General features: G+C 31.8%; 7 protein-coding genes and 1 long non-coding RNA gene across 11 annotated transcripts; 5 read left to right on the top strand and 3 right to left on the bottom strand.

Moving 5' to 3' along the window:
• Positions 1–28900: 28900 nt before the first annotated feature.
• Positions 28901–30666, top strand: LOC107937049 (probable 2-oxoglutarate-dependent dioxygenase ANS). The gene is made up of 3 exons (XM_016869859.2): positions 28901–29631; positions 29753–30083; positions 30176–30666. Exons 1-3 carry the CDS (start codon positions 29135–29137, stop codon positions 30422–30424), a joined length of 1077 nt encoding a protein of 358 aa, XP_016725348.1. The 5' UTR covers positions 28901–29134; the 3' UTR covers positions 30425–30666.
• Positions 30667–35511: 4845 nt separating this feature from the next.
• LOC107937055 (myb family transcription factor PHL7) lies at positions 35512–37330 on the bottom strand. The gene is made up of 6 exons (XM_016869866.2): positions 37063–37330; positions 36893–36969; positions 36760–36799; positions 36583–36640; positions 36405–36477; positions 35512–36266 (listed from the first exon to the last, which is right to left on the bottom strand). The coding sequence occupies exons 1-6, from the start codon at positions 37169–37171 to the stop codon at positions 35820–35822; spliced, it is 804 nt and encodes a 267-aa protein (XP_016725355.1). The 5' UTR covers positions 37172–37330; the 3' UTR covers positions 35512–35819.
• Positions 37331–38528: 1198 nt separating this feature from the next.
• LOC107937044 (rhodanese-like domain-containing protein 10) lies at positions 38529–39500 on the top strand. Its single transcript, XM_016869854.2, has 2 exons — positions 38529–39096; positions 39172–39500. Exons 1-2 carry the CDS (start codon positions 38639–38641, stop codon positions 39368–39370), a joined length of 657 nt encoding a protein of 218 aa, XP_016725343.1. The 5' UTR covers positions 38529–38638; the 3' UTR covers positions 39371–39500.
• A 912-nt stretch (positions 39501–40412) lies between these two features.
• On the bottom strand, positions 40413–42668 carry LOC107937078 (probable pyridoxal 5'-phosphate synthase subunit PDX1). 2 transcript variants are annotated; one of them, XM_016869887.2, is made up of 2 exons: positions 41561–42668; positions 40413–40692 (listed from the first exon to the last, which is right to left on the bottom strand). In XM_016869887.2, exon 1 carries the CDS (start codon positions 42518–42520, stop codon positions 41591–41593), a length of 930 nt encoding a protein of 309 aa, XP_016725376.2. In that variant the 5' UTR covers positions 42521–42668; the 3' UTR covers positions 40413–40692; positions 41561–41590. The 2 variants fall into 2 exon arrangements, with proteins under 2 accessions (XP_016725376.2, XP_016725375.2); XM_016869886.2 differs by having other exon boundaries at positions 40413–40640.
• Positions 42669–47232: 4564 nt separating this feature from the next.
• Positions 47233–51597, top strand: LOC107937066 (LIMR family protein At5g01460). Its single transcript, XM_016869873.2, has 14 exons — positions 47233–48001; positions 48086–48171; positions 48522–48640; positions 48779–48889; positions 49016–49114; positions 49243–49365; positions 49755–49817; positions 49923–49987; positions 50172–50281; positions 50368–50482; positions 50567–50632; positions 50801–50911; positions 51003–51069; positions 51185–51597. The coding sequence occupies exons 1-14, from the start codon at positions 47652–47654 to the stop codon at positions 51230–51232; spliced, it is 1533 nt and encodes a 510-aa protein (XP_016725362.1). The 5' UTR covers positions 47233–47651; the 3' UTR covers positions 51233–51597.
• Positions 51598–51743: 146 nt separating this feature from the next.
• LOC107937067 (protein N-terminal and lysine N-methyltransferase efm7) lies at positions 51744–55664 on the top strand. Its single transcript, XM_016869874.2, has 7 exons — positions 51744–52609; positions 52704–52765; positions 53512–53645; positions 54103–54248; positions 54388–54459; positions 55019–55126; positions 55234–55664. Exons 1-7 carry the CDS (start codon positions 52549–52551, stop codon positions 55422–55424), a joined length of 774 nt encoding a protein of 257 aa, XP_016725363.1. The 5' UTR covers positions 51744–52548; the 3' UTR covers positions 55425–55664.
• Positions 55665–58750: 3086 nt separating this feature from the next.
• On the bottom strand, positions 58751–62680 carry LOC107937043 (uncharacterized). 3 transcript variants are annotated; one of them, XR_005901241.1, is made up of 4 exons: positions 61047–62604; positions 60672–60920; positions 60279–60480; positions 58751–59108 (listed from the first exon to the last, which is right to left on the bottom strand). It is a non-coding gene; the product is annotated as an uncharacterized lncRNA (long non-coding RNA). The 3 variants fall into 3 exon arrangements; XR_001694561.2 differs by lacking the exons at positions 58751–59108; positions 60279–60480 and having other exon boundaries at positions 60559–60920; positions 61047–62144; positions 62390–62604; XR_005901240.1 differs by lacking the exons at positions 58751–59108; positions 60279–60480 and having other exon boundaries at positions 60559–60920; positions 61047–62680.
• Positions 62681–66685: 4005 nt separating this feature from the next.
• Positions 66686–70430, top strand: LOC107937076 (vacuolar cation/proton exchanger 3). Its single transcript, XM_016869885.2, has 12 exons — positions 66686–67394; positions 67689–67756; positions 67864–67892; positions 68240–68436; positions 68584–68796; positions 68888–69019; positions 69120–69236; positions 69338–69391; positions 69498–69614; positions 69716–69806; positions 69890–69954; positions 70041–70430. Exons 1-11 carry the CDS (start codon positions 67131–67133, stop codon positions 69949–69951), a joined length of 1344 nt encoding a protein of 447 aa, XP_016725374.1. The 5' UTR covers positions 66686–67130; the 3' UTR covers positions 69952–69954; positions 70041–70430.
• The last annotated feature ends 813 nt before the right edge of the window (positions 70431–71243 follow it).

Raw genomic sequence — 71243 nt, 5'->3', positions numbered from 1 at the left:
CTAACGGGCGATGAGTGGTTAAAAAATTAATGGCCAAATGAAATCTTCTAATTTATTGTGTGCTATCTATTTAGTACTGGAAATTTTTGACAATTGCGAGAGGAGATAGCAGAATGATATGTGCAGCTTAGTAAGTTCTCATTCTATGCTGCGACGTGATTGTTTAGCTGCTTCCATGTCGTTGTTAGGCGCAGAAAAGCGGTTGGGTGTCACAAGTCTTTATCATTCAATTGAAACCCACATCGAAAAAGCCAAAATTCTTTCCTTGATTAAAATGTTTAGGCACGCGGGTGGTTTGCATCATTTTCTGCATGAAACCAGCCCCAATAATACATATCTACATCCTTATTTTGTCTTTATATATCGGTAAGTCAAATATTGAGGTTTTTATTTTCAAAATTTACACACATATATATATAATATTCACTGTTCATAAGTCGGGTAAGATCGGGTTTACACCATACTTAAGTATACATTAACATATTTTATATTTATCTAAGTCTGGTTTTACTCAAAATATAAGTCTAAAATTTTACTAAATATATCTATATTTACAATATATTAACATAAGCCTATTTTAGGTTTACTTATATTATTTTAATTTAATCTTTTTTATTTATTGAAATTTTTTATATAATCGTATTAACTTTATTTTAATATTTACATTAGAGTAGTATTATATATTTAATATGAATTTATTTTTATGTATTATAACTTACATAATATAATATAAAATATTATAAACATAAAAACGAGTTTAGCTAGACTCGGGCTTGAACCTAACTTATATTTTAAATAAGTCTAATATTTTACCCAAACTAATTTTTAAGTCTAATTTCTTTTAAAACCCTTTTAAATTTCGAATAAAGCTTTGAATGGGAAAAGCATATTAACAACTGTAATTGAAAGAGTTATTCTTATTCTTGATTCCAATCAATTTGACAGGCTAGTAACTTTAGAGGTATAACATATGCCAATGTTTAATAGGTCAATCATAGAAATTAGGAAAAGGTCTCGTAGAGTTTATTGGGCTTCTGTTAAAATTCATGGGATTTTTACTAAAATAATATGAAAAAAAAAAACCAAAATGGGATGTCTTTAACATTATATACAAAAATGGGTCATTGCAAGTGATGGAGGGTGGTGCATAGGCGGCACCACCCTCAAATCCAAATATAACTAACAGTTTTGCACGTAAAAAAAAGAATAGGATGAAAAAAATAATAAAATAAGGGTGAAGGGTACCCCACAGGCGGCACCAGTGGAGGGTACCCCACAGGCAGCACCGGTGGTGCCTTTCTCACAGCCTTGACCCCCTCTAGTATATATTCACCCTCCCCCTCCATTCGACTACCAGATTGGAAAAAAAAATTTACAGAAGAAGAAGATAGAAAGAAAGAAAGGAGAAGAAGAAAAAAAAGAAAAGGTAATTTATTTGTTGTTATTTTTTAAATAAAATAGATTATGATAAGAAAAAATTTATTTTGTTAGTATTATATAGTTTGTTTAGTGTTACTTTTATGTTTTGTTTTAAAATTTATTTTGTTTATTGTGAAATGTTAATAAGTTTTGTGTTTAGCATTAATTATGTGTTTATTATGAATTTTATGTTTTAAATTTTTTAAATATATTTGAAAGTTTTTATGTTAGTAAAACTACTATAAAATAATTGTTAATTAGTGATAACAACTAAAAATATTTTTGTTATACATATTGTTAGAAATGGCAACATATTTGGTATTGCCTGATGAGATAATAAGTTTAGCACGAACTTTGGAAGGCATCAGTACCACGAATCTATTGGAATCTAGTTATAAACTTCGCAAAGTTTATAATATCTTGTGGAGCAAGGAAAATAGCGAGACAAAGTATAGGTTCACAAAAGTTAATTGGGAAGCAAAATGTGTTTGACAAACCATGGATGGATAAATTAGTTGTTAGGAAATTACCAAGAGAACTTATATATTCAATACCAATTATAAAGATTGAAGAGGCAAAAGATCCCGAGGAATTTCCAAATTGGATTGTAGAGAATTTCCCAGATGAAGATACGGGATCGGGGATGGAAGAAAATGTAGAACTCAATATAAGTTGTTAAATGTAAAAATAAATGTTGTTCATGTACAAAATTAGAACTGAAAAAGTATGGGCTTATGAATGAAAAAAATTGCATATTGATTAATTAATTTTGTATTTAAGTAATTTATTTATTGTTCGAAATTATTTTGAGAAATTTTGTTTATTTTTTTAACAGATTGAGTATTGAAGATGGATAATTAGTTTTTCGTATGCGTTTATTTCGATGGAATCATCTTAATAACAACCGTTGGATGCATATTTGAATGTCGGCAACAAATAGCAATGAGATTTAATAGAAATGTCTGATTGGATGATATGAAGGGAAGAATTAACGCAAAAATTGTTAGACGTTGTGGGAGAAGGATCTCAAAACTTTTCTACAAGTTTCCAGTTTCGACAGATCCTATCAAATTCACCGAAATGGAACTTGTAGACGAAGAAGACGTGAAGACAATAATAGCTCTTTACTGTGAGAATGGGAGTGACAAAAATTTACCGATTCACTTATTTACTGAGTTAGCCGGTATGGAGCAGAATGAAGATCTCACTGCATATGGTGAAGGACATGCAACTGAAGAACCGTGCGTGGTGGCTCCAATATCGTACGTTGATAGTGAATCGACTATACGTGGGATCGATATCGATCTTAATGTTACACCCGATATTGACGTGGTTGGTGATGATGGATACGATAATAGTGATCATTGTGAGGAAGAGGTCGATAGTGATAGTGATCCCGATATAGACGATGTCCCCGATGATATTGACGATGAAGATGTGAATGAGGATGGAAACATTAACGCGTCTTCAGTAAGGAACCAGATGCGACGTATTGTGATACATAATAACCCTGGGCCACACATGTCGCTCATAGACCCCGACGCGACGCATGAAGCTGAGTTCCCGGAGTACCCTGAAATACTTCCTGCTCACCGATTGGCCGTAAATTCTGATCATGAGGAGTTATTGGTAGGCCAGAGATTCGAAAGCAAAGAAGAGTGTGTATTTGCTATTAAGCGGTATAGCATGAATATATCAGTGGATTACAAAGTTGCAGTGTCTAAACCGACATTATATATTGGAGAGTGTTGGAAGTCGGCGGAAGGCTGTAATTGGCGTGTACGAACTGCATTTATTCAAAAATCGCAGATGTGGGAGATACGCAAATTTGTTGGGCCTCACACGTGCACATTAATACGTATGACTGAAAACTATGGAAAACTTTATTTCAAAACTATCTGTACGTTTATCATGCCAATGGTGAAGGACATGCCGACCATTAAAGTTTCAGTACTGATTGCCGAATGCAGGCACGGTTTCAGTATCGAGTATCATATCGAAAGGCGTGGATAGCTAAACAAATGGCAATGGAGCAATTGTATGGGGATTTCGATGCATCGTATAACAAGTTACAAGGATGGATAGCCGCTATGCGGGAGTACGTACCTGGGACTATCATTGAGTTACAGACACGACCTTATTATGGTCCGGATGACCAATTACAGCCAGAAAAAAGAATTTTTCATCGGATATTCTGGACGTTTGATCCATGTGTGCGCGCATTTCCCAACTGCAAGCCGTTTGTGCAAGTAGATGGGACGTGGCTATATGGAAAATATACACAGATCTTACTTCTTGCGGTTGCTCAAGACGGTAACAGAAACGTGCTCCCGATAGCATTTTCCATCGTAGATAAGGAGAACATGGAATCGTGGGAATTCTTCCTTACCAACTTGCGGAGGTATGTTATTAGCAACGATAATATTTGCATCATCTCCGAAAGAGGGAAAGGATTAATTGCCGCCATTAGCCGTTCCGGTGTACCATGGAGATCTGTTTACTGTATCCGGCACATCACGGCTAACTTTCATCGAGACTATAAGAATGCAGACTGGAAGAGACAAGTTGTGAAAATGGGTAAATGATTACCTTATCTTTTCAACATATGTTTTAATGATTTAGGCCAATACTGTAACTTATCTTTCCTTAATACATATACAGCGCACGAGCTGGAGCCACATATTTTTCGCCAAAGAATGGCTCGACTTGAGAGTGACATGAAGGGTCAAACAAATACATCTTTCCAACAGTGGTTGGGTATTATGGAGCCATGGCAATGGGCTCAAAGTTTTGATGAGGGCTTTCGTTATGGTCAAATGACCACAAACTTAGTGGAGGGGGTCAACGCTGTGTTGTTGAAAACACGGCATCTTCCGATTTCATCTTTCTTTTCGGCTACATTTTACAGATTGGCAACCTTGATGCCAAAAATGGGTCAGCAACAAGTCAACCAAATAGAGGCGGGATACGTATTTGTCGAAGATGTCAGGGATGCAATGGTTGCAAACCGTCGGATGGCGAGGTCGATGAATGTAGAAATATATTCACGACGCCATGAAACATTTCGTGTTACAGAGACCATCGGTCGTCGACCCGGTATACCACCTAGGTCCTATGGAGTTGATCTCCATAACAGACGGTGTGATTGCAGGAGGTTCCAAACACTTCATTATCCATGTGCGCATGTCGTGGTAGCGTGTGCTAAGGTGAACCTTAATGTTGAACAATTTGTCGATGATGTGTACACACTCGAGCGCACGTTACGTGTCTGGGAAAATGAGTTCCCCATCCTGCCTGACTTGTCTATGTGGGAGGTGCCTTCGACGACTTTCGAACTTGTCCCAAACAGAGGGCTACGTAGGAATCCGAGAGGTCGTCTGCAATCATCTAGAATTCGTAATGAGATGGACATTAGGGAGAAATCCGATGGTAAGCGTTATGGATTTTGCAGGTTAGCTGGTCATAATCGAAGTAAATGCCCGCAGCAAAACTATCATATTGGACAATCGTCACGATCGGGTAGAAATTGAGCCTATGTTGTAATATATTTAATTTATATAAAAAATTATATTGCAAAGTTTGTTCCAATTAGATTAATGTTGTAATGTAATTAATTTATATTACAATGCTAAGTTTGTTAAGTTTTAGTGTTTTAATATTCAAAATGTCTGAATTAATCTAATTTACGTTATGGTCAAATTTTGTTACAATTTTCAAAGTTCCAATTAATCTAATTAAATATATAGAAAGAAATACAAACTTTTTTAATATCAAAACCCAATAAACCTCTAAAGTTGATGGTTAGATGGTGTGGTCTTAGGGGTATACCTATTCGGAGGTCGACGTTCACATTGTGGGTGATCACGACAACCAACATCCTCTTCAGTCGCAGGTGAGGGTGTCTGATACATGGAAGAAAAATCATATGGCTCGAATGGCATCGATGAACTTGAGCCGGGAGGAGTGCCATGCTGCAGCGGATACATCCCAAGAGGAGTGGAGCACTGCGGTGGATATGGGCCGAGGCTAGTACTGTACTGAGGGGGATACAGGCCGAGAGAAGTGCTGTGCTGCGATGGAGACGACCCAAAGATATCAAACCCGTAATGGTATCTACCCCCTGACGAGCCCGGGAAATAGTCGTTGTCTGGAAAATCCGGATGATAAGAAGTATCAACCGAATGTGAATGCGATTGCTCAGACTCGGCCTCAGGCTGTACCTCGGGCTCCACCTCTCGCTCGGGCTCGAGATTTGGCTGTGGATCGGGCTCTATATCAGCCACTGGCTCGTATGCCCCAGGTCGCTGCACGTACGGGGGGACTACAGTCGACTGGGCACCAAGTAAATATGGCTTTCCCATACTAAAGTACCATTGCATGTACTTTGGCGATGGTTGCAAATCGAAAGACATATCCATCCGAGGTCTTCGACCCATCCGATTATCCCACACCGCAATATATCTCCGGTGCACAACCCCCCAATGCATTCCATGTTTCCCTCTCTTGTTGATGCCGTGAACCTTCCCCACCTCCTTTGGCGGATTCGGGATATACTGGATGCAACCAAACTGCCGTAGTACTCGATCCCCATGGTACCACTCGACTACATTGAAATTGATAATTGGTGCGTTAGTGCACCACAATTGAGAATGAACGTAGGCAGAAGATGGTATAACGGCCACAATTTCTGGTCTACGATATGGTATCCAAATAAACTGCACGATTCATATCATGGTTAAAATTTCACACGGTTTGGGTAAGATATATAAAGTAATTACATGTCGCGAATATTGGAATAGCTTACCCGTTCTCCGGCATGTTGCTCAATCAACAAACAATATATCGGGACAGTATACGACCTCCCGATACCCGGATAAATACTCCATCTATGAAAACAAATTCCAAATAAATATTGTATTGTTAGAATAGTATCATTATAAAGAAACTATCAATTAATAACAAGTTAAATTTTATCACCTGTTAACTAGTGGATATACGTATGGCTGGTGACTAACCGATGCCAAGAATAGCATCCGATAAAGAGCCCATGACTGCAACAATATAAGGCATCCGCCTATGTCTGCGGCATGAGGCTTTGTCGTCCGACAAAGCTCACGATACAACATAGCCAGAACTGCGGAGCCCCAGCTATATGAGCGAACATTATGCAAATCAGTTAATAGAGGTAAATACATGATATGAACCCTGTTGTTGTTCGCATCGGGCATCAATACACCCCCTATAATATGCATAATGTACACTCGAGCTGGGCACATCAACTCTTCTTCAGTGGCATTATCTCGTAAATGCTGAAAATTTGCTTTCAACCATGTAAATTTCAAACCCGATAAATTGGACTCATCATCGCCGGGCGAGGCTCCTAGGAGGCTATAACAAAGTGCAGCCGGCTCAGCTATCGCACTTACGCCCGTTACCGGACTCCCATCGATTGGGAGCCCAAGTTGCAGTGCAACATCCTCCAGAGTGACAGTGCACTCCCCACACGGCAAATGAAAAGTGTGGGTCTCCAGGCGCCAACGCTCAACCAATGTGGATATTAAATCGTACCGCAAATCAAACGTTCGGATCAATGCTGCTGACCCAAATCAAGCTAGATCTAAGTACGGTATCAGTCGTGCATCCGGGGAATATCCTAAACCATTCACCCGGCCCCTTAATACGCGGTACGATTCCTGACAATGTTAAATTGCAGAAAAAAGTTATAATAACATAATTTATTTCCGTAAATTACATAAATATTTTTTAATGGAACCTATGAGTAACAAATAACAATATATTACCGTTTTATTAACTGTGTCAGCTATGTGAGGATCTTTCTTAATCAATGAAGCCGTTGCCATACCTGCAATTTCAAATAAATTTCTGTTATTAATTTCAATGTTTGATGGATTTTAAATATTTGTCAAAATAACTAAATTTTATATATTACTTTTAATTACAAAAAAATACCAAACCGTTTTTCTGACAACATATTTTTTGTCATACTACATTAAAAAAATAAATATACCCAATTCAAATACAAATATTTTTATTATTATTTTAAAATGATAATAAGTAAAATATTTTGGTTTAAATTATGATATATATAATATACACGGCATGCAGTTCAATATATTTTGGTATTTATTTTATTTTCAGATTTTAAATTTTTAAAATATACTATTTTCATATTTTATTCTTTTATATTATTTTAGTACATAATGTTTCAAATGTATTATTTCAGTTTTTTATATTAATTTAGAAAAAAAACTCTGATTTTGACCTTTTTTATTTTTATTTTCGGATTTTATTTTTTAAAATTTATTATTTTCATATTTTATTATTTATATTATTTTAGTACATAATGTTTCATGCATTATTTTAGTTTTTTTATATTAATTTAGAAAAAAACCCTGATTTTGGCCCTTTTTATTTTTATTTTTGGATTTTATTTTTTAAGATATATTATTTTCGTATTTTATTTTTTTATATTATTTTAGTACATAATGTTTCATGTATTATTTTTGTTTTTTATATTAATTTAGTAAAAATCTGTGATTTTGGCCTTTTTTTATTTTGTTTTCGGATTTTTTTAAAAATATACTATTTTTGTATTTTATTTTTTATATTATTTTAGTACATAATGTTTCAAATGTATTATTTTGGTTTTTCTATGTTAATTTAGTAAAAATTTCTGATTTTAGCCGTTTGTTTTTTATTTTATTTTCGGATTTTATTTTCCAAAATATACTATTTTCGTATATTATTTTTTTTATTATTTTAGTACATAATGTTTCATATATATTATTTTAGTATATTTATATTAATTTAGTAAAAAACCTCTGATTTTGGCCTTTTTTATTTTATTTTTGGATTTTTTAAAATATATTTTTTTAAATATACTATTAAGCTATTTTTTATACTATTTTTGTAAAAAAACTCATCACATAAAAAATAAAAAAATCAAAATATAACATGCCAAAATAAATTAATAAAAAATATATTTAATTAACCTAAAACAGACTTACCAAATAAATTAAATAAAATAATAATAAAATATTTTTTGTACATAACATAGATAAGATTTTTTACTTCAATAAAAACTAAAAATAAATTATGAATATATATAAAAAATAAAATAAATACAAACATACCTTAATATCTCTTTTTATCCAAAATATACCTTGCAAAAAATTAAATTTAAAAATTATATCAAAATCAATCAACAATAATAACATTAACAAGTAATATAAATCATTTATTCCCTTAAATTAACAATTAATAATTATTTCCTTAAAAAAATATTACCTTTTTTTTTCCTTCTCTTTCTCTTTCTCTTCTTCTTCTCCTTCTCTTTTTCTTTCTCTTTTTCTTTTTCTTTTTTCTTCCCTCACCAATGCCGCCTCCTCCTCATCCTCCTTCTTCTTCTTCTCTTCTCTTCTTTTTCTCTTCTCCTTCCCCCTTTCTTCTTCTTCACTCACGCACACAAAGAAATTGGGGACCATTTTAAGGTCCCCAACACATAAAAAAACAAAAGCAATGGCAGTGAGGAGTCCCGTCCGTGGCAGTGCGGAGTCCCGTTGGTGCAGAGGAGAGACCAGTGCCGCCTGTGGGGTACCCTCCACTGTTGCCGCCTGTGGGGTACCCTCCACCCCTATTTTATTATTATTTTTCATCCTATTCTTTTTTTTTACCTGCAAAACTGTCAGTTTTGTTTGGATTTGAGGGTGGTGCCGCCTATGCATCACCCTCCATCAGTTGCAATGACCCATTTTCGTGTATAATGTTAAGGACATCCCATTTTAGTTTTTTTTCATATTATTTTAGTAAAAATCCCTAAAATTCATAGATATTATTTCTTTTTGAAAGTAAAGAATTCTATCACAAAAGTCATTTATGGGTTTTTTACTCAAATAATATAAAAATAAAATAAAATATCAAAATAGGTTGTTTTAAAAATTAAGTACCAAAATGGTACATTTGACTTGGTGGAGGGTGGTGCATAGGCGGCACCACCCTGAATTTCTAACCCAAAACAGTAAAAAAAAATAAAAAATAATGATTTAAAAGATTTAGGGACCTGTTATGTAATTTTTCTATTTTTAAATGGATGCTAAAAAGGAAAGGCAAGGGTGCCGCCTGGCAGTGTGGCGGCACCAAATTTTAAATTTGGATATTTACCTTTTAAGGCCTCCTTATTTACTATTTTCTTTTTATTCTCCTTCAACTCACTATATTGTGTTTAAACAAACCATTAACCTATTTTTGTAGTTAAATAAGACTTTTACTTCATCCGGAGATGTTATAGCTAAACAGCCATGTTTACAAGCTGCATGCACTTTAACCAAAAATATCACAGTAGCATGGTAGGCCAATTTTCAACAATAAGATGTGAATTAGTTTATATTTTTTTTAAATAGCTTTACTTTAATATTAAAATATAGGACTTTTATGAGTAAAAACCATAAGTAAATGGTTTATTTAACTACAAAATTAGGTTAATGGTTTGTTTAAACTAGAGGTGTGCATGGGCCGGGCGGCCCGGCCGGGCCCGAAGGCCCGCCCGAAAAATGTGAGGGTTTGGGTAAAAATATAAGCCCGAAAAACAGGCTTGGACAAAAAACGAGGCCCATTTAGAAAACGAGCCGGGCCTCGAGTAAGATTTTTTTGGCCCGGGCCCGGCCCGGCCCGATTTTAATATTAAATTATTTAAAATTTTTTATTTTAAATTTTAAATAACTTTAGTACTTTCATCACTTTACTTTTTTTTGTTGTTTTGATGTTATTTTGATATTGTAAAACTTTTGTTATTAATATAATTTAATTCTTAATTTAGTTTTAATTTGTTTCAATTTTTCAATTTTAATATAATTACTTTTTATTATTTTTTTAATTTATGTATTATTTTAATAATTATTTTAGTCCCATTATTTATTTATTTTTTGTTTTAATATTTGTTTTTATGTTTTAAATGTATTTGATTTATTATATTTTAAAGTTTTTTATTTAATAAAAAAGAAAAAAATGACTGGGCCGGGCCGGGCCGGGCTCGGGCCTACCATTTTTTCTCGGGCCAGGCTTGGACAAATTTTCAGGCCCATATTTCGGGCCGGGCCCAGGCCTTAAAAACGAGCTGAAATTTTTTTATGGGCCCGGCCCGAACCCTGCCCGGCCCGGTCCATGCACACCTCTAGTTTAAACACAATATAATGAGTTTAAAGGGAATAAAAAGAAAATAATAAATAAGGAAGGCTTAAAAGACAATTATCTAAATTTAAAATTTGGTGCCGCCACGCTGAAGGCGGCACCCTTGCCCTTCTTTTTCAGCAGCTATTTAAAAATGAAAAAAATTACATAACAAGTCCCTAAATCTTTTAAATCATTTTTTTTACTGTTTTGGGTCAGAAATTCAGGGTGGTGCCGCCTATGCACCACCCTCCACCAAGTCAAATGTATCATTTTGGTACTTAATTTTTGAAACAACCTATTTTAGTATTTTATTTCATTTTTTATATTATTAGAGTAAAAAACCCATCATTTATTGACAAATCCTTACTGACTGACTAAAACCGCCGTAATCTATTGAAGCATTGAAATCCGTCTGTAATGGTATTTTACTGACAGACCTTTTTTGGAAAATAATTTGAAAATATTTATTATTTGCAATTTTTTTTCAAATATTTATAGTCACCGCCTGACAAATCAATGACATTTAAAAGAAATTTAAAAATTTTCTTTGATGCTGCCGGTTTGTTTGGTGTATCCATTAAAAAGAATTTCCCTCCTTGAATACTTGTATTTTTAACAAGTATTTTAAAAAATAAAGACTGATGATTGGGTTATCATTGGGGGCGGTACTACCGATGTGTCAGGTGGCACCAACGGACACTATAGAGAATAGGTTATTTTCGTATATAAATTTTAACTCAAGTTATTTTCATTATTTTGAATCAGTTGAATAAAAAAGTCGTATAGAGTTTTTGGTGTTATACCGATAATTTTTGAATTTTATCGACAGATTATTGACCACTAGCAAATAGCATTCTTTTAGTGAATCACACATTCCTATTTATATATTTTTGAATAAAAATATCCATTCTATAATACTTTTTACAAATTACATATTTTCAACAAATGATTTTACATGAGATAAACTCACATCATAATAGATATCCAAGGCACTACCCCGAATACATATATAAATTCACACCATAATTTAAAAAAAAAAGTTAAAAGAAATAAATTTACAGCATAATGTATGTGCAAGCAGCAACTTTAACTGACTAGTCAACTTAAAACTCTAAAGCACTAGTAAGGGAAAAACAAAGATCCCCTTTTGCTTAACTCATCCTTCTAGACTTCAAAAAAAAAAAAAACAGAAAAGATTAGTGGTTACTTGTAGAAGTTGTTCACATGCACTCCACGAACTACTTTGCTGCACATAATAATTGAAAATAGTTTCAGATATAGTCATTTCATCATATAAGGGCACCATTGGCACCGCATTTCACACATGGCTGTATAACACATTATTTGTCTTTGCATCAAGGGATAGTAACATGCTCCATATGGTTTTAAATAAATCCAGCTTTACGTTGAAATTGAACTACCCACAATGACGATTCTGTTGTAGTCCCATTAGTTTCACATTTATCGCAACAATCATGCAAAGCCGCTATGGTGAAGAATTGACAATCTAGCTACTATTGTTCACACTTCCAACTTTTTTTTTCTTTTTTTCTTTTTTCTCTAGTAGTAACAATCAGTTCAGCCCATCTATTTTATTTGTGAGCTCAAAATGCTTTTACAGAAACCCCAAAATTTGATCAGATATTTTTCCCCTCCCTCTATATATATACTTAGCTAAATATAGTTTTCCATACCTTCAATATTATTTTTGTATTTTCAATTTCATACTTATATTTAGTTTTTGTTAGACAAATGGTGTAATTTTATTTCACACATGGTGATGACATCATCTGAAAATTATAAAAAATTATGTTTTTCATAATTTTGATTTATTTCATAACTTTTTTATTTTATATAAAAAATTTTATTTTCATAAAAAATATTGGTTTTTTTTATAATTTTTCTACTTTTTATAAAATATTATAAAAATATTTTTTTATTTTTTATTGATAAATGTCTTTATGATCTTTTTGTAATTTTTCTCATAATCGTGGGATGATGGCATTATGTGTCAAATATTGATTGAGATGAAAAATAAATTAGCACCATTTGCTCGATTTTGTGTAATGAAAATTAAACATAAGTATGAAATAAAAAATATATATACTACACTTGATAGTATTAAATTGGGTTTTTTATCAAAAAAATATAAAAAATAAAATAAAATATCAAAATAAGTTGTTTCAAAAATTAAGTACCAAAATGGTACATTTGTCTTGGTGGAGGGTGGTGCATAGGTGGCACCACCCTGAATTTTTGACCCAAAACAGTAAAAAAATAAGAAAATAATGATTTAAAAGATTTAGGGACCTATTATGCAATTTTTCTATTTTTGAATGGCTGCTGAAAAGGAAGGGCAAGGGTGTCACCTGGCAGTGTGGCGGCACCTAACTTTAATTTGGATAATTTCATTTTAAGTCCTCCTTATTTATTATTTTCTTTTTATTCCCTTTCAACTCACTATATTGTGTTTAAACAAACTATTAATTTTAATAATGCATACTTTATTCGGATGAAGTATGTATTAGCAGATTAACTAATATGATTATATATATATAGATATTTACGCATGTATCACATTACAAAAACAAAAATTTAAATACTTATACCTAATAAAACATGTATCTCATTACAATAATAGTTATTTTCAAATAACATATTGTTTTATAATTTTATTTCTTATTTAATATTTTAATTTAATTTTAATAATGCACACTTTAGCCGGATGAAGTATGTATTAAGAGATTCACTAATGTGATTCTATATATATATTTACGCATGTATCACATTACAAAAATAAAAATTTAAATACTTATACCTAATAAAACATGTATCTCATTACAATAATAGTTATTTTCCAAATAACATATTATTTTCCAAAAATAGGTTAATGGTTTGTTTAAACACAATATAGTGAGTTGAAGGGGAATAAAAAGAAAATAATAAATAAGGAGGGCTTATCCAAATCTAAATTTTGGTGCCGCCACACTGCCAGGGGGCACCCTTGCCCTTCCTTTTCAGCAGCTATTCAAAAATAGAAAAATTGCATAACATGTCCCTAAATCTTTTAAATCATTATTTTTTTTATTTTTTTACTGTTTTGGGTCAGAAAATCAGGGTGGTGCCGCCTATGCACCACCCTCCACCAAGACAAATGTACCATTTTGGTACTTAATTTTTGAAACAACCTATTTTGGTATTTTATTTTATTTTTTATATTTTTTTGGTAAAAAACCCTATTAAATCATTATATTATCTACCCACTACAGATTTTTTATGGATAATTTTAACGTGTTCTAATCAAGTAAACTAAGCACAGTAACCGTAAACAAAGAAAGAAACTAACATAATGTTTATTATTCTTGTTATGAATATCTTATTAAGTGAATGTCCATCATGATCAATATAAAGTTTTAATGTACTTTAAATTCTAATAGTTATTAGAATTAGATCTCTACTTCTTTTATACTTTTTATGCCTATAAATAGAGACTCTGATGAAGCATTGTAATGACCTCTTTTTTATCAATAAAGTACATTCTCTATTGCTTTCGTATTTTCTTTGTTCTTTATTCTCTCTATTTCTCTTTTTTTTTATAACACGTTATCAGCATGATCTTGCTCAAAGTGATAGCTCCTTTTATTGACAATCAAATTTATCCTTCATGATTTTCAATTTCTTTGATGGCAAGATGCAAAGTTTTTATAGGAAGTTTCTTTTATTTAATGTTTCATATCTAATTATTATTTTTCATTCTTCTTTCATTATATGTTATCATTGTTTTGTATTTTACTTTTTGTTCTTAAGGATGGTGAAAGATTTGATACCGTTATCTATATGAAATCAAGAATATTTTCTAACTATCTCGTACCTTCTAATGATGATGATGATGTTAAAGATCTTCAGGTATATTTTACTATGTTTTATTTATTGTTTATTATAATTGGAGACTAATCATGACAACATGCATAGATAAATTTTGATTTGAAATCTTACGCATGTTTGCAATGATGATTATGAAATAATGAATCTATCTATCTATGCCCAAATATTATATGTTTCAGTTATTATATGTTGCGTTTGCCCAAATATTTTGTTTCTGTTAATATTCTTTGAGGAATGATATGAAAATGTAGTAATGAATTCTATCATTACAAATAGAAAATATTTATCTTATTTGGTACTGAAATAAACAAATATTATTCCAATATTTGATAATACAAAATTAGTTGTGTGAAAAATAAAATAAAATAAAATAAAGAACACACAGATTTTTACGTGGAAACCCTTTCGGGAAAAAACCACAGGCAGAGGAGAAGAGAATTTACTATGTCGAATTCGAATAATTACAATAAGAATAGATTATGTCTATTTATAGGCTTGTAAAGCCATATTCTAGTAAGACTGAAACACCTTATTCTAATCAATATAAAATAGATAGAGTTTAATAAGGTTTAAAAAATCTTATTCTAAAATAAAATAAAAGAAGTGTAGTTGTATATGAATTTTACTTTTATTTTATTTTACCACTGTATTTTATTTAAATAAGGATTCGGGTCATTTAATTTTAACAATCTCCACCTTGACATGAATTCTCAATAAACAAGTTCTTCATCGCGAACTCTCAACGAACAAGTTCTTCACCTCTTCCATAAAACCCCTTAAGGGTTTAACTTTAACAATAGACACCAACTAAGTCTAAGCAATACTTAAACTTGGTTATAGGAAGTAACTTAGTCATCATATCTGCAGGATTTTAATGAGTACTAATTTTGCTCACAACAATATCACCACGAGTAATAATATCACGAACAAAATGATATTGAACATCAATATGTTTTGTTCTCTCATGAAGCATTTGATCTTTTGTAAGAAAGATTGCACTCTGACTGTCACAAAATACTGTACTGATTTGAAGGTCTTCATTGAGTTCATTAAAGAGGCCCTTCAACCAGATAGCTTCTTTACAAGCCTTAGTAATTGCCATGCACTCAGCTTCAGTGGTAGACAAAGTGACTGTAGTTTGCAAAATGGCTTTCCAACTGATTGCACAACCTTCGATTGTAAAGACATAACCTGTGAGAGATTTTCTTCTATCAAGGTCTCCAGCAAAATCAACATCAACATACCTAATGACTTCATCTCTAGTTTTTTCAAACTGTAAGCAAACATCAGTAATACCTCATAAGTATCTTAAAATCCACTGAACTGCTTTCTAGTGTTCTTTACCGGGATTCTCCATGTATCTGCTAACTGCACTGACTACATATGATAAATCTGGACGTGAACAAACTATAGCATACATGAAAGATCCCACTACACTAGAGTGTTGAACATGTGACATGTACTCAACCTCATCATCTGATTGTGGAGACAAAGCTGATGAAAGTCTAAAATGGGCTGCTAAAGGAATACTAATAGGCTTAGCACTCTGCATATTGAACCTGCAAAGAACTTTTTCAATGTACCTCTTCTGACTTAGGTACAATTTGCTTGCTTTTCTATCTTTGAGAATCTTCATAGCAAGTATCTTATTTGCTGGTTATAAATCTTTCATCTCAAATTTTTCACTTAGTTGGGCTTTGACCTTTATTATCTCTCATTTATATTTTGCTGCTATCAACATGTCATCAACATAAAGAAGTAGATACACAAAAGAACCATCACTGTTTTTCTTAAACTGTCAAAACTACTTCTTTTGAAATCATGAGCAGTCATAAAGGAATCAAACCTCTTGTACCACTGTCTTGGTGACTGTTTCAAACTGTAAAGGGACTTTTTCAGCAAGTAAACATAGTCTTCTTTTTCTGAGACTGTAAAACCTTCTGTTTGTTGCATGTAAATATCCTCCTCAAGTTCTCCACACAAAAATGTAATTTTTACATCTAACTGCTCAAACTCCAAATCATGCATTGCCACAATACCAAGCAAAGCTCGAATCGAACTATGCTTAACAACTGGGGAGAACACATCTGTGAAGTCCACTCTTGGAATTTGACTGTAACCCTTTGCGACAAGCCTTGCTTTATATATGGGTTCTTCAACTCCTGAAGTCATTTCTTTCTTTTTAAACACTCATTTACAACGAACAACATTTTTACCTTTAGGAAGTTTCACAAGATCCCATGTTCTGTTTTTGTTGAGTGATTCTATCTCCTCTTGCATAGCAAACATTCACTTTTTTGAGTCTTCACAGCTAACCGCCTCAGAAAAATTAGATGGCTCTTGATTCCCATCTATATCTTCAGCCACATTTAAAGCATAAGCAACTAGATCAGCCTTGGCATATTTCTTTGGAGGTTTAATTTCTCTTGTAGTTCTGTTTTTGGTGATAGTGTATTGTGGTGAAGAAGCAACTCTATTCTCAATTTTTGTACTGGCATGAGGAGTCGACCATGTATTAATCTGATGCTCCACCTGCTCTTGATTTTCTTTATTGGGAGAGTCTTTAAGAGATAAGTTAGGTAGCATAGCAGTTTCATCAAAAGTAACATCTCTGCTAATCACAACTTTTCTTTTTTCAGGATATCATAACTTATACCCTTTTACACCAGCTTTATAATCAAGAAAAACACATTTAATGGATCTCGGTTCCAATTTTCCATTATCAACATGAGCATACGCAGGACACCCAAAGATCTTTAAATCAGAATAATTAGCAGGATTACCAGATCATACCTCTTGTGGAGCCTTTTTCTCAATGGTAACATATAGGGATAGGTTGATCAAAAAACATGCAGTAAAGGCTGCTTCGGCTCAAAACGACTTTGGTAAGTTGACATTTGATAACATACATCAAACCTTCTCCATGATCATTCTATTCATTCATTCTGCAACGCCATTTTGTTGTAGAGTATGTCGAACTGTCAAGTGCCTCACAATCCCTTCTGACTTGCACAATTTATTAAACTCAATAGAACAGAACTCTAAGCCATTGTTTGTGCGGAGGTATTTTATTTGTTTTCTCATTTGTTTTTCAATCATAATTTTTGAAGACTTAAATGCAGAAAACACATCGCTTTTTTGCTTCAAGAAGAACGCCCAAACTTTTCTGAAAAAATCATCAATAAAGGTTAGCATATAATTAGCTCCACCTCTCGAAGGTACATGGCCCCCACAGATCAGAATGAATATACTCCAACGTTTCCTTCGTGTTATGGATTCCTTTGGTGAATCAAACTCTCTTTTACTTCCCAAAAAATACAGTGTTCACAGAAATTTAGTTTACAAATTCATTACCTATCAAGAAGTCCTCTTTTGCTCAATTCTGCCATGCTATTCTCATTCATATGCCCTAGGCACATATGCCAAAGTTTAATAATATCATCATCAGACAAGGAAGAGGAAGAGACAGCTGCATCACCAATAATAGTAGAACCCTGCAAAATATATAACTTGTTAGTCTTTCTCTGCCCTTTCATCACAATAAGGGAACATTTAGAAATCTTTAAAACCCCACTTTCAGCTGGGTATCTATACCCTTTTGAATCAAGAGTACTCAACGAAATTTAATTTCTTTTCAATTATGGAACATGTCGTACGTCACTAAGTGTTCTGATAACTCTATCAAACATCTTAACTTTAATAGTTCCAACACCTGCGATTTTACACAAAGCATTATTTCCAATTAAAACAACACATTCAGACACTGTTTCGTAAGTTGTAAACCAATCCCGATTGGGACTCATGGGGAAGGTGCAGCCTGAATCAAGTATCCACTTCTCGTTCACTTTAAAATTTTGACTGAAGCGACTAGAAATTCATCATCGCTGTAGTCTTCTACAACATCAGCTTCACCGAAATTTTCTGGCTGTTTTTTCTTTTAATTCGCACCTCCCTTTTAATCTTGTTCTGTAGCTTATGGCACTCAGATTTAATGTGTCCTTTCTTCTTACAGAAGTTACAAGTTTTACCTCTGTTTGAAGACTTTGATCTACCCTTAGATTTACCGCCAGGATTCCTTTCCTATGTCATTCCACGATTATTATGAGCATTCCGATCTTATCTCTCACGAACAATGAGACCCTCTCCCTGAGAGTCGGGTTTAACCACAATATGTTTTATCTTATCATACGAGGTCAAAGAATCATAAACCTCATCAACTGTGAAAGACTCGCGGCTATATAAAATCGTGTCTCTAAAGGTTGAATAAGACGGGGGCAACGAACAAAGTAGAATCAACCCTAAATCTTCCTTATATACTGAACCTCCATGGCCTTCAAATTTGAGAGAATTTTTTTAAACACTGTAAAGTGTTAGTGTACAAACGTGCCTTCCTCCAAACGATGAGCATAAAGACGTTGATTCATATGCAACTTGCTTGTTAGAGTTTTCAACATACATATTTCTTCTAGCATCTTCTATAATGCAGCGGCGGTCTTCTCTTTCATCACATCCTGTAAAATTTCATTGGACAAATGCAAATGTAATTGTGCTAACGCCTTTCGATCCTTACGATTCTTCTCTTCATCTTTTAATATCGAAGGCATATTATTTATACCTAGCAGGGCATCCTCCAGATCCATCAGTGCAAGAACTGTTTGCATCTTAATCTGTCACAACGCAAATCTGATGTTGCGATCCAACAGCAGAATTTCATACTTTAAAGAAGTCATTACCGTAATCGAGATGAACAACCTGAAAGCTCTGATACCAATTTGTGAAAAATAAAATAAAATTAAGAACATATAGATTTTTACGTGAAAACTCTTTCGGGAAAAAATTATTGACAGAGGAGAAGAGAATTCACTATGTCGAATACGAATAATTACAAGAGGAATAGACTACGTCTATTTATAGACTTGTAAAGCCATATTCTAGTAAGACTGAAACACCTTATTCTAATCAATATAAAATAGATGGAGTTTAATAAGATTGAAAAAACCTTATTCTAAAATAAAATAAATGAAGTGTAGTTCTATATGAATTTTACTTTTATTTTATTTTACCACTATATTTTATTTAAATAATGATTCGGGTCACTTAATTCTAACAAGTTAAACGCTCTAAAAGAGCTAATATATCACTATTTAAAAAGTACAAAATTTGTGAAGGTTAATACATTACTTTTAAAAGTTATTTGTAATGGATCTCATATTAAGATTGTGAACGAGAAATAGATTATATTTCATATGAATAAAAAAAAGGATTGAATTATTAATTTATAATATTTATGATATTCCTTTGTCATCATCTCTATTAAAGGGTTGAAAGCAAAATATTTGATTGTGAAAGATCTATTCATAAGCAATAGAATTTGATAATTCTATCTAAAGCTTATTATGGTTGGATGCATCTAAAGTTGTAAGTATTTTTTAAAAACTGTGAGTATAAATCTACAGTATTCAGAATAAGTTATAAATTAAAATTGCGTAGTAAAATATTATTGATGAAAACTTGCAAGAGAGAAAACTTATGTATGAAAAGACTTGGTTATATACCTGTTATACACATGGAAAATAAGATTCACTCTTAAAGTTTGCTATTAATAGATTTTTGGGCATTTGAAGATTTTGGCATATTCCTTGAAGCGAATATTACATATAATTATTTGGAAATTATATTTATTGACTTGGTGGTATTATAGACTTCACATTGATTTAGACATTTCTAGTAGTAAATGTCAAAATAGTACTTATATGTGGATATAAATTAAAAGGAATGATAATAAAATTATTCATTTGTTAAAATTTAGTACAATTGAAACACATGTCAGAAGTTTACTAACACAAATGTGTTTACTACATGGCGTGACCAGTTAGACCATCTTGAATCGTATATAATGCGAAAATTAATTGAGAATTCATATGGACATTCAATTAAAGAACCAGAAGATTCTTTAATTTAAAGAATTCTCATTTGTTGTTTGTTCTAAATGAAAATTGATTATTAGAAACTCACTAGCTAAAGTTGAGATTAAATGTTTTGCATTTTGAAATGAATATGGGCTCATTCATCGACCATTTGAATGGTTTTGATATTATATGATTTTGGTAGATGCATCTACAAAATAATCACATGTGTTATCAACTCGCAACCTGTTGTTTGTGAGATTACTTGTTTAAATGATTAATTTCAAATTATGCAATTAAAACAATTTATCTTGCTAATGTTGGTGAGTTTACATCCCACGTTTTCAATGATTATTGCATGTCAATTGGGATAAAAGTTAAACATCATGTAACTCATGTTCACACACAAAATGATTTAGTTGAATTGTTTATCAAATGCCTCCAATTAATAGCTAAACTATTACTTATAGGAACAAAACTTTCTATTTTAACATGAGATTGTATTAATTTACATGTTGTATGCATCAAGCCAATAAATTATAAATACTCCCCGTTACAATTTATTTTTGGTCAAGAGTCAAGTATTTCCCATATTAAAATTTTTGGATGTGCGGTATATATTCCAACTGTTCCACCCAAGGCACGAAAATGGTTTATAATAAGAGATTGGGAATGTATATTTATATGAGTCTCCTTATAAATTTTTTTATATGAGTCTCCTTATAATATTTTTGAGCTATTAATTCGAGATTTAATTATAACATGAATTGTCAGTTTTCCCAACATTAGGGGAAGAAAAATAATAACTTATAATGAGTTAGGGGGAACCAGAAGTTCAATAAGGATAACTCATTACAAGTTAATTATTAGATATATTTACAAACTTAATAAAAATAACCAAGTGTTATATAGATTGATCGGTTTCAAATATGAAAATTATTCTATATGGTCATATAGTGGAGGCGGGTGCTCCAGAAGAGACCCAAGACATAACTAATAAGTAAAACTTCAGAAAAGATTCAGGTACCTAAAATTGAATTTTAAAATAATGAAAATAAGAGATCTTGATAAGTTATGTCAATTCGAGAAAATGTGGAACCGAATAATAAAAGTGGTCGACAATGATTTTGCATGCAATATTATTATTGAAATAATGAAATAAAATGAGGATCTTGAATAAATCTATTGAGAAATATAGATATGGAATAAATTGATCAAAATAGAAAGACGCAACTCAAGTATAATTAAATTCATGGAGTTTTTGGACCAGTAGTCCAAATATCTAAAGGTATAAAGCCAATAAAGGTGCAAATGAAGTGGTTTTACAAAAGCGGAATAAAAATATAAAGTTTGTCGCTAAGTCTAGGCATTGATTATGAAAATATATAATATTCTTTTGTGGTGGATGTAATAACCTTTAGATATATTATTAAATTGACAATTCATAAAAGATTTAACTTGCGTTTAATGGCTATTGTTACAACCTTTTATGAATCACTATATAATAAAGTTTATATTAAAATTCTTGAAGGATTTAAGACGTTAGAAGCATATTGAAATTCTTGAGAAATTATTCATTTATATGAACTGAAATAATTTGAATATATGTGGTAAATTTGGCTTAATGAATAATAGTTAAATGAGGATTATAAAATGATCCAAAATACCTATTTGTGTTTTCTCAAAAGAATCATGATTAAAGTTTGTTATGATTATTATTGAATCTCCTGAACAGATCAAAATATATTTCTCCAAATTTCCCTCACTCGTGACTTTTAAAAGAATGGCAATATAAATGCTTATCAAATACATTCAAATAATCATTTGAAAAACTAGTATTCAAGATTGAATATGTAGAATACGAGAAAATATGTATGTTTTCATGAGGGGGAGTAAATAAGCGTTGCACTCTTTTTCCCTTAATCGAGGTTTTGCCCCATTGAGTTTTCCTGGTAAGGTTTTTAATGAGGCAGCATATTATGCGTATTATAGATTGTGTACTCTTTTTCCTTCATTAGGTTTTTATTCCACAGGGTTTTTCCTAATAAGGTTTTAATGAAGCACATTATCTATCAATGGACGTCTAATGCGGAGTGTTATGAATATTTTATTAAGTGGATGTCCATCATGATCAATATAAAGTTTTAATGTACTTTAAATTCTAATAGTTAGATCTCTACTTCTTTTATACTTCTTATGCCTATAAATAAAGACTCTAATGAAGTATTGTAATGACCCCTTTTTTATCAATAAAGTATATTATTTATTGCTTTCATATTTTTCTTTGTTCTTTATTCTCTCTATCTCTCTTTATTTTATAACAATTCTACTATAATACCATTAATTTTGTTATACTTGTATACTTTTCATATTGGTTCCTGTTTATTTCTACGCGTAATTCAAATTTATAATTAATTATTGTTATATATAATTATAATAAAAATAATCCGATTTAGAATTCAACCTGATATATTCATGATCCAAATATTAAAAAAAGAGCCCATCTTCATTACCTGAGGAGGGCTAGACAAAAAAGACGCTTCCTCCCTCATAATCAATTCGGCAGTTAAGGTTGGATAAAATATTTTAATTTAAATATTAAATATTATTATTCGAATTATATAATAATAATTTTTTAATATTCTAAAACTAAAAAAAATATAAATGAAAAAAATATAAATATAATATTAATATATAAATTGCATAAAATAAAAATAAAATAAAGTAGTAAATTTCAAAAAAAATTAATACATAAAATAAATACAATAATAGATAAAACAAGATGTGACTTCCCCCTAGATATTTTACACTTTGTCCCAAAAAAAAACGTGTAATGCCTAACGAGTAGGGGCGAAGCCAGGGGGGCTGGCATGGGCCCCGACCCCTTTAAAATGTAAAATTGCACTTTGGCCCCCCTAAAATTATAAAAATTTGATTTAATTCTTTACAAATTATAAAGATATAAACTATAAAAAATTAAAATTTTATTTGGCCCCCCCTAAAATTTTGTTCTGGCTTCGCCTCTGCTAACAAGTTAGTTCTGCCAATCCTCTTACACCATTTGTTACTGAATAAATGTATTCTTTTTTTATAAAATGTTTAGAATTATCTATAGCCCATCTCCAACTCATAAATAGGATAATAATGTGCTTTAGTACACCCGAATCCACGTTCTCCTACAATGACAATAATACATATGCCAATCAAGCTAAGTCAGTTGACAAATATTCACATTTTTTGAACTATATGAATATGAATCTACAAGTTTATCTAAAATTTTAAATTTATTTATTATTCATAAATTATTCAAGTGTTATTTTATAAATTCAAATTAAATACTATTATCCAGAGAATATCTGAATCCTAAAAAGAAATCAATTTTAAATTTTTAATCCTTCTTATATTGAAATATATAAAAATTCGAATTTAAATTTATCAAAATTATTTATATATAATATTAAAATTATAAATAAATTATAACTAATGATTCGAGTAGTTAAATTTGCATCCATTATTAAAATAAACCTTATAAATTCAAATAATAAATATACAAATATCTATTCGTATCCATTTCAAAATCATAATTTCAAAATAAAATTTAAAATATTTTTCCATTCACGTTATTCAAATTCGTAAAAGTAAATCGAATTCCTAATTTGGAATAAATCACCGTCACTAAAGACCATGGAGGCGGGTGCCTCATCAACATATATGGTTAATTGTCACGTGTTTTTGAATTGTGAGACTCTATTTTATACTATAATTTTTCTGAACTTTGATCAATGTTTGACACGTGAGTTCCTTACACGGCGAGGTCTTGTAGTTCGGTCATGTTCCAATGATGTCGGCCGATACTTTTATGCGGTTCAGGTAAGTTCAGTTTGATGGTACTGCCATCTCACTCACTATTCGTCATTCACATAGAGATTAACTAGTTTTAAATCTGTATATAATTATAACACAACTGATAAATTTTATAAAATAATATAATATTATATGTGGTTTTTCTATAAAAAGAATAAGAAAATTACGAAAATAGTACTATTTTTAAATTAATTATAAAAATAGGTCATTTTCTACTATAAAATTGAATGTCGCTTGACTAGTTGGCGGCAATACTCTTTTTTTCCTCAATCATCAAGTTTAAAAAATAATTTTTTATTAGTGTCATTTGGCACGTTGACGGTATCGGACTGAAGTGTGATAAACCAAAATATTCAAATACTTTATATGAAACTTTCCCTTTTAGATTGGTTGTTGTTAAAAAAAAAAATTTAAGGATGTCGCGTGACAGTGTGACGACACTAAATATGTTTTAAGGGATGATTGTTTCGTAAACCATTCCTTATTATTTTCTTTATAAAGTAATTTTGTAACAACTTCAAATATAGAACATATAACATTTAAACTATATATGTGAGCTTTTGATGTATATATGCTCAACCTTTGCACAACATTAATTATTTTTTATTAAATATAGACTAAAAATTTAAAGGTTAAAATATGCTCAATGTTATTATATTCTTCGTATATTTGAAACTTAGTTTTTATATATTTTTTTTCAAGAGTTTTATTACTTTTTTTTTGAATTAAAAATTTTAGGTTTATTTGTTTACACCATTATAATCCTTTTGTCACATTTGTTGGTGTAATATTTTGAAATTTTAAAAAAAGAATTCTCTTATTATCAATATAACAAAAAGTGACATTGTAATGAAATTGAATTTAATAGAGAATTTTAATGGTGTTAATATTTCTTAAAAATTCACTTCAATATTTTTAAAAGAATAATGTATTTAATTTAACTAATAACATTATAAGAGTTGAGATATCAAATTGTGTCAAAATTAAAATTTTATTTCAAAAATTAAATGTAAAGGTTGAATTTCAAATTTTAGCCAAATATAAGGATCAAAACTAAAAGGGGAAAGTTTGATGTAAAAAGAACAAAATGTTCAGGGGCCTGTATGAAACTTTCCCTTTTAGATTGATTATTGTAAAAAAAAAAAAAAAAAACCTTCATAAACCCTTCCTTACTTATTATTTTCCTTTTAAGGTACTTCCATTTTTTAAAATAATTACTTTAATCCCTCTCATTACATCAAACTTGTTCTTCTTCATTTTTTTTTTAACATCAGAATTTAAATTAACTATTTTATCTTTTCTAATTTTTCTTTTTTTCTCTCTTTTAAAGTTAAAGATCTCTATATCAAATTGCGTATTAAATTAAAATTTAAACATAAATTTGATATTTATTGCTAAAACTTTTCCTTTTTTTAATTGATAGAAACATTTCATTTTGAAGATAGAAATGGGGATAAAAATAAAAATATTTGAATATTTTTATTAATGTGTGAAATAGAAACATAGAAACATAATAAATATATGAAGAAATAATTAAAGAATCCGAGACTCTAAAGAAATGTAATTGCGAGAGAGTGTGCTCTTTTTATTTTTTTTAATCTTTAAAGATGTGTATAAGAGGTTTTTGGTGAGGCTCATGTAATAATATATGATTATAGGGATAATATAACAAGAAGAGGTGAGTGTCAGTTTGTACAAAAATTAATAAAATCATATATGTAAGAAGTTAATTTATAGTTTTTGAAGGATGTTTTTCTTAATTTGGATACACTTTCCCATTACATTATTAATTAGTTTATTATGTAAACAGGTTGATATTTTGGCAATGTGATAAGACCTGCATCCACGTCGGTTTCCATTGAAAAACAATCGAGTTATATACTTGGATTCAACCCATTTCTCTTGAATTCACTTGTCATTTTGCAATCTTAATTATTTTTTAATTTTTGTTTCATAATTTTTTTAAAAGATAAAAAAAAATACACCTAATTAAATTTTCAATCATCTTAAAAAAATTAATCTATTTCTTTTGTTAATAAAAATCTTTAATTGATTGGTTTAATTGTTATCTTTGCTGATGCAACTAACGGAAGCCCCAAAAGCTACCATGTGACAGTATGTTGATCTGGCATGCCACGTCAATAAAATGAATTAAAATAACCATTTGTCGATATTAATTTTGCATTAGTGCGAGATTAAAAAAAATCCAAAAATTATACAAAATAATATAGAAATTTTAAATGTATAAAAACTTAAAAATTGCTATTTATTAAAAAATTCTAAAAATATATATAAAAGTCGATTCTATATGCACATTTTAATTATTAAAAAAATTATATTAAAATATTTTTATTTTTTACTTATGTAGTATATTTAGGTCAGTATATTGTTACATGATAATTTTTGATAATTTTTTCAATTACATAAATAAAATTAAGATTCAAATCGATAACTAATAATACAATTATTTTTTTTACCATTGAAAACTCAATTGATTTTTTTTTTCTAAAGACATCTTTTACCCTTCAACCTATATTTAGATAACTTCTAACCACGAAACAATGAAAATCATCATCATGAGTTTTGACATATTTGGCCATATGTTTATTGTTTTGACTAAATATTAGCCTAATCTTTTCGCTGTACCAACATAAATATCACGTGAAAACAGCAAGAATATGTATGGCATCGATTTTTCACTGCTTACGCTTATGCGTTCCATTCCATGTTTGAGTAATTATTGGCCTAATAGTTTTTTCCCTCTCTCACCCGATGTTATTTTTTTGCCATAATCTTTGATATTTACATTTTTATCAACTTCTATCTTTATTTCCTTTTTTGAGTTAAATTTAATTATTAATCTTTTAAAATTTAAACATTTTTATTATAAAAATACTAATTACAGTATTAACTACTTTTTTAACAAAATTGGCATGCCAACTTACATAATAGTTCACACATATTTCATATTTGTATAACAATATATTCATTTTATATGTCACATCAATAAATAATTTAAAAATAATCAAATATTCAAAAAATTTAAAATTATTATAAAAATTTCATAAAATTTAGAAGAAGTAGCATTAACTACATTTTGCTTTTTCACGTGAATTGCAATATTTAAAAATTTAACATTTTAGTTAATATTTATATTAAAAGAATAACCATTCAACCATTTTTAAAAGATTTATGGTCAATGGACTCTTTTTAAAAAGGTTGATGTTCAAATTTAAATAAATAAATAAAAGAATAAAGGCTAAATTAACAAAAGATATAAATGTTGAGGGCTAAATTTAACATTATATAACTAGAGAATTAAATCAACACAAATATTGTTCACTATACTAGTGATATAATTAAGTTGACTTTTTGTGTTTTTGCTTGGTAGAGAGAAAAAGAATATTGAAAATATGGAAAATTGAAGAGGTAGAAAAATAGAAAGATGAAAAATGTAAAATTTCTTTTCATGGTAAAATTTGTTTTCATGGAGTATTTGGTTGGAATGATGGGAATTTTGAAAGAAAAAGTAATTTTTTTTTCCATCAATTGTTTGGTAGAGTTGAAAAATGAAAGGAAAAATAATAAAACAGTTGAAAAATGCATAGTTTTGAAATAAGGTACATTTATCTCCTTTTCTTTCCCCTCACCATCTCAATTTGGAATGTTAAAACCTGGTCCCGACCCGGTTTACCCGTATTAAATTTTTTAATTTTATTTTTTATATAAAAATATTTAAAAATATAATATTGGATACATTAAAAATATTAAAATAAATATTTTTTAATAAAGTTTAAAAAAATCTTTATACTTAAATAACACTAAAATAAAATACAATTTAACATGTATATAACGTTATATAAATAATAGTAACATAATAGTAAAATGGTAACAAAGCAACAAGTTTTTTGTCTAAATTTATTTTTTTAAATTTATATTTTTACTCAAACCTTTTTATTTCTCACAGGACCCGACACAAGATTGTATGTCAGTTTTATTGAGATTAATGAAGACGAATAATTTTGGGACTTAGAGTATGTTGAGAAAGCAAAATGAAATAGTATTTTATTTATAAATTAACTATGAGTTGTTTTGTTTTCCCATCTTGAGTATATTCTTACCTTAAGCATTACATATTTACCCAAAATTATTTCCAAGTATATGAAGTTTCTCCGTGTAAGGAAACGTAAAATTTCTTATTCTTGCATATAATATTTCACCTGTCCAAAAACGAAAATAGAAATCTAAATTCCAAATTAAAAGGAAAAAAAAAAGGTTTTTATTTTTGTTAAATTAATGGAAACTTGGCTTGCGCCCACTAAGATTGCCACCTACACTACACTAGACATTTGAAAATTCAAGTTGCCCCAGGAATTAGAATGTTGTCGTTGTCAGTCAGTAATTCTCTTAAAACACACGTGCATAAAAAGGATAAAAATAAAAAAACCCTACTTTATTACGTTTCTGTTCTACAAAAAAAAAATGTCTGATCTTGTTGGCTTTCCACTAAGCAGAGCCAAAAGCAAACTCGTCTTTACTTTTGCTGTACAACTCGAGGACAGTGTCTTAAACCTAATCCGAACCCAGCTTTCGCTGTACAAAAAATACAAATACAATCTTCAACCTACATATTAGAAATCTCACATCTCACCATCGCTGACTCAATTTTTTAATCCTCTAGAGTCGGCACTCGCAAATATCCATTTCCTTAATTCCTACTTTTTGGTTAAAGTCATCACCGGCGCCGAAAATTGCTTTCCTATATCCTTATATAAACCCCCTTTCGCTCCGTCCTCTCTTATCAACCTCATTCCACCTCTCTTTCTTTTCCTCTTGTTCTCTTTTCTTTCTCTTTCTGGGTATATAAAATAATGAATCGTCTCATGAGTTGGCCTGAGCCTGTGGTTCGAGTTCAGTCTCTGTCTGAGAATGGCATACGTACCATTCCGGATCGATATATTAAGCCTATAAGTGACAGGCCTGCCCTGAAATCTGAAATCCATGACCACCTTGACGTTCCCGTTATTGATCTCCAGAACCTGTTCGACAAAGACCCAGCCCTCCACCAGGAGACCTCGAGACGCATCTCCAGCGCCTGCAGGGACTGGGGTTTCTTCCAGGTTGTAAACCATGGGGTTAGCCATGAGCTCATGAAGCGCACGCGTGCAGTGTGGCGTGACTTCTTTGAGTTGCCGCTTGAAGTGAAGCAACAGTACGCCAACTCGCCAAGTACCTATGAAGGGTACGGTAGTCGCTTAGGGATCGAGAAAGGAGCGATCCTTGATTGGAGCGATTACTTTTTTCTTAATTACTTGCCGGTTACATTAAGGAATCAAAGCAAGTGGCCTGCACAGCCGGCATCATGCAGGTGCGCCTGCCTCAAATATTATGATTATAATATAATCGCCGATGTAGGCTGTACGGAGTATTTTGGCAATTTGAGTCTCACTAGCTTTCTATTAATTATTAGTTGTTGAATCTGGACTCAGGGAACTGGTTGCTAAATATGGTGCCCAAGTTACAAAACTATGTGGAAGGCTGTTGAAGGCAATGTCTATCAACCTTGAACTAAAAGAAGACTACCTACAAAATGCCTTTGGTGGAGATGAAATGGGAGCCTGCTTAAGGGTCAATTTCTATCCAAAATGTCCTCAACCTGAACTTACACTAGGCCTTTCTTCACACTCAGACCCTGGCGCCATCACCATTCTCCTGCCTGATCCCGACGTAGCTGGACTGCAAGTTCGTAAGGGTGGCAAGTGGATAACGGTGAAGCCATTTCCCAATGCTTTCATTGTCAACGTCGGAGATCAAATCCAGGTCTCTATAGCTTTTGTTTGATATAGTATTCATGTTTTTTAATTGCCATATATATTTTCATGGAGGGAAACATTGACCCATGCATGTTTTAGGTGCTGAGCAATGCAATTTACAAGAGTGTTGAACACCGTGTCATCGTGAACTCAGAAAAAGATCGAGTCTCCCTAGCTTTCTTCTACAACCCCAAGAGCGATTTACTGATAGAACCGGCCAAGGAGCTGGTGAATGAGGACCGGCCAGCACTGTACAAGCCAATGACATATGATGAGTACAGGCTCTACATTAGGATGAATGGCCCTTCTGGCAAAACACAAATCGAGTCCATGAAATCCAACAGATAAAAATATCCAATCTCAAAATATTTATGTGATAAAAAACAGTGATCTCACCTCACTTGCAAATCATACCTTGATTTCGCCTTTGAAGTTCTACATTAATGCGAAAAATATATGCTAGTATTTTCAGGAACTTAATATTTCTTTTATCATCTCAACTTGTACCTACTGACCCTTTTTACTGGAAGTTGTTGATTGAATCAAAGGAGATACCAAAATGCAAAACGATAAAGTACTGCTTTTGTCAAAACATGTATGGAATAAGCTTGATGAAAGTCAGCAAATAACAATTATATTTAATATATGATATGATGAAAAAGACGTAGAAAAAGTTAAGTTGGGCTTGGCATTGGCATTTGGGTGGAGTTGCCTGGTAAGAAAAATAAAATTAATGTTATCACGGTTACGCTGTGAAAAAGTCAGACTCAGGTACTGCTTCGCACATGCAAACCAATTAGCTGCTTCCTCGGTTTAACACTTGTTTTCTAAGAATGTTCAGAACAATTAGACGCCAAATTAGGATTATAATAAGATTAATTTCCTAATAAAAATAATAAACTAATCCAATAATCCGTCTAACTAAATTCTTCATATGAATAATAAAAATAAAATTTATCAATTAAAAGTACTAACCCTGGACCAGACTGAATAGTTTATGGTATGAGAAAAGCTGAAATTAATTTCTTCAAGCTAATAATTTGTTCTTAGTGTTATACCTTGTGATACAACAATTATGTACTTTCTTTGTCTCAATTAATATGCTACAATAGATATTTTTGGATTAATTTTTTTAAAAATGACTTTAATTATTTAAATTTTACAAAAAAAAATATTTAAAACTACTTTATTAAAATATTTTATTTATAATAAATTTTAATGAATAAGAAGTCTAACAAATTTAGCGGAGGGTAAAGGCCTAACAATAATACGATTACACGATTCGAACCCAGACTACATTTGGAACGATGAACACTCTAATCATCAAGTCAACATGTTCAAATATTTTAATAAAAAATATTTATAAATTTTCTTATTTTCTTTTGGGACAATATTTGTGGAGTTAAACCTATGAGTTTTTGCTTTTATAAATTTAATAAACAAATCCATAAATGAATTATGTTCTTTTATTCCAAAAAGTTGGTATAAACAGTAAAGCTATTCTTCATTCTAGCATACTCATTCGGAAAAAAAAATCTTATTTAAGTGAAGAAAATGTTATTTTTATGGAGTTTTTATCTTTTGGTAAATTAGTAAGGTGTACAATGAGTGATTGGATTTGTTGTATTTTGAAGGATATCCTGCAATAAAATTTATTTGCACGGATTATTATAATTGTGAGAGTGTGTATCGTCACGGAAGAGTGACTTGTGTACACCTTAAAATCTTCTGTCTTATTTTAACTATGATAGTTGTGATAGTTATAATATTTTTTTTTTGATGACCAAAAGAAAATTATTATAGCTTGGGAATAACATTTTTCTTTAAAGAGAGAAGATTATTGAAAGCTTGCCAAAAGTACTTAAGTGGGTCTAAAAGTGTCTTTGTTGCTTTCATGATGTAAATTATAAGGGATGGAAGGAAAAGATTTTTTCACTTGACCCTTTAGAATGTCTCATATATTTTGGTGGGAAATAGTTCCAAGAAAAAAGATACAAAGGTTATGATTGGGGAAGAATCTGAATATAAAAAGAGTATTGTGAAGAACTGGAGAAGGTCGTGACGATTGTAAAATTATTCACTTAATTGAATTTTTGACAATCTTTGTAATTATTATACTCAAGTTTGCTCTTGAGCAAAAAAAAAAAGAGAATAATTTGAAAGGCATTGCAGCAAAAGTAAGACATTAAAGAAGGTAGATCCAAAAGGTATGCTTATAGCCGTTATTTTAATTTTCAAATGGTGGAAGATAGATGTGATGGAAGAAGCTGATGAAGTTAGAACATGATGAAATAGGTATTGTTAAATAAATCAAAGTGTTTGACATTATTGATAAATTACCCCACTCTCGGAAAGAAATTGAAAATATCTTAAATTTTTATCATGCTCCTTAAAGTAGAAAAAGAGGATAGAGATTAACGCCATTTATCTTACTTCAATGCCATAGGTAATTCAAAGGTAAATCTTATATATTCTGATCAAAACATGCTTGAAATTTATAATAGGACACAAATGAAATAGAAAAAGAAAATAAACAAAAACCAAATCCTTTGGAAAACAAAATTCAATTAAAAAAAAAAACCTAGGGCCTCCTTTTAGAGAAGCACCAACAAATAAAAGATATGATGGAATATGCTATGTACGTCGAAAATTTGGATGTATGACAAAAATATGCCATTTCAGGAAACATGGACTTTTTAGTCATGTTAATGTAAATGAAAAAGTCACTACTAGTATGATTTTTAAGATCAACACCGTTGATCCCTCTAAAGATGGTTGGCAGACTTTGGGCCTTAGTAGAGCTTGTAAATGGGTGAGTTCGGATGGATCAGTTCGGTTCATATTTTTTTCGTTTTGAATTTAGATTTAGATTTAAGGTGTGTTCTCCATTGCTTTTGGGATGAACTTTTTTTTAAAAAAAAGTGCTTTTCTCTTAAAACCAATGAAGAACACATATCATTAGGGCAACTTTTAAAATTTTTGGGATGAGCTTTTTTAGAGATGAAAAAGAAGTAAATTTTAGCCTTTTCAGCCAAAAAGCACTTTTAGCTGTTATTTTATCTTTTTAACCTTACTTTTTGACTTAAAATGTGTTTGATGCTATTATTTTGTGTTCTCTTCCTTGGTTATTTAATATGAGTTTTACAAATGTGTTAAAAGCATTAATTAAAAATAAAAAATATTTTTTAAAATAATACAATTGTGTCAATATCTAATTACAAATATTTAATTATTATATTTAAATATTTAAATATAGTTTATATATTCTAATTAAATTTAATAAATAATTAATATTAATTACTTAGAAATATTTAAAATTAATATTATATATTAAAATATTAACAATAAGTTATAATAAATTATTTTTTTATATTTTTACTAAAATATCATAACATTAACTAATTTGAACATTATTTAAATACATATTTGTTACTTTATAATATTATGTCTAAAATAGACATTTTACTTTTCAAAAGTACTTTTTGACAGCAATATCAAACACTTAAATTTTTTCAAAGCACTTCTCAAAAGCACTTCTCCACAGCACTTTTCAAAAGCAATGAAGAACTGGCCCTTAGTCTCGAATTGAGTTAGGTGAATTCTAAAATATTTAAAATTATTTGAATTTTATAAGTTATAAAGATTTTAATTTTGAATGTAATAATTCATTTATTTTTTTACGATGACAATATAATTCAAATTTACCTTATAAAGTATTTATTAAAGTTATCTTATATAGAATAATTAAAATGCTAAAATTTAAGCTTAATAGTGTAAAAAGTCTTCAAACTTTTTCAAAATGCAAGTAAGCCATTGATTTTTGTTTTCACTTGATCGAGTACTCAAACTGCCAAAATACATTAAAAAAATTATTTGACCGTTAACTTTAATAGTTAGCTGCTAAAGTTAATGATCCAATTTTTTTTCAATTAATAAATCACATCATAGTTGTGACATATGATGAAAATGATAAAAATGAATAAATATAATAAAAATATTAAAAATTTATTAAATATTAAAAAATTAAGATTTTAAAAAAGTATATAAAATATTAAAAAATATAAAAAATTATAATAAAATATAAATATATATAAAAAAATATAGATTTTAAAGTTTTTTTTCTTTGCAACGTGTCAACGTACGAGGCAAAAATAATAAAAATTAAAATAATAAAAAATATAAAAAATATACTTTAAAAAATGATCTATTAAACCCAAAATCGGTCTTAGTTTAGCTTTGCTTCGCTTTTTATTTTATTTTTGTTTTCACTTTTGTTGGCTTTGAATCTTGATTGTTGACTTTCTCATAAGTTTTCTTTCGTTTGAAAAGCAGGAAGGTTAGACCAAGGTATGCTTCTTTGTGTTGTTTGTGAGTATGAGTTTTGGGTGAGGTGAGGGTTGCAGTCAGCAGTGCCACAGTGGTATATGAATGATGGAGCTGTGTTGGTATTGGTTCAAAATGATGAGTGGAAGTTGTGGGTTTGTACCTAAAACTCGAGTGGTGATAATAGTAATGGAACATGATTAAAGAAAGGTCACAATACAGGTGACCTTTGAACTTGAAAATCATAGCAAGATTGTAACTCTTTATTTATTTATTTATAATTTTAATAATTTTCTATATGTTTGATATTTTATAATATTTTTTATAACTTTTCTATACTTTTAATAACTTTTTATATTTTATGATATTTTCTCTAAAGTTTTAATAATTTTTATTATTTTATTATATTTTTATAATTTTTTTTATAATTTTATCATCTTTTATTGATTTAATAATTTTTTATAATCTTAAAAATAGCATTCCTCAATTAACCAATAAGTGCCCTCAATATTAAAATATATCAACCTATATAAGTGCTCAAATAAATAAATATTTTCGAAACTTACTAATATGCTAAAAATTAATCAAATCTCTTTTAAACAATAGCTAAACTAAATACAATATTATAATAAAGATTAAAATAAGATGAACTGTTGAAAGATGAGCCTTTAAATTTTGACCCAATCCAACATTTTTAATTCAAGGCATTTAATGCAATCGATCCAATTCTTGAAAATTCGACTAAAATTTCACCCACTCCTCATGTCAACCCATGCCTAGCTACTAACTACAGTGTTCCAGTTAATTAATTAAATTGGCTTGATTTGGTTAGGTTTAATTTAGTTTAATTGGGCGTAGAAGCTTGTTAGGCTGCCATGTTTTCCACGTTGCTTGCTTAGCTTCAAACATTTGACCAAACCAGCCCTGTTCACCCATGTTGGGCGTTTAATTACCCAGGTCAACTCTCAATTAAAACTCAATGGATAATGCCATAGTAGCCATTGACATATAGCTACTCATCTTGTTGTCTGTTGTGTCTGCGCCTGCTTGAGCTAGACCCATGAAGAAATTATATCCAAGTAAGAACAAAACAAAATTAAAATCCAGAGAGATGGCTAAAAAGATGATAAATCCTTTGTCTAAATACAATATGAGCAATCCATGCTCTACAAGTCGACACAAAATGACATATATATGTATCAGATCACCCTCTTTTATTACCTAATGAAGCAGCATTTCTATAATGCTACAAAGTTTTATTTAGATATATGGATTGCTTTCATGGTTTAGAAAAATTATAAAAGTTCAGTTCCAATGCTCCGCTTCATTAATTTAGCAAACCTTGAAAGCAATCATGCAGGTATGTCTACATAATATGATCATATATTATGATATTTTACAAAGTCTCCTGTGGCAAGATTCACATAAAGCTAGGCACCAAGGGTGATGAGCAAACTGGGATATTCCAGGGAAAGCTGTTATCATTTGCAGTGTAGGAAAGTCTTTCTCCCCCGTTAAGAAGCATGTTTTGATCATCATATTCATAGCCATCTGCGCTGAATGACGACGGCAATGCATACATTGATGATGATGATGATGATGAAGATGACGCTGAGTTATCTTCCACTATTCCAGCCCTTTTTAGAGCTTGAATTCTTTCTCCAGACTCTATTTCGTTTTTGTCGGCCTCGGGATCGGTTTCAAAATCTTTTGAATTGGACTCAGACTCCTCACATAACGAAGGCAATGATATGGGAGACAATGATTTAGTAGCTTTTGTTGGGGTGACTCGGTTTCTATGCTCCCCTGCAATTCTCTCAAAGTATCTCGCCTGTGCTTCAAACTTAATCTTCAAATTCCTTCTAACCTTGAGATATAATTAAGGAAAGTGTTAAACCCCATCGCTGGGCTTATTATACCTTTATTCTTAAGTAAAAGTAAACCAAAGACAAAATCTAAAATCTTATCATGCTTTGGTCTCATATGCATGGATATATGCAAATACCTGGAGTTTATCATCCCCTTGTTTTCTTTGTGCTTCCATATATAATTGCAGAGCTTCATTAAGCTGCGCGCCTCTTTATATGTTTTTCCAGTCATAGCAAAGACACAACAAGCAAGTGAATATATACATACATACATATGTACTGAAAGAATTCCCCAACAAAGAAACGATAACTCACGATGTTGTACCAAAATTAGGCAGTATTTCTGAAATATTTCTCCTCTCAAACTTGCCTTCTGCGGTTAAACAACGTGATAATATTAATCCCAAGTTAGAGAGATATGGAATCGAAGTTATCAAAGGATTCTATCGACGACTTCAATGTTAGTGACAGACTAAGGCTGTTTCAACTTACTAGTATTTGTTTCGGGAACAAACTTTAAAATCCTGAATTTCTGGGGAAAAAAAGAAATCAATAACTCAGATGTTTATATCGTAAACCGATGACAATACATGTTCGTATAACTCTTGGAGAAATATGAGTTAACCTGCAAGTGACTTTTGACATGGTAAATGGTGAGGCCATCAACGCCCATAGCCTTCAGAATTCCCTTTGGCGTTGCCCCTGGCAACCACAATTCCCAAAATCATCACCCACCGTAAAACCAAACAGAGCTGAAAAATAAATAAATAAATAAATTCCCAGCTCTACACTTACTATCTGGACCTCCTAGCTGATTAACAGCTTGTTCGAATCGATCGTGAAGCTCTTGAGTCCATCTGAGGCGTTCTTTGGCTAAGCCGTCAGCGCGACTTGGACGACGCATTGTGGAGAGATTGGCTTGATTGTAGCACGAGCAATCTGCTTGTGTGTCCCAGGTTGATTATAGAGAGGAGGGAGTGAGACAAAAACAATTGGGAACCAAAATATATATATTAAGTTAGCGATAAGCACTAAGAATGGATTGATAGGATTAATGGGTGCCTTAAAATGTCATTTAGCTGTCGCAATTCGCAGAGATTTCCCATAATCCAAATTGCTTAATTAATTCAAATTCAAATTAAAAGATTAGGTCCCTTGTTCTAACTCTTTTGCCGATAATCTCCATGTTTCAGTAAGAAAGCAGATTACTTGCTTTACTAGTTTACAATAACATGAAGATTGAAGACCCCCCCCCCCTTTCCACTCGGTTCAACACTGGATGGGCCACTCTATGACCTACCACAACTAAAGTGCTCTTAAAATTAAAACTGGACTTTGTTTTGGGCTTTAACTACATCATCAAGAAAAGATAATTCTGTTTTTGCTTTATGTGCAGAAGCATCCATTTAAATTTCATCATTACAGTACTAAACAAATGAATGCTGCTACACTATTGTTTGTCAGCCATGGAAATGCTTTCAGATCTCATCCCCAAATCGTAACTCTCATTCCCAAGCTACACAGTGTAAAGCAAGGAAAAAGAAAATTATTCTTTATCTGCAGGGAATATTAGCCTGTGTTCATCCCAAACTGTGCATTAATCACACTAAAAGTCAGGCAAAAGTGTGTGATTGAAACTCCCAAGCTCGAACAATAGCAAATTTTAATTTATCGACCTTTATGTATGCAGGCATCAGATTTGATCCCACTATCCATGCTTGGTAATAGGTCCTTTCAGTACTCACATTGATAATCTTGCATAGTCTGCCATCTGGGACTGGCTTTCAACTACATCATTCCCATTCATTAAACATGATCCTTGGACACATAAAGCAAAAAAACAGAATCAACCACCATGCTCTGCAATGTCAACCTTGTTTGGCTCATGTTCCTTCCCACCTTTCATTCGGATTTTGTTCATATACTTGATATTTGTACCTTTTAATATTATTAGGGCTTATTAAAAATTTTAAAATAATGATGTTTGATTTTTTTATTATAAAAAAGGTTTTTAATCATTCATTTGACATGTAAATTTATTATTGATTAAATATAATTGATTAGATTTTTACATACTACTAATTGTATGATCAAATTACAATAAACGAAAATTTTACCTCTTCACTTTAATGATAATAATTATTGGTAATTTGGTATTATTAATTTCGACCAACTAATAACATTATAAAAATAAATTTTTAAAAAAATCAAATTAAATCTCAAATTTATTGTAATAGTGGGACAAAATCGGAATTCAACCGTCCAAGCAACAAAGGCTTGAAAGAGAACGTGGTGGGCTCCTCCAACAGGCAAACAAAGATAACAAGTGAACACAACCAAAGACGATTGCTTTCAGGATAAGGAAAAAAAAATGGCAATTCAACTGAACCACTTCCAGTCATCGTTGCTGAAGCAAGAGAAGCAACCTAAGCCGCTATTCTTCACTTCCTCTAAAACCAAAAACTTTGGTGTCAATACTGCAGCATCAAGCAGTGGGCAGCAGTTAATACAGTCGGGTGAGGTGAAGCCTATACTGCCTAAGGACGCAGCCACGGCCCTGAATTCCGAGGGTTTCAAGTTACTCGACATTAGACCGCAGTGGGAACGAGAAAAGGCATATGTTAAAGGGTCACTTCATGTGCCACTCTTCGTTAAGGACATGGACAATAGCCCCATTACTCTTTTGAAGAAATGGGTGCATTTTGGCTACATTGGCTTGTGGACTGGTCAAAACTTTACTATGATCAATCCTAATTTCGTCCAAGAGGTAGAAGCTACTCTTCCTGACAAGGACTCTAAGCTGCTTGTAGCTTGTGGCGAAGGCCTTAGGTAAAAACTTCTTAGCCAACTTTTTTCCCCCTTTTTCTTTGTTTCATTTTTTAGTGATGATATTGCTATCCTTAGGTCCATGATGGCAACTTCCAAGCTATATGAGGGAGGATATAAGAACTTGGGGTGGCTGGCTGGAGGATTTAATCGAGCTGCAGATAGTGATTTCCCAGAGATTGAAGGGCCTGAAAAGTTGCAGTACGCTACAATTGGGGGTGTGTCTTATTACTTCCTCCAATTGCTCCTCCTCTTGCAAGCTGTCGGCAAAGAGTAATTGATTAGCTAGTCTAGAGTCATTTCTGGGCGAGATTTTGCTAACGCTGACTCGGTCCCAGTCTTGCTAACCAGCAATCTAGCTGGGACTGTACATGATTCGGTTTTTATTGCCATAATGGTTTATTTTAGCTTCCAATTTTTTTAAAAAAAATTTAGCGTTAATTTATTTTGTTTCATTTTTTTAGTTTTTATATTTGTGTTTTTTTGTTAAATCATCTAAAGTGAATGAAAAATTAACATTTTTTAATTTTGCTAATATAATATACACGTGGCTAATATGTCTAACATTTAATTATTTTATTTTAATTTTAAAAATTCAAAAAAATATTTTTAAAATTAAAAATAAATTAAATTATTAAAAATATAAAAAATTAAAAATAAATATTATCATATTTTTAAAATCTTTAATTTTTAATTATATATTAACATGTCATCCATGTGACAATCTACATGTATGACACGTCAACAAAATTTACAACTATCCACATATATGACACATCAGCAAAATTAACAACTATTAACTTTTCCATCTATTTTTAGATAATTTAACAAAAATATAAGTTCAGAGAAACCACTCCTCTGTTCCCTTTTTATTTGATATGTCAGCTTCAGAGTTTTGAGCTCTTTTCATTGAATCCATATATGCCGTTTATTGGCAACGATCTTAATAGAGCAGGAAACCACTCCTTTGTTCGCTGAAAAAGCAAAGGCAATGACTGCAAAAATCTGCAGTGCATCACCACCTAATTTGGGTTTTGTATTAGTCTCGTTTCTGTCGGAACACAATTGTCCCGTCATGGAGGTAAAATATGTAAATTTACTTTCAATTTATGAAAACGAAAGCGACTTCACTAGGCAGAGTTGGAAACAAGTGTATGACCAGTGCTGTGCGCTGCTAGTCTTATATGCTGGACAACAAAAAGAACTGTTCACTATTTTCTTTATCAGGTTTTTCCCAGAGGTTAATAGTAACAAAGAGAACAATTCAAGATGTCAATCGTCGGATGTTTGTTCGGGCTAGATGACCAAATAAAGCAACGTTTAGTCAGCAAATAGAATATCATACATAAAAATTGCATAATTCAGCTCAAGGTTACAACTCGTATTGATGCAGAATGCAGAGACGAGCTGTTTAATTTCTAGCAAGCTCAAAGATCAAATTTTAGAGAACGAAACAGCATAGTTAACAAAAACATCCTTCACTTGGTGAACATTTAGACATAGAAGTAGACCCCCACTTATGGAAGACGACACTTGACTTGGATAACCTGGAAAACAAGCACATAATGAAGACGATGTTGGATGCACGACAAAGAATTCCTGCAAATACAATCTCTCCACGGAGAATTTAATGTTTCGAAACATTACTTGTACATTGAAAGAAATGATAAGAAGTCATCACTAGTGATGTTTACAAGAAATGTAAAAAGCATTGGAAAGAAAGTAAAAGGCTAACAACAAATAATCCAATACTTGTTGAGTGTTTTTTGTGAGTCTTATCACTCAATGGGGCTAATTTATCTATTTATATGATACAGATCTTGGATGTGACCTTAGATAGGCTCCCATGCATACCAATACGTACTCTATTCTAAGGTTAACACGTGTTCCCTAAATGTGTTCGCTTACATGATGATGCGAACCCACCACGTGCAAACTCATATAAGAGAGCTATGCAGGCTATCACTATTGAAGTAAAGAGGATCGGGTCGGTTCCAATCGGGTAAGCGAGTAGCAGGTCAATAATCGAGAATACCATAACAATACTCTTGTGGGAGGAACAAGATGACGTGAAGGAATGAACAAATGGCTTCGCAACAAGAAGTTTAAATTATAAAAGTATCACATACAGAGCATGTTACAGTAGTATCTATCATTTATGTCAGAATCCAGTTACATCAAATGGTTTTCCATTATCAACCAATAGCATGAACTACAACTTATGTGAAACAACTCATATCTTACTATAAGTTACAATGATGCACTCCAAATCTATCATCACATCACATTAGTAAAATCCAATGCCATGAATGCTTAAACAATTCCCTAAAACATCAAATGCGATGGATATCATTAAAACATCAATATTCATTGCTACACTATTCAACTAAAACATCAAATATCTTGAAATATCATTAAAGTTTCGGCTTAAATGTTGAAAAAATAGAATACAAGTGGGATTTATCACCTTCGCGTAGCCACAGAAATTTGATAGACACTACTCAGATCGAGCAGCGAACCTCTCAACCTTCTTATCATTCAAATTAAGACCAACCATAGTCTCACCAAGCCCACAGCTAACTTCAGCAAGCACGGCCGGGTCACTATAATGGGTGACAGCCTGAACAATAGCCCGGGCACGTCTAGCCGGGTCACCACTCTTAAAAACGCCAGACCCCACAAACACGCCATCACAACCCAACTGCATCATGAGAGCAGCATCCGCCGGCGTCGCCACTCCTCCAGCGGCAAAGTGCACCACAGGCAGCCTCCCCAGCTGCTTCGTCTGCACAACCAAGTCGTAAGGTGACCGAATTTTCTTAGCGAAGCTAAAAACCTCATCATCATCCATATTCCTAAGGATCCTGATATCACCCATCACGGACCTGACGTGCCTAACAGCTTCGATAATGTTCCCGGTTCCAGCTTCACCTTTGGTTCGAATCATAGCAGCTCCTTCTCGGATTCTCCGAAGCGCTTCCCCCAAATTCCGACACCCACAAACAAAAGGAATCCGAAAATTATGTTTGTTAATGTGATTTTCTTCGTCGGCCAGGGTAAGAACTTCGCTCTCATCAACATAATCGATGCCAATGGCTTCGAGGATCTGGGCCTCAACGAAATGTCCAATACGGGCCTTCGCCATGACAGGTATAGTAACGGATTGCTTAATCTCTTTGATGAGTTGTGGGTCACTCATTCGAGCCACGCCGCCTTGGGCTCGGATATCGGCGGGGACTCGTTCGAGAGCCATGACGGCGCAGGCTCCGGCTTCTTCAGCGATGCGAGCTTGATCGGGAGTGACCACGTCCATTATAACTCCGCCTCGGAGCATTTGGGCTAGCCCCACTTTCACCGAGAAAGGGGATTTGTGAGTCTCGGTTATAGCCCCGTTTCCATAAACTGCAACCACCCCGGTTCCTGCCATATCAAAAGAACGCAAGACGAAAAGCAAGAGAGAAGAGATTTGTTTCCCTTTCGGAAAAATGATAAAGAAGAGTGGAAAGATGATGAAGATATATTGAACGGGATTGGCGTGAAGCAGAGGTGCAGCACAGAAGTTGGCGCGAGTTGCAATGTAGCGTATTTCACGTGCACTCGCCAAGATTGAATCAATCTCTTTCTATCTGATGGTGGAGATGAAGGTTGCATGTCAGTATCCTGAAATCATTTGTATTAATACCATTAGCAGTATTTTAGTTTTCCCACCTCTGATTATTTTAAGCTCTCCTATTACCCATCTATTTAAATATCTCGTTATAGTATAATTTTTTAAAAATTAATATTTGAAATAAAAAAAAATCAATCCAATAATTATTCATGTCAAGTTGCATTAAAAAATATAAATTGATTTCAATAATAAAAATATGATGATTATATATTTTGATATAATCCCTCCTCAATTTATAAATAAGAGGATAATCGGTTTCAGTGCACTCGAATTTAATCCTTCCTCAATTTATAAATAAGAGGATAATAAGTTTCAGCGCACTCAAACTCACGTTCTCCTATATTGATAACAACGTCATGTCAATCGAATTAAAACTTAATGACAATTATTATTAATAGCAAAGGTAAAGGTAATAAATTATTTTAATAACATAAAAACACATGCGAAGTTATTAATTTCGTTTGTTATATTTTTTTTTATCTCAATTGCGAATGTCTTCTTCAATTCGATAACCTTTAAAGTATCTCTTTTCTTATTATCGTTTATTAGAGAATAGGTTTAGGGTCTACAAACAAAGAAAAGAGTTACAATGATGACTTTATTTTCTTGTCATGGCGATGAGCAGAAGCAGTGGCCCAAATATGCATAGAGATGACATAAAAGAGAGCATATCAAGAGGCTGGGAGGGTGGCTGTAAATTCTGTCGCTCGTTTCTAATCTATAGCACAGTTGGAAAAGGAAAGCAAAGCGTCTACTTCGATCGTCATATTAACACTTGATATTTGTCTTTATTCTCAATGAAATGCCACACACAGAACCCCAAATTGAGATTTCATCAACTTTCTCCCCCCGAGCAGGAAATAAAGTAACGTTTTTTTTTATGGGTTGTGAGATAAGTTTTGGTGAGATTAAAAATAATTGTGACAGTAAAATTAGTTATTGTAATAGAGTAGGGATGAGATTAAGGCTGTGTTCTTCTTCCCGTTTTTAATGAGCTTTTGCTCAAAAAAACACTTCTTAGCTAAAAGCATTACAGAACAAACACCAGTGTAAAAAGAATTTTAACTTTAAAAAAGTACTTTTGCACAGATGAAGAAACAGAAATTTTTGGTTTTTCTCAACCAAAAGTGCTTTTTTGGCTTGTATTTACTATTTTAACCTGCTAGCTTTTTCTATACGTTAGAATATTTTTCCCCCTTTACTCTTAGAAATATTTTTTCTATACGTTAGAATATTTAATTATTATATTTAAATATTTAAATATAGTTTATATATTCTAATTAAATTTAATAATTAATTAATATTAATTACTTTGAAATATTTAAAATTAATATTATATATTAAAATATTAATAATAAGTTATAATAAAGTATTTTTTATATTTTTGCTAAAATATCATAATATTAACTAATTTGAACATTATTTAAATACATATTTATTACTTTATAATATTATGTCTAAAATAGACATTTTACTTCTTAAAAGTACTTTTTGACAGTAATACCAAACATTTAAATTTTTCAAAAGCATTTTTCTATAACACTTTTTCACAGCACTTTTCAAAAGCACTTTTCAAAAGCATTTTCAAACTGGCCCTAAAATTAGTAATGAGATATGTGTTTAGATTCAAATGTTACAGTGAGGTGAAATTAAAATAAAAATTGACCATTATATACATTAATTTACAATGTATTTATAATCCTATACATAATTAAATTTATATTTATATTCAATAATATAACATAAGTTAAATTTATATTTTTTATAAATTGATAATTAAAATATTCAAATCATATACAATAAAATTTAAATATTTTTAAATTTTGTTCATAATAAATAATAAAATATATTTAAATTATTTTATATTAAATAATAATTAAACTTATATATTTATGATAATAATTTTATATATTTATTAGAGATACTTTTACCTTCTATAAAACTCAAAAAAAAAGAACAAAAGTAATAAAGAAACTAACCTCAATTTTTTTTCCACTGGCAGCTTTGGCTCCAATAAAAATTGAGAGCAACAGTGTGATGAGAGTAGAGGTGTGCATGGTCGGAATACCTTACCCAGTCCGAAGACTCGCTCGAAAAATGAGATGATTCGAATAAAAATATAGTCTTGAAACATGGGTTTGGGTAAAAAAGCGAGGCTTGTTTAGAAAACGGGCCGAGCCTCGAGTAAATTTTTTTTTAGCCTGGGCCTGGCCTTGCCCGATTTATATACTAAATATATATTTTTATTTTTAATCATATTTACATTTTATTTTCAATTTTAATATAACCACTTTTTATTATATTTTCAATTTATGTATTGTTTTAAGAATTATATTTTATTTGTTTCTTGTTTTAATATTTGTTTTTATGTTTTTAAATGTATTTGATTTATTATATTTTATTTTTTTATTTAATGAAATAAGCTAAAAAAAATTTAAAATGGGTCGGGCTCAGGGTAACAATTTTATTTCGGGCCGAGTTGGGCCTGGGTCAAGAAAACGGGCCTAAAATTTTGTCTTGGCCTGGCACGAACCTGGCCCAGCCTGACCCATGCACACCTCTAGATGAGAGTGCTTAATTACACTGCACCTCAAATCTCCCAAACAAGAAATTAATCCAGTGAAAAGGAATATTCACCCAGTATTCCATCTTACCATGGGTAAAATCCAATCCAAATGGAGCCTAAGACTTAGTCTAGATGGGCGGTGTGTTTACCTCTAGTGAGATTAAAAATAACGGTGACAACAAAATTAATTATTGTAGTGGTCAGATTGGATATTGTAGCGATGAGATTGAATACTGTAGCGGTGAGATTAAAAATAACGGTAGGGGTATGTTTGGATTTAAAAGTAGTTATAGCAATGATGTGAGAATAAAAAATGACTATTAAAGACATTAGATTAATATATAATAGAAGTTTTTAAAATTATTTTACTTTTACGAAATTATAAAAAATCTCTAAATTTATAAATTTATTTAAAAAATATTAAAATACATATTTCCATATTTTATTATATAAAATGAGAATTTTTAATATTTTAAAATCAAAATAATTAAAATTAAAATATTAAAATAAATAATCTAAATGTTGTTAATTAAAGGAATGGTAAATTAAAATTTCTTTTCGTAATAACGTATATTAGTTTGTTATAAAATAATGGGGAAAATGTTTATTGTTTTAAATTAATAAAATTATCTTACAATTGAAAATACAAAATTATTGAAGTAGAAAGCAAAATGAAGAAAGAGACAGAGAACAAAAATAGAGAAAAAATAAGAATAAGGGTGTAAAAGAAAAAAAATTACCAATGGGATGTTGGAACATTTGACTGGAGCTGGCAAATTTTATATCAATACTTTTATATTTTATAATAAAATAAATATTAAAATAATAAGTAGGAAATAAAATTAAGAAAATAAATCCTCATCCAATTTCATTTCGGTAGATTTTGTTTTTTGCTAAGTAAATTTTTAGAGAGTAAAAACTGTTCAAAATAGTACTAGATTTATGGGAAAAAAACATAATTAGTATTTTGATTATAATGATAAAAGTAATTGTTTATTATGTATAATGGTTTTTGGATCAAAATTTTATTGATTATATGAAAAAGATAAAAACAATCTCATATAAATATATAAAAAAATGTTTTAATAATTTTACAAGAAGACCCTTGAAAAATATAAACATGAGATTACCAACACCAAATACAATTTCCTGCACGAGAAATATGGATGGATACAAAGAACAAAGGTTCTTACATATACTCGCTTTTAAGTATTGAATTAGTTGTCAGTTGAGTTTTAGGTCGATTGGTATGGATATTATTGTTAATGTACGAGAACGTGAGTTCGAGTGCACTGAAACGCATTATCCTCTTATTTATGGGTTAGGGTCTACATACTGTACATGTCATATATCTAATTATATAGAGTTTGTCATCTATTTAGGATTTAAGATGTCGCACTATAAACGTTATAAGCGAATAAGCAAATTCATGACCTATTTTTCTTGGGTCTAGTCTGACATACTGTCAGTTCAGTCAGTCACATCTATGTCAACCACGTAATACCATTTAGTATTATTAATAAAAAATATATTTAGGTTCGTTTACTAATCAATATTATGTTAAACAAAAGCAAAATAGAACCAACTACATTTAATAATAAGAATGAATCTTGATCAGATCAAAAATTAAATTAATTAAACCTCAAAATGAAATACAAAACTCTCCCAATAATATTTTCTTGTTTTAATAAAATTACTTAACAGACAAAAAAAAAAGTATTCTAAATTCAGTTATTATCTTATGTTAATAGCAACAATTGTTGTTGTTTTTTTTGGAAGGGAAAAGAAGACACAACAAAAGGATTTCCCCTATATTTGGACATTGGAGTTAAAGAAGTTGGATGATAAATATTAAATAAACGAGGAAGAAAAAGCAACAATGCGAGCTTAATAAATTTAAAATTGTCTCTCTATCATTTAGTTCTATAAACCAAAAACAATGCTTATTGTTTCATTGGACAGCCTGGTTCGATACCAGTAACCGGGCTACAAAACGAGTTTACATTAAACCCCATTCCAAGTCTTCTCCACGAGTACTCTATCCCGCCATTAAAACTTTATTCAGGGTAGAAACGTCATTCAGCTTCCAACACGTCAAAAATACCCCAATATTCAACAAACCTACTTCACCGCCACCGGACTCAACCCCAACCTTTCCCTTTCCAAAAAAACCACTTAGAGGAAAGCTTAGATCCGATCTACAAAAAATCTCAAATTTGAAATTTGAACTTCGAAGGGTTAAAACAAAACGTTGGTTCCTCTAATCTCGTTTTAACTTCGTGATAGCGATTCGATTTGATTCGAATCGGTAGCTTAGCAAGGATGGGCGATTTCAACCTGGCTCTGGTAATCGTCGCCATAGTTGTGTGTGTCCTAGTGTTCTTGTTCAATGTCTACCTCCTTGTCAATTACCAGCATCCGGACGACGCTAACCAAGCGTATTTCCCCAAATTCGTCGTCGTTTTCGGGCTCTCCATCGCTGCCATTTCCATACTCATGTTACCGGCTGATGTTGCCAACCGGCAGGCGTGTAGGCACGCGATATACAACGGTGCCTGTAATCTCACCTTGCCTATGAAAGAGCTTTGGCTCGCCGTTTATATCATCGATGCTGTGCTCGTTTTTTTTGTTATCCCCTTCGCTATGTTCTACTACGAAGGAGACCAGGACAAGTATGTATTTGTAGGACTATGATTTTTTGGAGCTATTGATGCATTTCTCCAATTTCCCTTTTATCCGTTTGGTTTTGGTTGCAGGAGTGTTGGGAAACGGATAAAGAGCGCGTTGCTATGGGTTGTGACAACGGCAATTGTTTGTGCTCTCTTGCTTGGAATTCTCTATGGTTGGTTTTCGTTTTGCCCTTTTTATATCAAATTTAATTTCATTAGCGTTTTCTTTTTTGTCATTGAGTTTTTTACATGCCGTGTGAATATTGAGCATTTGAGCTGAATGTTAGGTTAGGAATAGGAGCAAGATTGATCACTGGAATATTCAGTTAATGTCTCTTAGTACAAATTGTAATTGAAGTTGCTTTTACAATCAGAATATCTTTAGCCAAAAAAAGTTCTACATAGACAGGCTTGGTAGAACAAAGCAAATTGATTTTTTGCATTTGTTGATTGGAGTGTGTTACTTATAGGTTTATTTGTAGCAGGCGTCCATTGATTTTAACCTTTTTTTATGGTATATCAGGGTTAGCTGGAAAGGTGGATTTTACTGTTAGGCACTTGTCTTCTGTCACTACTAATTTCCCAAGTAATTGGGACTTCTCTAGTGGTCAGCCTTGTATTGGTGGCAGTGGTGCACGCGCGGTTAGTAATTGTTTTTCCCATTTAAGATGTGGTGTTATCCTTTCTTTATTATTGTAGAATATTGTGGTTTTTCCCTTAATCAGTTTCTTTAAGCTCATCATTCCATCTTTTGTTTCCTTATTTTCTCTTTGGATACAGTGTTCTGCATATACTGCAAGTGCTTCATCAGAGAAGACATGGACTATGCGTACTACCTTTCCAGAATATGTTGTTGCTCTTGCCACAATTGTTGGATCAGTTCTTTTCTCGGTATTGAATTTCTTGATAATTTCAATGTTCATATATTTTTTAATTTGGATTTGGTTAGAATTCTAGTTAATGTTGACCTTTTCTCTTGGTAGAATATATTGCTTACATCTCGAAATTCCTTGTCAGATTTTTGGTGGTGTAGGTATCGCTTGTTTGCCTCTTGGGCTTATTGCTTCATTTATACGCCGTCCAAAGGCTGTTATCACTCGCTCACAATATATTAAGGTTTTCTTTTCCTTTTAATTGCGTATGATGCTGTGATATCAAGCAATGCACTAGAGTTGGAAAATAGTATTGATATTTGCATATTTTGTTGTAATTGCCAATGGTCATAGTTTTAATTGATGTTGTAGGAAGCAACTGAACTTGGTAAAAGGGCAAAAGAAGTGAAGAAAGCTGCTGATGCCCTTCATCAGGAAGAAAGAAGTGGTTCTAAGGGTAGAAAATGGCGTAAAAATGTTAAGGCTGTGGAAAAGGTATGTTGTGAAATCCTAAACTTACTTTTGTCTCTGAATTCTAGTTTGTTCCATTCTCTATGACAATAATTACTTTGTCCAAACTAGCTCTGGTCATGAGTTGTAGGCCCCTCTAGTTCAAATGTTATTTGCTTATTCACTTCTCCTTTTGGGTTGAAATATCAGATTATTCAATAATTTGGCTTGTGTTGTAATCATTATTCTAAAGCTTAGTTATATTTCAATTGCTGTATTAGTTTGTGGCAGTTTTTTTAGTTGCTTGGTAAGAGTTGGAGTTAATATAGTGAGTTTTAGGGGTATGAGTGATGAAGTAGTTATCATTTGATGTTTTTGCATATTTCCTACTGTTCATTAGCTGTGGTTATTTACATTCTTGATTAACACTGCAGGAGTTGCTTCAGCTAGAAGAAGATGTAAAACTTTTGGAAGAGATGTATCCTCAAGGAGAAAAGGTATCTGAAATAACGTGGAATTTTGTGTAGTGTGTTGACATGACACTTGCTTACAGTCTCATTCCTTCTTATTTCTGTATCAACTCCCTTGCCATGACATTTCAGGCTGAAACTTCCTGGGCCTTGACTGTTCTTGGATACTTGGCAAAACTTGTGTTGGGAATCTTAGGGTGAGTGCTTACATCATGCATTTTGTGTCGATATATGCACTGAAATATATTGCTGCTATCTTTAGAAAAAAGGATATAACTCTTATTTCTCTAAACAATGAGAGGTTGCAACCAGTGTACTAAAAGGAACTACCAGTGTACTAAAAGGAACTATCTAACATGCCTTCGTTCGGCAATTTGTTAGGTTGATTGTTTCAGTGGCTTGGATCATTCATATTGTCATATACCTTCTGATTGATCCACCACTTTCTCCCTTCCTGAATGAGATTTTCATCAAGCTGGATGATATATGGGGTACTTCCAAAACCATTTTTAACCTTTCTTTTCTCTGTTTGCTGCTTTCAGAATTTATGGGAGATCTATGTTTTCGTTTTTTTCAGGTCTTCTGGGTACCGTTGCATTTGCATTCTTTTGCTTCTACCTTCTGCTTGCTGTGATTGCTGGAGCAATGATGCTTGGCCTGCGATTGGTTTTCATTACAATTCATCCTATGAAGTAATGTATCCTATGTTGATGGCATTTTGGTTAATTGTCTAGAAAACGACCTGCTGGCTGACATGTTTAATGGACATTTTGTAGGTGGGGAGCTACGCTAATGAACTCTTTTCTGTTCAATGTGGGACTTATTCTTTTGTGCTCAATAAGGTTGGTGACTTGGCTAATGCACTCAATCTTTGTTTCTATGTTATCTCGAGTTATCTCTTATTAGAACATGTTGAATTTCTAGGTTTGTGCTTGGTTGTTGAAAATTGTATTAGGGAATTATGTGTTGAACAGTAATTGACGAAATAATATTTTTGTTTGCAATTTTAGTGTCATACAGTTCTGTGCCACCGCATTTGGGTACTATGCTCAAGCAACTGCTGCACAGGAAATATTCGGCCACACATTGCAGTCTCTTCGTGGAATTAAATATTTGTACAAGTGAGTTTATACCATATGAATTCCAAGTTTGATTCAGATCAGGCATATATGTATATGTCTACTGACATTGTTGGGCATATTGGCATTACAGGTATAATGTATTTCAAATCGCATTCATTGTTTTAGCAGCATTGACCTTCGTGTATTATGTTGCCTTTGTAAGTCATCAGCCATCTTTGCTTTTATCTTTCTGTTTCATTCTTTGAGTGAATTGCCTGTGTCTGGTTCCTGTATTTGAAGGTCTGATTTTGTTCTTGTTTCTGAACATTTCAGGGATGGAGAAGAAAAAAACCTAGCGGCAGGTTCCAGCTTTCCTCGTAAGAATGTTCCCCTGGAAGACAATGCAGCCTCTCAAGTAATCATATTTCTCTTTTATATCATCCCTTTTAGAGGGTGTTTGATATGCTCGGATGCTTACGGCTGTGGAAGGTTAGAGAGAGGCTTTTTTCTCGCTAGTTAAATTGGTTGCCTGAAGGAGGAGCATGTTGAGTGCCGCAACTGCTTCTCTTTATGCTTGCTTGCTTTTCATCTCCTTTTGTATGTAGTTTCTGTTATTATTTTTTTCTTTCCTATTTGTTAAATGTTACACTTAACGCATTTGGGTTGGGCATGTAATTGAGTTTCCTTGTCTTTGACAGTTGACACATGTGAACTGGATTTATGCGCAATTTATGCTTGTCTTGGAACTGAGTTGTACTTTGGTCTTTCTATAAATAGGTGAAACACTTAACACTCGGTGACTCAAATGTTTATGCCTTCTATATATAAGACTATACTTAAATGCTTATGATATCAAATTTAATTAAAGGTAAACTGGGTAAATTTTTGTTTTGGTCACTTAATTAAAAAAATTATAATTTAATCACTAAATTATTCAAAAGTTTTCATTTAAGTCATTGAATTATTTAAAAATTTCTATTTAAGTCACTTGGATGTAGAGGTGTCATGGGTTGGGTTGAGGTTTGGTTTCAAAATATTTTTCAAGTCTAGGCTTGTTTTTGGGCATGCTTAGTCTGCCCAAAAAGCTTCTTGTACTATTAACATTAATAAAATATTAAAAATATATTTTTTAGTTGTTATTTTATATATTTTTATAATTAAATTTTAATTTAGGAACACCTTTTTATTATTTAAATTGAATTTAGGTCTGAGCTTGACTTAAAGTACAAAAATCTTTGTCTGAGTTTAGCCCTAGTTGGGTTAGGTCTATCGGGCTGGGTGGGTTATTTTGCTCTTAAATAGGTTTACTGGGTTGGTAAGATTTTTTTTTAAAGTTTCGCCAATGGGTTTCAATTTTAACAATCTAGTAACTTAAATGAAAACTTTTGAATATTTCAGTGATTAAATTGTAAATGTTTTTAGTTAAGTGACCAAAACGAAAATTTACTTATATTTTAGTAACTAATTGTGTAGTTTGCCCTTTAAATTTGACCTTAAAAGGCCCAAATAAGCCCGTATTGGATAAATGGGCCTCCAACTCCATCAAACAAAAAGAACTAAAAAAAGTTGTAAAACCCAGCGAGCATCGCCCTTCTTCGCTTTGTTGGTGTTCGTACTTTTGGCAGAGAGCTTTGTTTTCCTTTGCAGTGTATTGTTGAACTAAAAGGAAAAAAATAAAAATAAAAATAAAAATAAAAATGGACATAGCACTCTTTTCTCCGTCTTCACTTTTTGCCGATGCCGAAGAAGTCTCTGTTGGTATTCTTTCTCTTCTTATATTTACTTCTAATTTCATTTTACTTTGATGGTTTTACGTTAAAGAAACTCTTCACCCTTTTCCCCCCCTTTGCAGACGAGGAAGTTACAGATGTCCATCAGAGCTTTGTGGAGAGGAGACACCAGTTTCCTGGCATGGTAGGTCTCTTTTCTTTTAGAATATATTTCTTACCCATTTCATAATTTTGCTTTAGCTAATGGACTTTTAGCTGTAACTCAATGTTCCAAGATGCCCAATCTTAGAAAACAAAACACTCCTTTTACTTAACAAAGTAGATAGCACTGTTTGTTCATGGAAAAAGTTCAAACCTTTTTGCAGTATTAAATTGCTTTCTGTTAACTATGCTTATGCCGGGGAAAGATATAATGGAACTGATTCTTGATTAGTACCTCCCTGCAGTAATTGTATCAAAATTGGTGTGAAAATGGTTTTTGGAAAAATAAGAGAGGGCATTTTCTCGTTGGTCTCATTAAATATGAAATTATATGACTGAAGATAGATCTATAGTTTATTAGATAACCCTAATGATATGGTTTAAGATGTAGAGTTGGCACTTACTATGCAGTATGATACGTGGTGAAGGAAAAAAAATTGTAACTCTGAACTTACTGGAAAGTAAATTCGATGATAATTTGACTGAGCTTAGCTGTCATTGTTTCTTGAATTTTCTTATCATTTTGAGGTTTAGTCAACTTTACTACTGCCACAGACGACTCCTGATACCTCAGCATAAGTTGTAGCTCTTAGCATTAGTGCAAACCATTTTGACCATAGCAATATAGTTGAAACTTATTCTAGTATTTCAGTACTTTGCTTCTAGAATCCACCTGAGTTAACCTATTTTTACCTTTATATCATTATATGCATTTTGGCTGTTGTGCAGGAGTTGCTTATTCGAGAATTTTCCTTCCACCAGTTGAATGCTAACTTACTCTGGCCAGGTACGTTTGCATTTGCAGAATGGTTAGTTCAACATCATTCATGGATAGAAGGTCGTCGTTGCCTTGAATTGGGAAGGTAATACCTTCAGCTGCAGAGAAAACAAAAAGCATGGGACTTTACGAGAGTGCACACTCATTTTAGTTGTTTATTCTTTAATTTAGTCCATCTATCTAGTCTGTACACATTTATTTATAAGTACCCTGTACTTGAGAGGGCTGTTTATCATTAGTGGTAGGCCCTATTATCAGTTGTTGAGGGGTACATTGCCCTTCTGATGCATGTTTTCTGAATAGTTTATGTTTTTAAGGCACAGCTTTATCTGCAAATTCATTCAACTTTAGAATTATGAGCACAAACTTGTTGAGTTATGTCCATTGTATAATTTCTTTGTACTGCTATGTTAGCACCCCAGATCTGATTTCTGATTTTTAATCCGGTTTGTTTCTTGAAATAAGAATCGATAGTTATAATTCTGAAATTGAATTTTTATTGATATTTTACTTAATGATCTTGATTCTTTACTCATTGGCAGTGGGACTGGAGCTTTGGCTATTTTCCTTAAGAAATCATTTAATCTTGACATAACTACATCAGACTATGATGATCAGGAAATTGAAGAGAACATAGCTCATAACTGCCAGGCAAATGGAATTACGCCTGTCCTTCCTCATGTAAAGCGTGAGTTCCCTTTAGTCTCTGTGGTTTTCAGTTATTAGAAATCTAACATTCATACAGTCTGTCAAGTACTACGGAGAAGAAACATGAAGCATTGATTTCATGGACTATAATGTTCAAATTAAAATGTCAATGTTTTCAGATTCATGGGGAGAAACCTTTCCAAGTGCTGAACCAGACTGGGACCTTATCATAGCAAGTGATATCCTATTGTGTAAGCTTCTTGTTATTTAGCTTCTGCAATTTCTAAATTTTATGCTTGAAGAAAGGCTAATGCGTAAATAAATTAATGGTTAGATTTTTATTACTTATTTTGTTGCACATTGATACTTACATGCAATAGAAACACGGAAAGTTTTGGTAGAATTTGAGAACCATCATCTTTGAATTATGTGGACCCTGAGGAGTGATAAAGCAGAAGAAGATCAAGAACTTGGGAACAAGTTTCTTGCTTGCTGATGTTTTACTTATCGATCATCTTTGGAATCCCGGTGGTTACTTACATGTAAATGGTTATGAAAGCTGAAGTGTGAAGTTGCTATCATTATTTCTGGCTAAAGGGCTTTTGACAATATCTTAGCAATAAGATCAAACTTTGGAGTTGATTAGAGTAATTTGTTGTTTTAGATATAATTTGGCTCTGTGAACTGATTTGTTCTCTGGAATTGTAAACTTTAGATTTAAAGTTTATGTTATCTTTTGTAATTAAATCTCCAAATCTTTTAACAAGGATTTGTTTAAACATGTTATATCCATTTCTTGGGATTTTGCAGATGTCAAGCAGTACCCTAACTTGATAAAGTCTCTCTCTTTTCTCCTAAAATCTTACAAGCCAAAAGATGACAAAGCTATTCCTTCTGTAGGAAATGACCAGAGTAGCGGTAAATGATCTATATATATGTATGTAGGGAAAAGGTTGACCTTATAGGACTGATAGAATCTATTATTGGTCATTATTTGATTATTGATGTCTACTTCTTGCTGCCAGGAATGTGTATGGGGTTGGCTGTACCGGCATTTCTAATGAGCTGGAGACGCAGAATTGGCAAGGAGGATGAATCACTCTTCTTCACCGGCTGTGAGAATGCTGGTCTTGAAGTAAAGCATATTGGATCCCGCGTGTATTTCATCAAACCAAGAGAAAATATGGTGGCCACCACTGGTAGTATTGATGATTGAAGCTGGTATGAAATTTAAGAATGGCAGTTTCTTCTTTGTGGTCTAAATCGGGAGCATGGTCTTATTTAGTGAAGTGGCAATTGAGAATTTGTTCATTTAGAATGTTTTTTTAATGCGTGATGTTGATGTTTCTCTTGAGACAATAAAATTTTGTCACGGTGTCAGCTCTGGGAGTTTGCAACGTTTGTAACAAAAACCATTTTGAATGGATTAAATACACTTTGAAAGTCCTTTACGATATTTTCTTATCAGCCACCGTTAACATTTTTTCTGCGGATGGTAGCTTCAAAGTGTACAGCCAACATTTCCTTGTCATGTCATAAATGGACATGGCTTGATTGAAAAACTTTGCTGTACTAAGCAATGGGTCTGCCTTGATGTGTAAGAAAAGCCCCTACCCTAACTCCTGAAGCATCATTCTTCATTGTAAAACTGGAAGAAAAAGAAAAATTAGGCATGGCTAATATTAGAATACTGGTCATGGCCAACTATGGTTGTTAAAACCTGGAGTGGCTGCAGTTGACAATCTCTGTGCTTTTGTTTTTTTTCAATAAATTGTCAAGGGATTGACAATGGCACCATATCCCTTTATGGACCATCTAATGGTAACCAGTAAGGCCCCAAAAGACCTCCGAGTTGTTCCATTGTCTAAGACGTGCAAGTCGTGCAAGTAGATTCATGTTCAAATCAACAAAAAGATGTCTCCCTTTCTTCAAACGTTGAAAGGAAACAGAAGTCATTGACTGGACATCAGAATGCAAAGAAGTTTTTCAACAGCTCAAGACCTTCCTAATCACACTGCTCTACTCATCAAATCTGCTTCACATGACATCCTTTCTCTGTACATATTCGCTCCCACTAATGCCTCAATTGATTACTAATGCAATAATATAAAGAAAAAAGAATTATTACTTAAGTATTAAAGTAGTTAGGCATAAAATAAAAAATAATTGATATAAAATTCAACTTGAAATTAGAAAGATGAATAAAAGTTTTTTGTAAAAAATAAGATTTCTTTCTCCTTCTCTATACTAAAAATAAGTTATAAGAGTGACTAAATATTACCAATTGAGTTCGTTTATTGCTAACCCATATACTAAAACAACGTAGGACAAGACAATAGTGTGGCATTGGTTAAATTCATAGAAGGGAACTAGAGACTCGAGTATTCATTAGCAAAGTGTAACAAGGAGCAAAGGTCAAGCACTACAAGTTGGAGAAATTAGAACTAGCTTCGGTCATCTTTGCTCGGAAGCTAAGGCATTAGTTTCAAGCAAAGACTATCATGGTATTAACCGAATGGTAGCATCTTCTCTCAATTTCCTTTTTCTTCTCAGTCTTTTCATTTCTTTATCCTCCCGAATCGCAACAACTCTACTTGAAAAATTTTATCCCCTTCAAGTATCACGGGACTAGAACTTTAGTTTGACAAATTGCGCAGCTTTAGGCGATTTTTTTGCTTCAAAATTCCAAGTGTTTGAGTAAATGCTCTCAAAATATATTTGAAAACTTTGAATAGAATACAAGAAATGATTACAAATGAGAGGGGGAATGCCTCTATTTATAGTACAAATTGAATTATATCAACGACTAAAATTAGTGCCTATCCACAAGATGAGAGTTTTAAGGGATTTAAACTCTATACATATTTATCCCTTAGGATTTACAATAATTATCCTGATAACTCTAGTTTACTGAAGTGTTTTATTGGGCCACTAAGGTCTCAAGTAGATGGACTTTTACTTAGGTTTCACGAATCGAGCTAGTTCAAATGGGTTAAATTAGTCTCATTTAATCAATTAACCTCCATGAGACTTTTTGTGCGCATTCATTATGGGCTTTGATTCGAGGCTCATGACTTTCTTCCCCATCCATTCTCGTGATGCCCTTATCGCGTCCTTGGAATGACACTGGTTTGACTTGCCTATGAATTGTCTCAATGCCTCAATTGATTCCCAACTATTCTCTCTGTCGAGTAGTTTCGCCCCTTGGAACATTTGCCTCAGCTTATGTCTCCGTTGTTGCCTAACTCGAACTGTATTTCTCTTTTGTACATCTCGATCATAAGAGCCCTCCATTCTTGCCCCATCATGACTTGCTTCGATTGGGATCCCCTTGATCCTTACAAATAGGCTTCAACACACCCACATTGAACACTGGGTTAACCTTGGGTATTGTTGCTAACTCTGACTTGTAAGTCATACGGCATACTTCAAAACTCTAAAAAGGCCCCTATGTCTTTGTCAAGCTAACGATAAGTCATATTATAAAACACTAGATAAGTGCTTGAGATGTACCTCACTTATAGCATTTACTCTATCCAGTTACCTAATTTGAATCACCACTTTTCCCACAAAGCCTGATGCACAACCCACCTCTCTCATAGGTGCTAGCCTCAATGATAATTCAATAGGCTCCATATCGATTTTTCACCCCTCAGCATTTCCAAAATCACTTTTTGCACAACACTTTTTCTAGCACACTTTTCAAAATCACTTTTGAAAAGCATTTTCAACTGTAACAACAATGGAGAACTAGCCCTTAGTAGATGACTAATCACACTTAGCCCAAAATGATTAGTGGCGAGTCCTAGTTAAAAATATTTATGACTAGCCTATCAATTTTTGTTTGACACATTATGACACTCAAGATAAATTGCTTACTTATCTTATATCAAACCATGTTATTCATAGACAAGTATTAAAATAATTAAATAATTATAGATTTAACAATTTTAATTGACAAAACAAATATTCTAGGCCATCGAATATGGATCCAAGAAATCTAAATATTTGTAATTTAAGTAGATTATATGTAAATACCAAATAATAGGGAAAACAATCAATTATATGATATCTTGCAAACATGTAGAATCAAAACTTCGAGATTTCTTTGATTAAAAAGGTCTTTAGAAACACATATTGAGAGAAAAAACGCAATAAAATTAAAATAAAGTTGTATATCCTTAATTTTGATAAAATTAGTTGCTTATAGGTGTTTTATAATGATTCTTAGAGTTAGGGGCTAGTCTAGATGAGAAAAAGACCTAATCGGATTTCATAAGAACCAAGTAAAAATGATATGCCAAATATCACCGAGGCATTGCAGTGCCCTAAGCAGTCTTTGCTAAAGTATGATTTTGTCCCTTTTTTTCTTGATTGAATTATTTATTGTTCTTGTTGTTATTGTTGTTTTATTTATTTATTCATGACCATCTTCTGACTTCTATAAGACCACATAAACACTTTATTAAAAAAAATAATTAAAATTAATAAAAATAACAATAAAGCATAAAGCATAAAACATAAAAGATATGGAACTTTGTGAAAATTTCAAACTAACTAAAATGTCATGAATTAATGCAAATTCTCTCAAGAATCATGCTAAATACAAACTAAAAGAGATCTAGAATATGATCATGGTGAAACCTCATTACGTCTCCTTTCATGCTTAAAGCTCAATGAAATTTTACAATTTCAACCTTAATCCTTTAAACTTGTTCACTGAATTTTTCATCTAGTTGTTCAACATCTGATTGTATCTTGAATAGCTTTTGCTGTAGTTGGTGAAGCTTTTGCTGTAGTTGGTTAAGTTCTTACTGCATTTTGATGACAATTTCTTCTGCCATCTTATAAAAAATGGAGCTCTGATGCTAATGATGTTGCTCAAATTGTAAATCATTACCTTTGCAAAATAAAAAAAAAATAAAAAAAAAAGAGAGAGGAAAAGAAGAAGAAGATATAACAATAGAAGATAAAGAAGTAGAAGAAGAAGAAGAAAATGTTCAAATCAGTAAGTAGAAACTCAATATTCTGATGAAATGATTAAATACGATTCATCTATACTCTTCAATCAAGAATCTCAAATCTCAAAAAAAAAAAAAATAGCTCGTATATAATAATAGATAAATAAATAATAGGAATGCAACTAAAAAAAAATCAACAACTAATTTAATATACGGAGTAGTAAACATAAGTAAAAATCATATACCGTCTAATTAATTTGTCCTGTAAAAATGGAGTAGAGAATTCAAGGTTTATCTTTAAAAGGTTCAGATATCAAAATTAAGCCATTACGCAATATCTAGATCTCAAATTTAACCCGCCACTGTAAATCGGTAAGATATACGTACAAGCCATTAAACTCCAAAAGTCCTATTAGTATATCAAATTACAAATCCGTAAACTGGAAAAAACCCTACGACAGTCCATCAAATTTGCATTGTTTTCTGTGACAGAAACCATCCGTTTATCATTTATCCAAAAATTGGAAAAAGTTTAGTATAGTTTCTTGTGAAGAAAAATAGAAAATGGCAATTGCAGATAATCCAAGACTTATATTAAGGTTAAAATTTTCTATTAGTCCTTGTATTTTGCGAAAGTTATGGATTTAATTCTTATATTTTAATTTGATCAATTTTAATCCTTATAATTTTCGAATTTTGAAATTTTAGCCCTCACCCAAACAGTAACAGTTAAGCCTGTTTGGTTAGATTCAATTACTAGTCTTACACTATATGTACAACTATATATTTGGTCTATATTCTCTAATTAGATCATTCTAAATCCCTAAACTTTTCAAAATTTAAAATTTTAGTCTCAATGCAATTTACTGTAGCTAATCCATGAATTAAATTTTTAGTGAGGAATATGTAAAAATAATAAGCAGATATAACATTATACATATAATAATATATTTGTTACATCAAGTTTTAGAAACAATAAAACTTAATGAATTTAACGATTATTATTTAATGATGAATGAAATTTTAAAATTAAAAAATATATAAACTAAAATAACTAAATTAATATATAAAGATAAAATCCACAACTTTCACAAATAGAAAGTAATTACCGTTATCGAATTTTGAAAAGTGCATCCATGTAAAGGTCCCGGGCAAATTACTAGTGAGCCTAGACAGCGCTTGCTCTCTTTACTTGATATATATAGTTTTTTAGTCTCGTCAGGTGATTCTATGGACTACGAAACTAAGTCTTGTAGAAGTCTCTAATGTAGTTCTTGTATGCAACATATAATTTTTGCTTCCCATTTAAATCTGTCAATTACGATAATTTAAATTCATTTAACTTGAAATTGAAATAATTAAAATAAGTAACACAAAATGACTTGTATATGAGTGTTAAACTCGAATAAATAGAAAAAATTGAAAGAAAAAACAACATTAAATCAAAAGTAACAAAAGTCTAAAAAGTTATAAAAATGAATTCAGGTAAGTCTGAAACCAACCTAATGTGGCCAATTAATAATAAGTAGAATTAACAAGACTAATTGATTCCACATTCATATCTAAATCTAAACTAACTTGAGCATCAACTACACCATTTAAGGTTGGATGAAATGTATAGATGAAATAAATCTTCAAGCTATTTATGAATGAGATATCTGCTAAAATTTTCGATTTGCCCTTCTCAAAAGATGCAGAGGAAACTTCCCGGAAACTGCCCTTGGCATCACCCTTCCCTATCATTGATGTCACTGCAACCAGATCACTAATTAGGGTACACAAATAATTCCCTTATTGAAAAGAAGAATAAAAGGGGAAAAAAATGAAATAAATTCACGACATTGATATCTTGGAGAGTATGAAAATCTTGGAAGAACCTTGTTTTTTAGCAACACTATTAAGGGCTAGCTGTTGCCCCCATAATTCGCATGAAACAAACTCCATTTTGAATTTGATAGAGGAAACTTCCCGGAAGCTGTCCCTGGCTCCTCGCACATGCTTGTGGGGCGGATCTTCCGTTACTGATTGGGCATATATAAGCATACAGATATTAATGGAGACAAGAACATGTCACTCCTTTCCTTCCTTACTTTCTGCCCTCAATTGGCTCCACCTCTTGCTTAAATATTTGTCCTCGTACTAACTAATGTTTGCACCAATATCGGCGAAAATCAACTTGATAATGAATTTTTCATTATTGCTCTCTCCAATTAATTGCCAACGTAAATTTTTTTTTACCTAATCAATCATTTTCAAAATAAAAATTTACTTATTATTGTTCTCTTTAATATGGATTCGAGCATATTTAAACATATTTTTTCCCTCTAATTTAAATGTGAGGAGAAATTACATGTAGAAGTATATTTTATATATATATATAAAAAGATTACTTATGTAAATTTCGTTGAGTAGTTTTAATAAAAATGATATAAAATATAAAGTAATATCAAATTGATTAGGATAGAAGTTCAACTGAAGAACTATGAATTATATGTTGATTTAATTACGGGTGGAATAACAAAATACGTAGATTTCAAAATTTCAATTGACACTACTACTAAATTCGATCTCTAAAATGTATGGATTTAAAATTAATCAAAAATGAAATTATGTTAAACTGGCCAATTGAGTATTAACTCGATTAGTATAAATATTGTTATCAATATAAGAGAACGTAAATTCAAGTGCGCTAAACAATACTATCCTCTTATTTATAAGTTAAAAAAAACTAATGAGTTTAAATAAAAAAAATTTACGTTGAACTGAAATTTGAGATACCTTTTTAACTGTATTTGGAAAAAACTGCCATAAAATAAAATATTTCGTAAGTTACAAGAATGGAAGAAAAGGTCGCTATATATGCCTAGCTGTTGTTCGAGGTCAGCAGTGCTCCATCTGGAGAGCAAGTTGATAGGTGCTTCAGTGGCCACAACATTTTCAAAAACTAAAGGTCTATATATGAACATAAACTTTCTCTGCAAGTGGAGGGTTTGAGTCAATTAATCTAGCAAATGGTTGACTGAATTTAGCTCCATTTATCATATAATATTGTAGAGAAAGATAACTAAAATTCTAAACATAAAATAAAAAAATACTAAAAATATGATAAAATAATAAATTTCTACCTACCATCACCCACCAAACTTAATATAATGATTAATTAAACCATTAGAAACAACAAATAATTGCATGCATTATACACGATAAGATGTTTTTTTACCTTAACTTTAATAAAAATGTGGAAGCAACGAAATTATCTGAGCTGATCTGCCGATGGAAAGCAGTCTAAAGAGAGCATTCTTGAGGAATAAAACATTGCAATTCGAGACTTTTGAGATTGAAAAAACTTGATAAGTAAGTTGATGAATTGCAAATTTTAATTTTTTATAGGTCGTGTAAAGTGGGAAAGCTTTACTTGCTTTTTTGACGTGGAAACTTCTTTCCTCCTTCCCTTATTTAACATTTTGCTTCCGACAAATATGATTTATCGCCTTCTGCATGTTTGGAGATGACTTGTAAAGTGTAAATTTGCACTTACCTTCTCATTGGATTGAAAACCCATTTTTTCTTTCTTCGGCTGGGGACTTATTGGAACTGTCTATTTTATCTGAATTATACACCATTAATATTTAATTTTATTACCAATTGGATCTTAACTCGATTTGTATCGGCATTGTTACTATTGTAGGAGGTTATGGGTTTAAGTGTATTAAAGGGTTAGGGAGGGGGTCGGTATGGATAGTTCTAAGTATTATATATATAAAAAAGAGTAAATATGATAAAAACATATAATGAGATTAATATTAAAAAAATATTTAATTATATTTGAATAAAATTATTAATATTTATTTACAACTTTTCAATATTCTTTTTGTTTAATTTAATAATAATATGTCATATTATTATTCACTAATGGTTCATATGCATCAAATACTATTCTTATTTATTATTAAATGTCATAAATTTTTTTAGTAAAATGAAACAATTAATGGTTTAGCTGATAGAGAAAAAAAAACTTTTAAGGACTATTTTAAAAATTTTACAAAAAAAATCCTCTAAACCATAAAACCCCAACCCTAAATATTAAATTGTAAAGTCTAATGGCACTTCAACTAATCACCTGACACCAACTCCAACAATGTTCCTAGCATGACAATCCGCCATTCTATCGCTTGCACATATAGGATAGAGCATTCGATGGCCGAGATCCACATTGAGACAACCTCCTATAAATATCCTCTTCTAAAATAAAGAGATAAAAAATATATTATATTGTACTCATTTTGCTTAAATATTACCTCCAAATATTTATCTTTAATGAATCTCCATACTACACATGGTATTAACCACCAATATAATCTACCCTAACCTCTTGAATACCACCAATATAATCTACCCTAACCTCTTGAATAACTTAATTATTATAATAAATTTTAAATAATTTATTTTTAAATCATTAATTCTTTTGCAGTAGCAAAGGTTTGATAGTGAATATATGAAATAAAAGAAAAAATAGGACCGCGTATCTCTATAGAATTTGGTTTGCCCAATTCCTCAATTTTTGTTTTGGTAGAATAAGAGAACAATCGAAAATCATTCAAGAATAATTACAGCAACGTCTTCCTTTCTTCATTCAGTAACTCCATAGCCTCTACTGGTGGTGATAGGTATAGCTGTAGCCTGTAGGTCCATTCCATAGCCTCGTGCTAATGCTGTCATTCGATCTCCTACAGCATTACCTTATCGGTAAACATGCCGGACTCTTACCTCCCACGTCCGACGAAGCATTCTTTACTCCTCGCATCACCGCATTATGGTGCATTTCCCGATCCTCCCCATTAACCATCTGGACAGCAGCAGCATTATCTACTTCTAATATCACCCTTGGCAAAACATTCTCGCCCCCCACAGCTCAGCTTCTAATACTAACACACTCCAGTAACTTTTGAAAATCTTCCCTGACCATCTTCCCAAGCAAATTTTGTATTTTCTATAATAATGTATCATCTTTTAAAAATAATTTTGCTTTGTCGTTACTAACAATTGGGATTTTTGATAGATATACCAATAATTAGGATTAGTGACATTGCAGCAAGGCGCAAATTCAACCATATCCATAACGTAACCGTCGTTTTTGTACTTTTTCTCCCACGAAGTTTCGTCGAAAGTTCGTCGCCCAAATTTCAGTACGGAATTTTGTACGTCTTTTTTTTTTATTTTTTTATTATTGGTTTACATGATCGTTTCCAACTTTAATTTCTCTTCTTCAAAATTTATGCCTCAATTTTAATTGTACTGTCATAACTCATAAAAGAACAAAGAAAACCGACATTTTTAAAATCATATGAAAAATGTAAAAAACTTCATGTAGCGTGAACACAAGGTTGACATTAACATATAACATCTATTGGGATAGCAACACTTCAACACTACTTGACTACAACTTGTTTATAGCCAGAGAAAATCTTGGGATTGTACGATCAAAAACAAATTTGGTTGTACAAAATCTTTTACGTGGCTCCGATTTGCCCTTCCCTTTTTCTTAATTAAATAGAATTAAATGTTTGGGGATGGACTAGTCCGTAAACGATGACTACCCATTCTCCCTCCAATCGTATCGTTTTGTTTTATAATATGAGCTTAATAAAAATTTTGGAGTTGCTTTCACCAATGTACCAAGCGAATTGCAATTCTGTTTGTATACGATAAGAAGCAATTAAGAAAACTCGTGTAGTTTTTGAATCCCAACAATGTCTAATTCTTCTCCTACCCTCCCATTCCAGTTTTATAGATTGAGAAAATAACATTCAGATTTTTGTTCTCATCTCACTCAACTTAATTTCGGTTTTATGACTTAAATAGTTTTGGGTTTTATGATTTATGTTTCTTCTCCCTTGTTTTGTCCAGATCAGGTGGTAATAGCTTTTGAATTGGCTACTGCTGTCATTTTTCCTCCCTTTCACCAATTATCTATTTCTTTGTTTTCTTCATTCACTCCATATCTTTCTCCTTTTTTTAGTTTACAAATCTATTTCTGGGATAGTACTTGTCGTTGTTAAATCTCCACAAGCCACCGATATCTATTTTGAGAGCATTTAAGAATATGAATAATTTTACGAGCCGGTTTGAATCCGTATTGTCTTTTAAGTATTTTATGTTTTTTTATTGTTTAATAAGTATTTATTTTTGGAAGTTTTTGTCATGTCTTGTCTTGTACAAGTTTTTTAAATACTATAAGATTATATAACTAATTAATTAAAGGTTAATATATTTTTTTTATATAAAGCTTAGAACTTCTTATAACTCCTCTCCTATCAAATAGAATGATAAGTGCACTTCAACATATTCGAACTCATGTCATTCTACACCAACAACAATGCCAATGCTAACCTAATTAAGACAATTGACAACTCATGATTACCATAAAATTTATTAATAAATGCATTAACTATAATATAAATATATAATCAATAATAGAATTTAAAAATAAGTGATCCAAATATTCAAATAAAAAATTTAGAAACTTATAATCATAATGTAATAATAATATTTTACTCTAATTATAATTTAGTAAAATATATTGAACAATTAAAGATATTTTAACCTATTTAAAAAATTATCTTGCTTATATATACAGTAGAATGTATTCATAGAGAATTCTCCTGCCTTCAAATTTTTTATATAATTTTAATTATATTTTAATTATTTATTAGATACCTATTAAAATTTTAATATGCATTTATTACAATAATTATGATTAAAATTATTTCTTTATTAATTAAAATTTTAATTATAAATATTTTTTAAAAAAATTCAAATATTATATCTGCTTTTTTTTTAATATAATGCCTAGAATTATTTATAACCCCTCTCAAACCAACTTATAAATAAGAGGATAATGCGCTTCAGCGCACTCGAATCCAGGTCCTCTTACATTGGAAACAATGCTCATGCCAATCGAGTTACTTGATTAAAAAATGTCAAATATTTTTTTAAACCAAATGACAAGTGATTATGTTAGGTATAGATTGTTTTAGGTTAAACTGTAGTTATGGAATTTATGATTTAACATCTATACTTTATTGACATAATTTAATTCTTTTACTTTTATAATATATTAGTTATTTTAAATAGTTAACGCTCGAAATAATTAAAATAATTAAAATGATTAAGCTGAATTTTTATAAAATACACATTTTGAATTACTATTGGATATATATTCTTTTTGAAAATTGATGTTAACGTTTTAATCAAAATAATTAAAGATACTAAATATCATTATAAAAATAAATATCAAATTAAAATCTAAAAGGAGAAGAAGAAAGGAGAGCATGCCATTGTCCTGAGAGATTCCCTTGGAGCTTTTATAAATTCAGTATATAGATTACAGATTTATGGTACGTCTAAACAGAATTAACTATGTTTATTTACGACTTTGACACAATAATTAAATACCGCATCCATACAAAATCATTTGCAATACAATAATATATAGATATATTCCAATCATGCAACTGAAACATTCCCTTTTCTATGTTTAATATTCTAACCATGTCTTGCCTATATACAAATATAATATAATTATATACATGTTTTAACAATTAAAAATAAATTTATACGATAAATTTATAAAATCTTAAATTAATAATTTGATCTATGCTATGCTATGGGTAAAATTACATTTTAATTTTTATAAAAAATATAAATAACTTAAAAAATAATATAAAAAGTAAAATTTCATAAAAATATATAATAAAGTATACCGAAATACATGAGGTAAAACTTGAATTGGTATGCAATCATTTAATTCTTTTTATATTATTTCTATGAAACTTCCTGGAAGCTGCATGGAGTGCTATTTATAACGGACTATGTCTTACACCCGAACTCATCAGATAGATAGCACGATCCTCAACGGTGTTTTGTGATTAAAAAAACGACCAAGATTGTGGCAAAACAAGATGGCTTCCCTGCATGAACCATGGCTAGTGGAGAACGGGTTGAAGGGATCTAGCAAGGAGATTCGCCATGGCAGGACTGCACACAACATGTCGTCTTCGTCATTGCGGAAAAAATCGGACCTGACGCTAGTTTCCAAGGTTCGGTATGCAATGCTTAGGCAGTTCCTCGCCAATCTTCAAGAGGTCATATTAGGGACCAAGCTCTCCGTTCTCTTCCCTGCTATTCCATTGGCCATTGTTGCTGAGTGTTATGGATTTGGAAGAGTGAGTTTCTTTGTTTCTTTAATCATTTATTTTATAACTTAGATTGACTTGAGTTGGACTCAATTCGCTTTGACTTATTTGCTACGAGATTTTCTGTGCTGGAAGACTTTGATGATGATCAAATCTTCAAATTATATAAAAGTAAAATATGAAACCATCAAAATGTATTCACTAATTTCTTTCAACTATTAATTAAGAAAATATGATTTGAATATTTCCACTTGAAAACAGAATTTATTGCTGTTTCTCAATTTGTGTGCTGACATTTATGATTTTGCTGTAAATAACTAACAGCCCTGGGTGTTTGCATTAAGTTTACTTGGACTTACACCATTGGCTGAACGAGTCAGCTTTCTCACCGAGTAAGGCATATTCATCTTCATTTGTGCTTTTATCCATCCTTATCTAGAATTTAACTAATTTGGCTAATCATGAACCCCTTTTGTTTCTTCTTTCTGTGTACTTGCAGGCAAATTGCTTATTACACTGGTCCAACAGGTAATTATCAACACACACATATATATATTACTTTAGTTTTCAAAAGGTTGGGTCAATTTATCTTTCTCCATGATTGCCAACTTTGCTACCTACCATATGTTTCTAGCAGATTCGACACTTGTGGGTCTAAACCAAAATCAACAACAGAATCCCAAGTGTTTAAAAACCTAAAAACAGTTGTCAAATCCTATTTCTTATCTCTCTTTCCAAGCGTGAGTGTTTGGTGCAACATATGGTCACAAAATGAACATTTCAGCTTCCTAAGAATTAAAATTTCTTTTTGTATGAAGAATATGAAAAGGCTGTTGAACAATGGAATTAAATTAATACAATTTTCAATTTTACAGTGGGAGGGCTGTTGAATGCAACATGCGGGAATGCAACCGAGCTGATCATAGCAATTTTCGCACTAAGCCAACATAAAATAGATGTGGTCAAGTATTCCCTTCTGGGTTCAGTCCTATCGAACCTGCTTTTGGTTCTTGGAACCTCTCTCTTCTGTGGCGGTATTGCCAACATCGCAAGGGAACAAAAATACGATAGGGTAAGTTATTACGTGTCAAACTTTATGTGCAATATTTGTTTAAAAAATTACTACCACCACCTAAAAGTTATTTCATCACATGGTGGGAGTGGGATATCGATGTTTAACACGGCTAATTTGGGTGTCAAACACCGTTGAATTTGACAGAGACAAGCGGATGTGAACTCTCTCCTTCTTTTCCTTGGATTATTGTGCCATTCGCTGCCATTGTTGTTCCGTATGAGTGGAGCATCCGCTGCTCTCACAGCCGACCCAACGCTACAGTTGTCAAGAGCAAGCAGCATTGTCATGTTGATTGCATACGTATCATACATAGTCTTCCAACTATTCACTCACAGGCAGTTGTTTGAAGCTCCAGAGGTAGTTTTAGTTCATTAATCTTACATATTTACCTCCTAAAACCCAGTTTCTGCTAATTTTGGTGAATAACCCTTGTGATGTCATTGATTAGGAAGCAGAAGGCGACGATGATGGAATATCAGAAGAAGAGCCAGTAATTGGATTTTGGAGTGGGTTTATATGGCTAGTTGGAATGACTGTTGTCATTTCTCTCCTCTCTGAATATGTTGTAGAAACTATTGAGGTAATTTTAATTAGTTTACTACCCTTGATAACCTGGTCTATTAATTTCTTTGTTATCAGCTTTATTATTTACAACTAAACTATGAGTAACTAAATTTCAGGATGCCTCGGATACTTGGGGAATTTCTGTAAGTTTCATCAGCATTATTCTGCTACCCATTGTTGGAAATGCAGCAGAACATGCAGGAGCTATCATTTTTGCTTTTAAAAATAAGCTGGTGAGTAAATCAAAGATCCCTGCCCTCTACCTTTCCCTCTAGACTGTTTTATAAGCAGAACAATATGTTGACAGAAATTTGGGACTGAACAAATATTGCAGGATATTTCTTTAGGTGTTGCATTAGGGTCTGCAACTCAGATTTCCATGTTTGTGGTACGAACTTAAAATAATTGAAGCCTTCATTGGCACATGCTGTATTTTACATTATATTTTGCAGCTTCTGATTTTAAAAGAAACCAACATTTCAATGTTGACTCAGGTCCCACTCTGCGTCCTTGTCTCTTGGATTATGGGCATTAACATGGATCTTAATTTCAATCTCCTTGAAACTGGCTCTCTCGCTCTATCCATTATTGCTGTTGCCTTCACTTTACAGGTAAGTTAACCGTTCTATTCAATTTTGCAAATAAAACATCTCGAGTATCATTCATTATTAACCAAATTGAGCCTAAAAATCTTGAATTATCAACCTTGTAGGATGGCACTTCTCACTACATGAAAGGCCTGGTTCTTCTACTGCTCTACATTGTTATTGGAGCTTGCTTTTTTGTATCCAAAACACCTCTAAGTAAGGATACTCGTACATCTTTAGCTCTCAACTATATCACCTACTTACACTATTATTTCCTCTAACTTACTTGTTCACCTCAGACCAAGTAAACATCACAAACTCGGGAGCTAAACTTGCTATTGACACAATCTTCAGAGCTTGATAAGTAAGTGCATTTCTTAAACAGCTTTTACAAGAATTGAATTTCTAATATTTACGCAAAATAACAATTAACCATGGGTTCAAATGCAGGCTTTGCCGTCTCGGGGGATGTCGTTACTCCACCCCCCCCTTTTGATGATGAAATGTTTGAAACTTGATCAGAGATTTCATGCATTTGTTATTCTTTCATATCTGGGGCCTGGCGGAAAGCTGACAATTTGCAGTTACTAGGCCGCATACAAGTTGTCATGCCTTCAAAGTTGAGATGGATACTATCTATAAGTATACCGTTGAAGCTTGAAGAAGACAGGCTATACAATACACAGCACATTGTTCTGTCTGTGTCTACATCTCTCTTAGGTGTGTTTCTCAGTTATGCCCGTAATTAAGTAGTGGCAGCAAATGAGCTACACATGTGGTGGTTTGTTTCCCTCTTGTACTGCAGCTATCAAAATAAAATGAAATCGTTGTTGTTCTTTATATGCCAATTTACCTAATTATTATTCCATTTAAATTTTCCTGAAGAATTCGTGTCAAATCAAGTTCATTGTTAGCTGCAAAGAAACTCAAACACAAGGCAATAGTTACAAGATCTAAATATTATTTTTCAGTAATTCATGAGTGTCTAAGGTTGATGATGATGATGAAAAGTCAAGCACGTAGGTAGGTGAGGAGAGAAGTATATGTACCTACTTTGTTGCAGCTAAATAATACGGGTGATTACGAATTTATGCTAATGAAACTGGGATGCAGCAAATTCATCAGGACGCCACATGGTTTTTCTCCCCTTCTTACAAGATGATCATATTCATAGGAGATAGTATGTAGGACCATGAGCCTGCCGATAAAAAAAATATCATTGTTTTTTTTTATAGAAGAAAAAAAATATCATATTCAACATTAAAAGCTAATTTATAGAAGAAAAAAAAAACTTGGTTTCAAGAAAGTATATTTAAAAGTGTTTTCTTATGTTGTATTAAGAGAAATAAATGAAATATTTATATATAATTCTTATTGTTACTATTACAATTCACAATAGTGTTCATTATTTTGTCTTGACCTTTGGGCCGAGGGCACTGACATTCCTTGTCCCTAGTGTTAATATTCTCTGAGCATCTTTGATTTATTAGAGCTTGTTTGTGGAGCACGTGGTATTTTCTGATTCTGGAATTGACTCTCTTAGCGAACTTTACATCTGTTAGTTACGAAGAGGGGTTCTCTTCACAAACATGACTCGCGACTTTGTCCTTGCAAGGTTTACACGAACTCCCTCTTGTGACCTTACAGTTCAAG

Source organism: Gossypium hirsutum, chromosome A09 (assembly GCF_007990345.1).
Source record: "Gossypium hirsutum isolate 1008001.06 chromosome A09, Gossypium_hirsutum_v2.1, whole genome shotgun sequence".
Lineage (NCBI taxonomy): Eukaryota > Viridiplantae > Streptophyta > Magnoliopsida > Malvales > Malvaceae > Gossypium > Gossypium hirsutum.
The sequence above is the reverse complement of the archived record's forward strand: the minus strand, read 5'-3'. Positions and strand labels throughout refer to the sequence as shown.

Coding starts and splice junctions, on each gene's coding strand:
- LOC107937049 (XM_016869859.2), top strand. CDS start 29,135: ATGAATCGTCTCATGAGTTGGCCTGAGCCTGTGGTTCGAGTTCAGTCT. Junction 29,632..29,752: donor GCACAGCCGGCATCATGCAG/GTGCGCCTGCCT, acceptor ATCTGGACTCAG/GGAACTGGTTGCTAAATATG. Junction 30,084..30,175: donor ACGTCGGAGATCAAATCCAG/GTCTCTATAGCT, acceptor TGCATGTTTTAG/GTGCTGAGCAATGCAATTTA.
- LOC107937055 (XM_016869866.2), bottom strand. CDS start 37,171: ATGCGTCGTCCAAGTCGCGCTGACGGCTTAGCCAAAGAACGCCTCAGA. Junction 36,970..37,062: donor TCAGCTAGGAGGTCCAGATA/GTAAGTGTAGAG, acceptor TGTGGTTGCCAG/GGGCAACGCCAAAGGGAATT. Junction 36,641..36,759: donor TGTTCCCGAAACAAATACTA/GTAAGTTGAAAC, acceptor GTTTAACCGCAG/AAGGCAAGTTTGAGAGGAGA.
- LOC107937066 (XM_016869873.2), top strand. CDS start 47,652: ATGGGCGATTTCAACCTGGCTCTGGTAATCGTCGCCATAGTTGTGTGT. Junction 48,172..48,521: donor CTTGCTTGGAATTCTCTATG/GTTGGTTTTCGT, acceptor ATGGTATATCAG/GGTTAGCTGGAAAGGTGGAT. Junction 50,912..51,002: donor GGAATTAAATATTTGTACAA/GTGAGTTTATAC, acceptor TTGGCATTACAG/GTATAATGTATTTCAAATCG.
- LOC107937076 (XM_016869885.2), top strand. CDS start 67,131: ATGGCTTCCCTGCATGAACCATGGCTAGTGGAGAACGGGTTGAAGGGA. Junction 67,757..67,863: donor CGAGTCAGCTTTCTCACCGA/GTAAGGCATATT, acceptor GTGTACTTGCAG/GCAAATTGCTTATTACACTG. Junction 68,797..68,887: donor AGTTGTTTGAAGCTCCAGAG/GTAGTTTTAGTT, acceptor GTCATTGATTAG/GAAGCAGAAGGCGACGATGA.
- LOC107937078 (XM_016869887.2), bottom strand. CDS start 42,520: ATGGCAGGAACCGGGGTGGTTGCAGTTTATGGAAACGGGGCTATAACC.
- LOC107937067 (XM_016869874.2), top strand. CDS start 52,549: ATGGACATAGCACTCTTTTCTCCGTCTTCACTTTTTGCCGATGCCGAA. Junction 54,460..55,018: donor AGCAAGTGATATCCTATTGT/GTAAGCTTCTTG, acceptor GGGATTTTGCAG/ATGTCAAGCAGTACCCTAAC. Junction 55,127..55,233: donor AGGAAATGACCAGAGTAGCG/GTAAATGATCTA, acceptor TCTTGCTGCCAG/GAATGTGTATGGGGTTGGCT.
- LOC107937044 (XM_016869854.2), top strand. CDS start 38,639: ATGGCAATTCAACTGAACCACTTCCAGTCATCGTTGCTGAAGCAAGAG. Junction 39,097..39,171: donor GCTTGTGGCGAAGGCCTTAG/GTAAAAACTTCT, acceptor TGCTATCCTTAG/GTCCATGATGGCAACTTCCA.